This window comes from Coregonus lavaretus (genome assembly GCF_964263955.1).
Source record: "Coregonus lavaretus genome assembly, chromosome: 14".
Classification (NCBI taxonomy): Eukaryota; Metazoa; Chordata; class Actinopteri; order Salmoniformes; family Salmonidae; genus Coregonus; species Coregonus lavaretus.
In genome coordinates this window covers 17,490,786-17,562,874 of record NC_140001.1, presented here as the reverse complement: position 1 = coordinate 17,562,874, position 72,089 = coordinate 17,490,786, and the positions used below count along the sequence as shown (strand labels likewise).

At 43.1% G+C, this 72,089-nt stretch overlaps 2 protein-coding genes across 4 annotated transcripts in view; both read left to right on the top strand.

Moving 5' to 3' along the window:
• Positions 1-5,886, top strand: part of LOC311141319 (N-acylethanolamine-hydrolyzing acid amidase-like) — a 9,075-nt gene extending 3,189 nt beyond the window's left edge. Inside the window, exons 4-11 of one of the 3 annotated variants that reach the window (XR_014614211.1) lie at positions 68-158; positions 242-327; positions 455-627; positions 1,889-1,951; positions 2,064-2,130; positions 3,770-3,814; positions 4,161-4,230; positions 5,490-5,886. Coding sequence is in view for 2 of the 3 variants with exons in the window: in XM_084176614.1 (XP_084032740.1) it covers positions 68-158; positions 242-327; positions 455-627; positions 1,889-1,951; positions 2,064-2,130; positions 3,786-3,814; positions 4,161-4,230; positions 5,490-5,510 (600 nt within the window). In the remaining variant the exon portion in view is untranslated. The remainder of the gene's footprint in view (positions 1-67; positions 159-241; positions 328-454; positions 628-1,888; positions 1,952-2,063; positions 2,131-3,769; positions 3,815-4,160; positions 4,231-5,489) is intronic. The other 2 variants (XM_084176615.1, XM_084176614.1) reach the window with 2 other exon arrangements.
• A 32,257-nt stretch (positions 5,887-38,143) lies between these two features.
• Positions 38,144-67,222, top strand: ppef2a (protein phosphatase with EF-hand domain 2a; the record flags this gene model as incomplete). Its single annotated transcript, XM_084176193.1, has 15 exons — positions 38,144-38,269; positions 42,923-42,977; positions 43,084-43,259; positions 43,368-43,482; positions 45,272-45,318; positions 45,452-45,618; positions 46,259-46,295; positions 60,735-60,884; positions 61,099-61,455; positions 62,421-62,606; positions 63,243-63,385; positions 63,481-63,592; positions 64,164-64,325; positions 64,586-64,673; positions 66,969-67,222. 15 exons carry the CDS (start codon positions 38,144-38,146, stop codon positions 67,220-67,222), a joined length of 2,175 nt encoding a protein of 724 aa, XP_084032319.1.
• Positions 67,223-72,089: the final 4,867 nt, after the last annotated feature.

The window sequence follows — 72,089 nt, the reverse complement described above, 5'->3', positions numbered from 1 at the left end:
CTGTAGTGTGATGTTAGGCTGAAAAAGGGTCAAATAAAATGACCTCCTAATTACTAAACTCTTCCAGGTGGCTTATCGTGGTACGTCTTTTGCTGGCTATGTCGGGCTGTGGACCGGACAGAGTCCAAATAAATTCACAATCTCTGGTGACCAGCGAGGTAAGGGTTCACTTTGTTTAAGTGTCCAGGACACATCCACAACGGTGTGAGTCAGTCATTTAATGGCAGTGTGTTATCAACAGGTGAAGACCACTGGTGGAATTGGTGGAAGAACTGGGTCTCTGCTTTCCTGCTGAAAAGATCTCCAGTCAGCTGGCTGGTGAGAGAGGTAAGTAATGGACATGAAGTTCAACCATCAACATCCACAAAAATCAACACGTTACTAACCACAAATTACTATTATGGCTTGTCTACTAACCTACTATTGTGGCTTGTCCTTTCTTGCTTTCCTTCAGACGTTGGAGGAAGCAGCAGACTTTCAGGATGCTGTGATGCGGCTGTCTAAGATCCCCATCATCACAAGCGTGTACTACATCGTTGCCGGGGTAAAGCCTGGGGAAGGAGTTGTGGTCACCAGGGACAGGAAGGGCCCAGCTGATATCTGGCCTCTGGAACCCTTAAATGGAGGGTAGGAAATGAGGGGTCTCTTCCATAACACATTCCATAACACATATTATATTAGTTTGTTTTAAGAGCTGCTGAGATTTATAAAGCCGAATTATGTTAACTGTTATCAACCTCCCATTTCTTTCTTAAGTCCTGAAGAAGATGTTGGCAACTCAACTACACTCACTCCTCAGCGCTAACCAGCTTAATGAGGCTCTCCAGTCTGGTTTCAGACCCATGCGCAGTACTGAGACAGCCCTGGTGAAAGCTGTTAATGACCTACTCATGGCAGCAGATACAGTATCCCCCACCATCTTGATTCTTCTGGACCTCAGTGCTGGTTTTGAAACAGTAGATCACACCATTCTACTACAGTGCCTTACAGTGAACACTGCCATCTGTGGGACTGCCCTAAACTGGTTCACCTCCTACCTCTCTAACCACAAGCAGTACGTCATCCTCGGTGAGGAGTCCACCATAACCTGCGGTGTCCCACAAGGGTCGGTGCTAGGACCCATTCTCTTCCTACTCTACATGCTCCCGCTTGGCCAGATATTCAGACAGCACATTGTCTGATTCCACTGCTACGCAGATGACACACAGGTGTACATTAAAAACAAGCCTGACACATCTGCTCTGTCAACCTTGTCCAACTGTCTGGAAGAGGTTACGTCTTGGATGCAGAACAACTCAACAGCAGCAAGACCAAGGCAATGTTGATAGGCATCCCCCCAGCAGATCACCAACTCCTGCAGCATCCGCCCTGCCATAGATGGCCACATCATCCCCCCTCTCCTCAGTCATCACCAATCACCATCACCAAGAATTGACTTTAAAATTCTCCTCCTGGTCTACAAAGCATAGGACCAGACCAGGGCACCCAGAACCCATCGCCGAACAATGGGGGACCGTGCCTTTTCCTCCCACGCACCACGTCTTTGGAACTCCCTTCCTGACAATCTCAGGGCTGTTCAGACTGTTGAGGCTTTTAAAGCAGGCCTTAAGACTCCTCTTTATCGGCTGGTCTACCCTTCCTCCTAGACTTTGTTGCTTTTATGATATGGTTATATATATTTGCGTTGTTTTAAAAAAACGATTTTTCGATTAACTTTTATTTAATGCACTTTTAGATGATTCTATAATGAAAAGTGCTTTACAAATGTAATTTATTATTATTATAACATTATCAGCAGATATTGGGCTTTTAAAATAAGATAGTTAAACATATCGGGGTGTTTATTCTTGGACGTGTAACTAAAGTGTAGTGTCCGTTCCTACTATAGGTGGTTCAGAGTAGAGACCAACTTCGATCACTGGCTGCCTCCTCCTACAAAGGATAATCGCAGGTAAGTGTAATGCTCACTTTACATGACTCCATAATTACATTTTAATAGATTTAATGTGAATGGATCGCTTGATGACTTTAAATTAAAGTTAAAAGATGTATCTTTCTTCCAGAGATGCAGCGAACAAAGCATTAAATGCTACTGGTCAAGATAATATCAATATGAATACAATGTTTAAGGCAAGTAGATGGCTGTTTGGTGTATGTTTTTGGGGAATATTTGTTTTGATAGTATTACATTTGACAATGTTATACTTATGTAAACGTCATATTTCAGTTTTTAATTTTTAATACATTTGCAAACATTTCTAAAAACCTGTTGACTATATTTGACTAGAAGTTATCCTCATAGCAAATCCAGAAGTACAGTTCATTCGGGAAAATATTCAGACCCGTTGACTTTTTCCATATTTTGTTACGTTACAGCCTTATTCTAAAATTGATTAAATTGTTTTTTTCCCTCATCAATCTACACACAATACCCCATAATGACAAAGCAAAAACAGGTTTTTAGAAATATCACATTTAGATAAGTATTCAGATCCTTTACTCAGTACTTTGTTGAAGCACCTTTGGCAGCGATTACAGCCTCGAGTCTTCTTGGGTATGACGTTAATAGCTTGGCACACCTGTATTTGGGGAGTTTCTCCCATTCTTCTCTGCAGATCCTCTCAAGCTCTGTCAGGTTGGATGGGTAGTGTCGCTGCACAACTATTTTCAGGTCTCTCCAGAGATGTTCGATCGGGTTCAAGTCCGGGCTCTGTCTGGACCACTCAAGGACATTCAGAGACTTGTCCCGAAGCCACTCCTGCGTTGTCTTGGCTGTGTGCTTAGGGTTGTTTTCCTGTTGGAAGGTGAACCTAAGCGCTCTGGAGCAGGTTTTCATCAAGGATCTCTCTACTTTGCTCCGTTCATCTTTCCCTCGATCCTGACTAGTCTCCCAGTCCCTGCCGCTGAAAAACATTCCCACCACCATGCTTCACTGTAGGGATGATATTGGCCAGGTGATGAGTGGTGCCTGATTTCCTCCAGACGTGACGCTTGGCATTCAGGCCAAAGGGTTCAATCTTGGTTTCATCAGACCAGAGAATCTTGTTTCTCATGGTCTGAGAGTCATTTAGGTGCCTTTTGGCAAACTCCAAGTGGGCTGTCGTGCTTTTTTCTTCTGTCTGGCCACTCTACCATAAAGGCTTGATCGGTGGAGTGCTGCGGAGATGTTTGTCCTTCTGGAAGGTTCTCCCATCTCCACAGAGGAACTCTGGAGCTCTGTCAGAGTGACCATCGGGTTCTCGGTCACCTCCATGACCAAGGCCCTTCTCCCCCGATTGCTCAGTTTGGCCGGGCAGCCAGCTCTAGGAAGAATCTTGGTTATTCCAAACCTCTTCCATTTTAGAATGATGGAGGCCGCAGTGTTATTGGGGCCTTTAATGCTGCAGACATTTTTTGGTACCCTTCCCCAGATCTGTGCCTTGACACAATTCTGTCTCGGAGCTCTACTGACAATTCCTTCGACCTCATGGCTTGTTTTTCTTTCCCCCTCCGACCTCATGGCTTGTTTTCTTTCCCCCTCTGACATGCACTGTCAACTGTGGGACCTTTATATAGACAGGTGTGTGTGCCTTTACAAATCACGTCCAATCAATTGAATATATAACAGGTGGACTCTGTCGAATCTCATAGCAAAGGGTCTGAATAATTATGTAAATAAGGTATTTCTGTTTTTTATTATAAAAAAAAAAAGAAATGGGGTCTGAATACTTTCTGAATGCACTGTATAACTGTATTTCATTTTTTTTTTTTTTTATACATCTTATATCAGTAATTGTGTCTCCCAGGTCCTGTCAATGAACCCAGTATGTAGCAGGTAAGGAAGAAAGTTTATTATGTCCCCAATGTGAATCACTGTGTGTGAGCAACAGGAGGGAGGGTTCTTGTGCAACGAACATTACTTTCACTTCCCTTTGCCTTACCACAGCAAAAAGTTAATAGGCCTCTTATGAAACTGTCTGAATAAATGGCTGTAGTATATTCTCACTGAAGATTTGAGTAGAATGGTCCCCATTTTGAAGCTTTTCATGTTTTCATGTCACACTATTTAAGTAGGTTTCCATCTTACCCATACATGCACAACTGTGATTTGTATGTGTCATATAACTTTATGTGGGTAGATGGGTGTGTTTTATATTAAAACTTGGTTCCTTGTTTCCCAGGAGTACTGTTTACACCACAACAATGAGTGCAGCCAGCCCTGAGAAATACAACACAAAGGTCAGACTAGAGGTAATGAAACTACTGGCATGTCTAATCATTGGCTCTCTGTTGTGTCCCAGTTAGGGCTGTCATAGTTAATCAGTTCACTTTTTGTAATGTTAGTGTATCGTGATTAATCGCATTGTCTGAAAGCGTTGAAAATCCACTGAAAACATCCAAAATACATAATCGATACAGCTAAAACAATGCGATGTCAAAACAAGTTGACATTGAGTACGGTTACATGCACACAATAATGCGATTTATTGTGGATACTCAGATTTCATATAATAATTTGATTAAAACGTTTACATGCTTTGCAAGAAAATATTTCCCTAATAATCCTGTTTGCATGGACACTTCTGAAATCAGGCTACCTGATGGCCCTCTCATAAAAGCAGAAAATTGGCAATCAAAATGAACGTTCTACCACAGCGACCATGTTATTTTTGAGAAGCATATTTGATTCTGAGTACGGACATATAAAGTTTGTATGTGAAAACTACTTTTAAGACGCATACATTCAGTTGTTCCCAACTCACTTAACTCGCGCTAAAGGGGAAGGCTCGCTCGGCTGGTGCTAGCACATGCACAGAACAAATACACTGCTAGAATGCAGATTAAAGTGTTTAGATGTCCTAATGATGAGATAGTTTGCAAAAAAAAAAGTGCTTTAATCGCCGTATGCTTACTTCGACTTTGACCTTACGCCAATTAAGATAAGCAGAGTAAGGCGTTTACATGACTATTGCATAATACGTTTCATATCGATTTTATTAGTGTGCATGTAAACGTACTCATTGAGGTAAAAGAAAATGTGCTTTATCAATTAACCTGATTTTGCTAACCGTTACTCTGGACAAAATTAAGATGTCAATATTCTTGTAATGCTTTCTGTATAAAAAAAATCTTAATTTACAGCTCAATTTGAGCAAATTCTGAATTTGAGATTAATTGTGATTAATCACAGCAAATTCTGCGATTAACTCAATTGTTTTAAATAGTTTGACAGCCCTAGTCCCAATACAATACACAATGATTACTTACAGTATAGTTGATTACTTACACTATGCCTTTTATAATTCAATTATATTAAACCCATTGCCCTACTAGCTAAACTTATGTCCATTCTCAATGTTCTATACTATGGTGTAGAGTTCTGTAAATAAGACCTACTGCATTATGTATGGTCATGCTCACGTCACTGATGTTGCAGATCAAAACATCAGGCTGACATGCAAAGCATCATTGTGGTTTTTGATTTAACCTTCTGTTTCCTGTGTTTACAGGGCTGCCATAGCGATGAATAAAGCTGAGTCGTGGACTAAACCTATGATTATATTCATGTCCAGAAAGGGCTGAGCAGAGATTTTCTGCATTAAAAGTGCCTCCCTTTTTTTAAAATTCCATGATAGTTAATTGTCATGCATTTTTTTTAGGTAATCAAATTAATGTATATTTTTAGCCAAAATGTGATTTTAAAATGTAGCATGTCCGTGTTAATTACGGTTATGTCCGCACACATAGTCTAGTATTTTAGAGTGGTGATCATAATTATATTGAAATAAAGCTAATTTAATTTTGATGAATTCATGCAACATAAAATGCCTTATGTAAATTTATACAGATTGTCCACTGTCAAAATTGATAAAACTTGTAATAAAAATAAAATGTCTCTACATTGTTGACCCAGCAGAGAGCTACTGTTACTGCCGCAAAATTAATACATCAGTAATACAAACGTATTGAATTTTAGACATAATACACACTGTCTCTAGTGCCTGCATGTGAAATATTCCTTATTTAGAGAAGAAGGTACAAAGTAGTTTTTTTCATACACCTTTTACATCTTTCAGAGCTAATAAGGTACATGAAGGATACAACCTTACACAGGATTACACACTTTTACTAAATGTAATGAAGCTATTTTGACAAAACCACAATGATGCTTTGCATGTCAGCCCTAACAACTATACAATACAGTAGGTCTATTCCATGAACAATGTGATTATAGTTTGAAAGAAATCCCAAAACTAGATGAGCAACAACAGACATTCAAAGTAACGCCTAATTTAAAGTAACACGCCAAAACCCAATGTTTTGATCTGCAACATCAGTGACGTGTGCATGACCATATATAATGCAGTAGGTCTTATTTACAGAACTCTACACCATAGTATAGAACATTGAGAATGGACATCTGTTTAGTTAGTAGGGCGATGAGGTTCATGTGACCATGGGAACATGACCATACACAGTATATAAAATGTAGAATATGGATCTTATTTACAGAGCTCTATACTATAGTATAAAACTGTTGGAGAATGGACAGGTCTAGTAAGTACGGCGATGGGGGTTGATGGCTGGTGTGCAGCTGCAGTCCTGTGTCAGATACACAGAGGAGATGATCAGTGTGTTGAAGTCATCCAGGTAGAGCACTGGCACCAGGTGTTGGGATGCAGGTTTGCAGCAGGAAACCTAAAAAAGGAAAGGTCACTTTACTGTAAGTAGCCATCAGATAACAGTTTAAAAAGCTACAGTATTTTAATATAGTTATGTTTCTTAGCAAGGTTGCTTCCTAGAGAGAGTGATAATCTGAACTGAAAGACTGTAGGAATACAATTAAGTAATCAGGTATGATCTGTCCAGTAGCAGATTTGTTCAGGGGGTAGAAAGAGGTAAAAAAAAATACAAATAAATAAGGAAAGTGCAACAGCTGTGTTGTGGTAAAAAAAAAAAAAAAAGAAGACATAGGGTAGTCTCATAGTGTCTTAATTTGACCCTTAAATCATATTTGGTTGTTAAGATAGCTGCTCTGTCTGTTTGAGTCTACCATTTCCTGGTTGAACTAGTTTGAGACCCAATCAGATCAGCAAGGAACTAACCTTTATACCTGTGACCTTGTACTGAGATCCACAAGACATTCTATTTTATCACTTACAGACAAAGCACCAATAGACGTTTCCATGGAAGTCAGATAGAATAGCAGGACAAAACGCAAAATGTGCGTTTGACTAAAAACTTGAAAATCATATGCCAATTCTTCTCATTACTTCTTAGTAATGCATTTGCAGTGTGACACCTGCAATCTATCTTTGTGTAGTTTAAATGTTTTATAGTGTAGCTTTAATGTTTTAAGTTGCGGGACAAGGGGCACATGCATTACCTCTGGAGGGGAATCCTGTGGGGGAAGGTGCGCTCCACACTGTTGGCCTGCAGGGTTCAGCTGTGGGCTGCAGGCTGCACACTGGGTGAAGGTAAAACTCTCTGGGTAGATGATCCAGTTCTCCCAGCCCAGGTCTAGCAGAGACAGACAGACCACACACCACATGTCACTTCACATGTGGGAAACCATACTGGCAAGGTTTTTCAGTGTTTGTCAAGTCAGATTGACAATCATTTTATTTGGCAGTAAAATAGGAACTATCATTTGACACAAACCTTGTATGTAGATCTTAGAGACCAGTTGACAGCAGTGTGGCCCTGTTGTATTTCCAGATAACTTTTGCTTGGAGTTCTCTATTGAAATAGAGAATAACAGTCAGTGTTGGGATAGCTACTCTGAAAATATAGTTTACCAAGCTACCAATTACTTCACACTGGAAGAAGTTAAGCTAAACTAAAGCTACCGCTAAGAAAGATAAGTTTACTTAACTGAAGTAGTTCACTACATCCAAAGTACTTCGTGAAAAATTATCATTATCATCAATTATCTAAAATGCCATAGACTACAAATTGCAAGAACAGATTACTCAGGAGTCAGATGTTAACATAATGTGTAATTTAGCCTATTAAATACAAAAACAATGTTTCAAGTGAAAATTAGGAAGGTCTGATGCCGAAAAATAAAGGACATTTTGCCTACTTTACCCATATTTTCTGTTATTTTTGCAAAAAAAGTGTGTAGTTCCAGTAGTTAGCTACACCAGGGGTGACCAAACCTTTTCACTCAGGCCCCCCTTCCAGCATTGGGGAATAATTACAAATATAATTAAATTACTAGTTGAACTGACGACAATAATGTCAGACTTTAACCAATCTGTGTAATAAATGACTCAAACAAATGGTGGGAATCTCAGACTATTGTAATAAAAGTGTTCAATATCAGTGATGGTCTTCTGAGTTACATTACACAGCTTTACCTTTGCTGTCCAGTGTTGTCTGAGAGTCACTGTGTTGGGTTGTGAACGCAGCCTTCCACTGCTCCCTGAGTGAGGCCAGTCCAGCCCCCTCAGTCTGTGGCTCTCTATGCAGGTTCAGACCCCTCAGAAGGAACTGTTTGATGTCTGACACGGGTTCCCCTCGGCAACTGCAACAAGCCAATAAGGGGACCATTATTCCCCAGATTTTTACATACAGTAGCCTACCTGACAATCAACATCACTGTGCACAAAAGGCAATAAAATGCATTTCATTCAGCCAAGAAAAAAAGCAACAATCTTCCCTCATGCTTTCCACAATTTTGATGCAATATGCATCTATCTAATCTAAGAGATCATGTGACATTGAAAACCATAATAAAACCATGATTATACATCAGGCTTATTGACATCGCAGTGTTTTCAGAGTGCCAGGAACAGGATGACATTGATATGTCTTTAGAATGGGTAAACGTCTGGTGTCTAAAGTTGCAATAACACTGTTATTGTCTCTGATCAAAACACCCCCTTTGACTAATGATTACATGAGCATGTCAGTTTTAAAGTACATTGCAATGGGAACACACATTTATTTAAATTAACTTATGTCTAACTATAACATAATCTGAATAGGTTATATTTTATATTTTAACCTAATAACTCCCAAAACTGATTGATGTCATTGATGATGCAGATCATTTAATCAATGAAAAGCATAACATGCATTCATTGTGAATTTTAAGGTCACATTGATTGATAATGCACGGTGATGTTCCATAATGTATTGCCTGCATAATTGTAATTATCATACTCTCAGTAACAAATGACCAAAAATAACTGGAACGCAACATTTGCCCAACAGCCTGCTAAGAAAGAACGGCTAACCTCATTTTCTACAATCATATCTTTGATCTTTGATATTCCAGGTGTGTCTCACCTGTTCAGAGTGATGACTGGAGCAGAGTCTGTTGGAGTTGCTTTGGGTTTCTGCCCTGAGGATTTCAGAATAAAAGTTTCTCCCAGGGACCAGCTAGAGAGCACAACCATCAGATATTGCAAGATAATCATCTTTCTCTGCAGACAGATTGACATCCAAGTCAGAATCCAATCAAATCTTTGGTGTGGTTCTTGTAGTCCTATTCAGAGAGGCAAAGGGTCTGTTGACTGCTTTGAGATGTGTTTGAGTGAAGTGATGCTCGATGGTCTGATGATTATTAATTGTGTGGATGATGAGGAGTGACCTTTTGCTCGTAGTTAGAAACATGGGAACATGAGTATTATCTATTCACACACCAGATTGACCTTGGAAGATTTGACTGTCCTTCTAGTGTGAGATGGCATGAGGGGAGAAAGGGAGAGAGAGAGGGAGATACACACTCACACACACACACACACACACACACACACACACACACAGAGAGAGAAAGGACACTTTGTTTTTCTTTGACTTGTCTTTATTGGCCATGGGATGTACTACCGAGTCTATGTAGCAGTTTCCTCCAAGTTGATAAGTCAGCAGGTGTTCTGGGAGTAAACATTGAACTGTTCATAACACTCTCGATGTAGGAAAAGAGTTGCATTCAAGATAACAAAACCTCTGAAAAAATGATGATATGGAATGGAATGCAATCAAACACAATACCGTACAGTTGAGCCATGCTCATTGTCATCTGCCATGTCTCTCCACACAACTTCATTTCTACACCCTGGCTCAACCCTAACCATAGCCATAACCCTAACCCTAGCTTCATGTCCACACCCTGGCTCAACCCTAACCATAGCCATAGCCATAGCCATAACCCTAACACTAACCCTAACTTCATTTCCACACTCTGGCTCAACCTGGCTCAAATCATCATGCTTCCCAAAGTTAAAGAAGGTTGGAGTAGTGGAGAGGACAGTGTTTCAGGTGCGTGATCTTTTAAATCAACAAAAATATCTCTACAAAAAATTGTTACAACAACAGAAAAATAGCTTCAAGAGCTTTCTCCAAATACTGGTGGACACAACTAACAAAATAATGGATGATCTGACCAGAGGTCCAATACCTGAACAACAGTTTTCAGTTCTCCCAGGGAGAGATGGTTGTCCTGAAAAAGACTTGCAGCAAGATGACAACAAACTCTAAGTCCACGCGAGATGACGTCAGCACTGTCTGTGAATCAGTGGCGGTCGGTGCCGTTTATGATGAGGGAGGACGATAATTGTTTTAATGAGCATGGCCTTATTTCTATTACAGCATATTGGATGACTGTCATTCATATTCCATTCACCCAGTTCAATGTAACATCGATAAGTTTAGGCTACTACATGATACTCACATTTTCACTATACCCATCATGAGGTTGCTACAATCTAGCCTATGAATGGAAGTTTACAACATACAGTGCATTCAGACCCTTTGACCTGTTCCACATTTTGTTACGTTACAGCCTTATTCTAAAATGGATTAAATCGTTTTTTCTCCTCTTCAATCTACACACAATACCCCATAATGACAAAGCAAAAACTGGTTTTTAGAAATGTTTACAAAAAATTTTAAACAATTAAACAAAATATCATATTTACATGAATATTCAGACCCTTTAACTCAGTACTTTGTTGAAGCACCTTTGGCAGCTATTACAGCCTCGAGTCTTATTGGGTATGACGCTACAAGCTTGGCACACCTGTATTTGGGGAGTTTCTCCCATTCTTCTCTGCAGATCCTCTCAAGCTCTGTCAGGTTGGATGGGGAGCGTTGCTCCACAGCTATTTGCAGGTCTCTCCAGAGATGTTCGATCGGGTTCAAGCCCGGGCTCTGGCTGGGCCACTAAAGGACATTCAGAGACTTATTCCAAAGCCACTCCTGCATTGTCTTGGCTGTGTGCTTAGGGTCGTTGTCCTGTTGGAAGGTGACCCTTCGCCCCAGTCTGAGGTTCTGAGTGCTCTGGAGCAGGTTCTCATCAAGGATCTCTCTGTACTTTGCTCCGTTCATATTTCTCTTGATCCTGACTAGTCTCCCAGTCCCTGCCGCTGAAAAACATCCCCACAGCATGATGCTGCCACCACCATGCTTCACTGTAGGGATGGTGCCAGGTTTCCTCCAGACGTGACACTTGGCATTCAGGCCAAAGAGTTCAATCTTGGTTTCATCAGACCAGAGAATCTTGTTTCTCATGGTCTGAGAGTCCTTTAGGTGCCTTTTGGCAAACTTACTGAGGAGTGGCTTCCGTCTGGCCACTCTACCATAAAGGCCTGATTGGTGGAGTGCTGCAGAGATGGTTGTCCTTCTGGAAGGTTCTCCCATCTCCACAGAGGAACACTGGAGCTCTGTCAGAGTGAGCCACCTTCATGACCAAGGCCGTTCTCCCCCGATTGCTCAGTTTGGCCGGGCGGCCAGCTCTAGGAAGAGTCTTGGTCGTTCCAAACTTCTTCCATTTAAGAATGATGGAGGCCACTGTGTTCTTGGGGACATTCAATGCTGCATAATTTTTTTGGTACCCTTCCCTAGATCTGTGCCTTGACACAATCCTGTCTCGGAGCTCTACGGACAATTCCTTCGACCTCATGGCTTGGTTTTTGCTCTGACATGCATTGTCAACTGTTGGACCTTATATAGACAGGTGTGGGCCTTTCCAAATCATGTCCAATCATTTGAATTTACCACAGGTGGACTCCAATCAAGTTGTAGAAAAATCTCAAGGATGATCAATGGAAACAGGATGCAACTGAGCTCAATTTCGAGTCTCATAGCAAATGGTCTGAATACTTATGTAAATAAGGTATTTCTGTTTTTAATTTTTATATATTTGCAAAAATGTATAAAAACCTGTTTTCACTTTGTCATTACGTGGTATTGTGTGTAAATAGGCTGTAAAAAAAAAAAAAAAAAAAAGGCTGTAATGTAACAAAATCTGGAAAAAGGGAAGGGGTCTGAATAGTTTCCGAATGCACTGTAGGTGCACATAGGTAGAGAGAAAGATTTGAGGTGACAGACAGTGACACATGGACAGACAGTGACATATTCAATACCGCCTTGCACACTCTTGCCTACATCTAGCTGTTCTAGGGTGTAGTCATTAGTCCAACAGTTGCAAACAAGAGTTTTTATTGGACAAAGTCAGTTATGTTTACCCCCATTTCATTCCATTTGCTTCCGTTTAAGAAACGTTGGTCAACAGAATCGGCGGAATGAATACACCCCTGATCACACACAAACAGTTAACTTTCATAGCCACATACAAACAGCTAGTTGTATTCCTTCTCACATCTATGCGCTCTCCTCCTCTCACCTTTTCCCTTCACTTGTGGACTTCAATGCACAACACATCAGCTGTCTGTGACCAGGTGAAAAATCCTTTCCAAGCAAAACCTACACACGGCCTACATCGTTGTCACCATATTAGCTAAAGCAACATCATAGTCAACATAGCTAATAGAACTAATGCGTTATTAAACCTACTACAATCATGCAGTACAGTGTACAGTCAGTAAGCAGTTTAGCAGTTACACCGACGGGCCCCAGTGGAAATAAATTAGTAAAACCAAAAGCTTACCTTGACTTGGAAGAATTCCATTGTTGGATAGTCATAGCCAGCTAGCTAACATAGCATCCCTCTGTTTGAGCAGGGTGTTTGAGTAGACTAAACTTGCTAGCTGCATTCGCTAGCTAAGTGAAAGTGAAAAGAAATGACGAAATCTCTCTCTCTCTCTCTTACCTTTCCTTCACTTTTGAATAAATGAATTTGTTCAAAACTGTTCAACTATTGTATTTCTCTCTCTTTGAGTCAACTACTCACCACATGTTATGCACTGCTGTGCTAGCTAGCTGTAGCTTATGCTTTCAGTACTAGATTAATCAGCTAGCTGTCCTCTGGCTACATTCATTCTCTGATCCTTTGATTGGGTGGACAACATGTCAGTTCATGCTGCAAGCACTCTGATAGGTTAGAGGACGTCCTCCGGATGTTGTCATAATACTGTGTAAGTCTATGGAAGGGGGTGAGAACCATGAGCCTCCTAGGTTTTGTATTGAAGTTGATGTACCCAGAGGAGGATGGAAGCTAGCTGTCCTCTGGCTACACCATGTTGCTACCCTACAGAGTGCTGTTGAGGATACTGTATACCTCTATTGCAAAACAGGCTGTTTTAATCAATTATTTGGTGACATGAATATACTTAGTATAGTTTTATCTAAAAATGATTATTATTACAATTTTTATTTTTATGAAATTCACTGAGGAGGATGGTCCTTCCCTTCCTCCTCTGTGGAGCCTCCACCGCTGTGAATCACTATTACAGATGACTGGGAAACAGACTATCTAGAGCCCTAAAACTCAACTCTGGACATCAAGGCCAGTTCTACTCCTTTTTTTCATTGTTCCCCTCTAATCAGGGACTGAATTAGACCTGGGACACCAGGTGGGTGCAACTAATTATCAAGTAGAACAGAAAACCAGCAGGCTCCGGCCCTCTTAGGGTAGGAGTTGAATACCCCTGATCTAGAGGGACAATCCAGGAGGACTAACATTGTTGTAAATGGCATAAAAGAGTCTCAACATGAGACCTGGACAGAGTCTGAGGAGAAAGTGAGAATAATTATCACTGTAAAGCTGCAGATGGATCATAGGAAGATTGAGGTGGAGTGTGCCCATAGGTCTGGAAAACCTGTAACCAGCCCAGGTGACAGACCCAGGCCAGTAGTGGTCAAATTCCTAAGGTTCAAGGACAAGATGACTGTTCTGGAGAGAACCAATAGCTTCCGGGTCAGTAGCATTAGCCCAACATCACACACATGCACCAACTGACACTCAAAAGTGCCTGATTGACTGTGGGATGGATGATGCTGATGGCAGTTTTCCGAGGCAGGGTAACGCCATGCTTGGTGTGGTTTCCGATAGGAACTTCAACGTAAGGGTTCTCGGTTTTGTAGATCTCAATCAGTCCCTCACCAACATCCAGCAGCTCCAGCTTTGCACTCACTTCATTTGATTCAAACAGCACCACTTGGATAGATGAATTGGCCTGGGCGGTTGACAACATCCTGGAACCCTACTTTCACCTCAGCATGCTCATCGTCAGCGTTCTGGGTCTGTATGAAACTTACTATTGCATTAGCTTGTTCTCCCTGGATCTCCAGAGCTGCACCGAGCAGGCTGGCTATTGTAAGCAGCACCTGTGCTCCACTATGTTGTCCCTTTATCAGCTCTTGGATGACATTGAACCCTGGGAGTGGGCTCTCTAGTGTCAAATTTTATTTGCCACATGCGCCGAATACAACAGGTGTAGACATTACCGTGTAATGCTTACTTACAGCCCTTAACCAACAATGCATTTATTTTTTAATAAAAAAGTAATATAAAACAACAACAACAAAAAAGTGTTGAGAAAAAAAGAGCAGAAGTAAAATAAAATAACAGTAGGGAGGCTATATACAGGGGGGTACCAGTGCAGAGTCAATGTGCGGGGGCACCGGCTAGTTGAGGTAGTTGAGGTAATATGTACATGTGGGTAGAGTTAAAGTGACTATGCATAAATAATTAACAGAGTAGCAGCAGCGTAAAAAGATGGGGTGGGGGTGGGGGGGCAGTGCAAGTAGTCCGGGTAGCCATGATTAGCTGTTCAGGAGTCTTATGGCTTGTGGACCTAGACTTGGCGCTCCGGTACCGCTTGCCGTAGCAGACATCAAGTATGACAATCATGACTAGGGTGGCTGGAGTCTTTGACAATTTGTAGGGCCTTCCTCTGACACCGCCTGGTATAGAGGTCCTGGATGGCAGGAAGCTTGGCCCCAGTGATGTACTGGGCCGTACGCACTACCCTCTGTAGTGCCTTGCGGTCGGAGGCCGAGCAGTTGCCATACCAGGCGGTGATGCAACCAGTCAGGATGCTCTCAATGGTGCAGCTGTATAACTTTTTGAGGATCTGAGGACCCATGCCAAATCTTTTCAGTCTCCTGAGGGGGAATATGCTTTGTTGTGCCCTCTTCACGACTGTCTTGGTGTGTTTGGACCATGATAGTTCGTTGGTGATGTGGACACCAAGGAACTTGAAGCTCTCAACCTGTACAGACCCGTCGATGAGAATGGGGGCGTGCTCAGTCCTCCTTTTTTTCCTTTAGTCCACAATCATCTCCTTTGTCTTGGTCACGTTGAGGGAGAGGTTGAGGAAGAACAATGATTTCAAGCACCACCCTCCTTTTAAAGCTTCCAGTCTGTTATTCTAACTCAATCAGCATGACAGAGTGATCTCCAGCCTTGTCCTCGTCAACACTCTCACCTGTGTTAACGAGAGAATCACTGACATGATGTCAGCTGATCCTTTTGTGGCAGGGCTGAAATGCAGTGGAAATGTTTTTTGGGGATTAAGTTCATTTTCATGGCAAAGAGGGACTTTGCAATTAATTGCAATTAATCTGATCACTCTTCATAACATTCTGGAGTATATGCAAATTGCCATCATAGAAACTGAGGCAGCAGACTTTGTGAAAATTTATATTTGTGTCATTCTCAAAACCTTTGACCACGACTGTACACATCTTGAACAGCCGTATGGTCTCTTTTTCTTTGGAACACTGGCTTACTGGAAGTACATTGACACAAGTGTTCTGTTGTTTTGGGCTGCTTCAAGGATTCAATAACATTTGTTAGGGCCTCGATTTGAGCACTCAGTTGCTGGATAGTTTTATTTTTGCTCTTTAGCTCAGTATTTTGCTCAACTTTGACTTCATCAGCTTCGAGCTGGGCGCTCTGGGCGTGTCGTCTTGTGACGGGAAATTAGGCCCAATCTATGCTGTCTCTCACTTTCATCGCTTGTTATTTTGATTACATGCCTCAGCAATGCTTCATCAGATACAGTGTTATCAGAGAGGAGGGGTCTCAACTCCCTTCGGATATCGCTGTGTTTTGTACCTAAGCCCTCATACACTGTGTGTAGGTACACGTTTTGTACCGTATGATTGTCATACTTGATGTCTGAGTTAGCCTGTTTAGACATAAACAGAACCTTTAGCTTCAGTCTTACCATTCTGTATAGGAACTGCTGAGGTGTCTCGTGTTCGTGTTGCTTCGCGCACATCAGTTCCTGGAAGAGTTCAGTGCTGCTCCTTTCTCCTAAGTGAGACTGGAGGAAACTTTTCAGCTCTGCAACACCCATTTCATCCTTACTTATTAGCATGTCTTTAAAGTGTCCTGGTTTGATGATGCGGAAGACGGCTCTGATGATTTCAGCTTCATTGTGTTTTAATTGAACCCCTTTTCTATTTGTCTACATACGCTGTTATAACTAATGTCAGATGTGTTGTCCCCTATTTGACCCCCATGTATTTTAAACTCCCTGCGCTGCAGATATGGTAGGTCTCTGATGGCGACCACGTTATCGGCTGTAAGGTGTGTCATGTGGTCAGTGCTCAAGTTTTTAGACAAGCTGCTACATTCCTTTACAGAAGTCAAAGACTCCAGCCACCCTAGTCATAGACTGTTCTCTCTGCTACCGCATGGCAAGCGGTACCGGAGCGCCAAGTCTAGGTCCAAAAGACTTCTTAACAGCTTCTACCCCCAAGCCATAGCTCCTGAACAGCTAATCATGGCTACCTGGACTATTTGCATTGCCCCCCCCACCCCAACCCCCTCTTTTACGCTGCTGCTACTCTGTTTATTATTTATGCATAGTTACTTTAACTCTACCCACATGTACATATTACCTCAATTACCTCGACTAACCGGTGCCCCCGCACATTGACTCTGTACCGGTACCCCCCTGTATATAACCTCCCTACTGTTATTTTATTTTACTGCTGCTCTTTAATTATTCTATTTTTTATTTTTTTTATTAAACTGCACTGTTGGTTAAGTGCTTGTAAGTAAGCATTTCACTGTAATGTCTACACCTGTTGTATTCGGTGCATGTGGCAAATAACATTTGATTTGATTTGATTTATCTGGTGTGGCAGGTGTTACTTTACGCTGAAGGAGTTTTCTACCTAGCTGGTCATAATCCGCAGATACTCAGACTGCTGTGTTTTAGTGTTGGCAGTAGCTATCTTAGCGGATAAATCTGGTGACTGTGCTGGCACCTCACCCTCTGTGCTAACTTGAGTAGTCACTGGACTCGCTTCACACCCTTGGATAACCTCATCAATAGCATCCTTTATAAACAGTAGCTGAACCAGACCTCTATCCTCTAGCTCAAGCAGGGTCTTACAACAAATGAATTCACACACATAGTCAAAACAACCTTCCTCATCAGACTTGTTTAATTTATCTGGGTCTAGCTCTGGTATAAATGACTTCCAATGTAACGTCTGGAAGACATATATTCTTAAACAGAATATTTAGTTAGAAAAATATAGTGCACATCTCTTAAATAAAAGAAAGTGAAAATAACACAAAACTGTGTCACTACGTTGGCGCTACTACTAGCTCTTAGGAAACTTTGCAGTATTTTGTTTTCTAATGTATTATTCTTTACATTATTAGCTCAGAAAGTGTTTTGCATCATTACATACAGCTGGGAAAAACTATTGGATATCAGAGCGGCGGTAACTCACCAGCATTATGACCAGGAATACGACTTTCCCGAAGCAGATCCTTAGTTTGCTCTCCCCAGGGCGCAGATAGGAAATAAATATCTCTCCGGGAAGCAGAAGGACGGAGGTGTGTGTTTCATGATTAACGACTCATGGTGTAATTGTAGTAACATAGAGGAACTCAAGTCCTTCTGTTCACCCTACCTAGAATATCTCACAATCAAATGCAGACTGTATTATCTCCCAAGAGAATTTTCTTCAGTTATAGTCACGGCCGTGTATATCCCCCCTCAAGCCGATACCACGACGGCCCTCAAAGAACTTCACTGGACCTTCTGCAAACTGGAAACCACATATCCTGAGGCTGCATTTATTGTAGCCGGGGATTTTAACAAAGCAAATTTGAGGACTAGGCTGCAGAAGTGCTATCAACATATCGACTGTTGTACTCGCGCTGCTAAAATCCTCGACCATTGCTATTCGAACTTCCACAGTGCCACTGACGAGGCCCACTAACAAGGACTGTGGCCTCTCCTTCTCCATGGCCGATGTGATTAAGACATTTAAGCATGTTAACCCCCGCAAGGCTGCCGGCCCAGACGGCATCCCTAGCCGTGTCCTCAGAGCATGCGCAGACCAGCTGGCTGGTGTGTTTACGGACATATTCAATCTCTCCCTTTCCCAGTCTGCTGTTCCCACATGCTTCAAGATGGCCACCATTGTTCCTGTACCCAAGAAAGCAAAGGTAACTTAACTAAATGACTATCGCCCTGTAACACTCACCTCTGTCATCATGAAGTGCTTTGAGAGACTAGTCAAGGATCTTATCACCTCTACCTTAACTGTCACCCTAGACCCACTCCAATTTGCATACCGCCCCAATAGATCCACAGACGATGCAATCGCCATCACACTGCACACTGCGCTATCCCATCTGGACAAGAGGAATGTAAGAATTCTGTTAATTGACTATAGCTCAGCATTCAACACCATAGTACCCTCCAAGCTCATCATTAAGCTCGAGGCCCTGGGTCTGAACCCCGCCCTGTGCAACTGGGTCCTGGACTTCCTGACGGGCCGCCCCCAGGTGGTGAAGGTAGGAAACAACATCTCCACTTCGCTGATCTTCAACACTGGGGCCTCACAAAGGTGCGTGCTCAGTGTTATGTATGGTACGACGTGCTGTACGTCGTACTGTACGTTGTTATGGTTTACGACTGTGTGCTGCTTTACGGATGAATGGGTTGTCAGAATGAATGGCACATGTCATTAAAGGACAGAATGATGTACAATGTGAAACTGTGCAGATGTGCGTTCTTTTACAGCTAGGATAGATATAACATTGGCGACGAAGATGGCTGAATTCAGCTTACCGCCGCCAGCACCATTCCTCGCCGTGCCTGGTGAACCTCCAGTTCCGTGGAATAACTGGCTTGAAAGTTTTAACACTTATCTCGATGCTATGGACCTTTCTACAATCTCCGACAAGCGGAGGACAGCACTGCTCTGTCACTGCCTCGGTACAGAGGGACAGAGGATTTTCAGAGCGCTTGGATCGGCTCCTACATTCACCGCTGAAGTCAACCTCCTACGGAACCACTTCACCGGGAAAGAGCGCTCCTCCGACGCTACCGGCTACGGAAAAGACACCAACGGCCGGGTGAGTCCATTCAAAGCTACGTAGCTAATCTGAGGGATTTGGCCAGCTCTTGTAACTACGGGACACTTCAGGACGAGATCATCAGGGATCAGTTGATAGAGGGGACGTTATGTGAAAAGACAAGGGAGAAACTGCTTTTGGAATCGGATAATTTACAACTTGATGGAGCTATTAAAATAGCACTCCAGGTTGAAGCGGCTTTGGAATGCACTACTATGCTAACAGACAGCTCTGCAGCATACACTCGGCCCCCAGCCATTCTCACACAGCAGCTTCAGCCCGAGCAGGCGCACTACAATGATCACGCGCTGCGCACGCCAACGTCGATAGCTGCATGGACACAGACACCTGCATGCCCGTGCAGCAGGCACACAGACAAACAAACAGAAGTAGCTGTGACAACTGTGGGGCTAGCTCTCACAATTCAAGGGCTTCAAACTGCCCAGCCCGTGGGAAAATATGCAAGAACTGTTCAAAATACAATCACTTTGCGAAAGTGTGTCGTTCTTTCCCAGCTACTAGCTCCACCCAGAATAGGCCCTTATTTTCATCTCACTCTCAACATGAACACACTGAAATCCGAACCGTCTCCACCAACCATGTGTCATTCAGGACATGCATTGTGCAGCTGGGCAAGGTGGGTTTGCCTTTGCTACTGGATACTGGCGCTGCGGTGTCGTTGCTCAACCTTGCCACTTACTACAAGTTTTTCAGTCCCCTACCACCCCAACAGCCCTCCACTGCCCTGTGTGGGTATGGTAGATCCAAGATAGACATTGTAGGCACCCTCCAGGTCCCAGTACACTACGGAACCAAGCATCTGCCATCATTCACATTTCACGTTGCAAAGCGGGGTGCCAACCTCCTGGGTCTCGACCTCTTCACAGGCTTGGGATTCACACTGAGCGATGACAGTTGGTCAGCTATCCACCAAGTTACCTGCACATGGCAACAGAACGGGCCAACTCTGTTTGATGGACTGGGCTGCCTCACAGCCTTCACTCACAGGCCCCTAGTGAACCCGGACGTGACCCCAGTCATGCAGCCACTGCGGCGCATTCCCTTTGCACTGCGTGATGACGTCACAAAAGATCTCCAGTCACAATTGGAGGCAGGCATCATTGAGCCAGTCAATGGATTTCAAACTTGGTCATTGCAACCAAAAAGTCAGGTGGAATCCGGACCTGTGTGGATCTCCGTGCTGTGAACAAGGCTGTTGTTTAACAAGGCTGTTGTTGTTGTTACAATTTCATGGCTCCACGATCTTCACGAAGCTCGACCTGCGTCAGGGTCAGGGGCGGCCTGTTCAATAGGGCGATATGGGCGACGCACTGCCAAACGGGAAAAGGAAGGGATTTTTTTTCTAATCAATTATATCACGGCAACAGTAGTTATCAGTGTTGTAATCTATACGTCTGATCTGCCACAGTGCCACACTGCCACTAAATGTCGAATCAGGCTAAAGTCGTGCTTCAAATGGCTCCCCCCCCCTTTTGGGGCGATTTCAGTCAGATTGAAAATCGCCCAGAACTTCTGTCATAGACTCCCATGTAAAATCTATTTTTTTCAAATTTCAGAGCCTTCAATACAATCTCAATGGGTGTCTGAGGGCTTGCACTTACGCGCTTTCGTCACATGAACGTAACTAAGAAAAGAGAGGGTAGCAGCCTCAATCAATTCACTACTACTATCAACATGGCTAGGCTTCAGTGCAACTCGATTGTGTCTTTGAAAGAAGTTCCTTTTTGTCGGCGAACAAATGAAGATAAATTGGCAACGAAACAATTAGGACCTCCCAGACCAAATTTAATAATTCAACAGGTTTCTACTAAAGGCGGAAAGTCCTACACCCGAGGATTTTCCAAAAATTGGTACGAACGGAAAAATAACATTGCCACTCAACTTGATGAGGGATACAGGCTAGCTGTCCGCCGCCACAACGATGAGGTTAGTGTTGATAATCACAAGTTTACTGGAGAACTGAGACCAAGTAGAGACTTTGGACAGGGTGGATATGGTATAATAAAGGCAGTTTATTCAGAGGTAAAGATATCTGGAATCGCGTGCACGGACCCGTTCGTCAAACTCTTAGGGAGCTATAAATTAAGCCCCATTACTTACCATATCAGATAAGAGAAATTGCTGCAGCTACATATATTTTACATCCTGGCCCTACATAGTTCACTATTTGCATCACTTACCAAAATATTACATGTGGTCATATATGCTTGGAAAGTGGAGATGCCATAGAACGTCAAAAAAGTAAACATTGCTGGAGACACATTGCCGTTTTGGAGAAGACATCGCGTTTGCTAGCGAAGAGATTTGTTGTGGCAAATGAACTTGGGCTGGGAATTGCCAGGAACCTCACGATAAGATATATGCATCAGCATTGCGAGTCTCATGATTCTATACGTATTGCGATTCGATACTGTGATTTTATTGCGCACCATATGTCTGTTGCAGAGGGATCAGAAAGCCATGAGAACGAGTTTTGATCAGTCATGGAAATAAAAGTGCTGAAAACAAATTGGCTCCCAATGTGAAAAGATTGAGAACAAGCTATGAAGGAACAATAATGGTGTTTTGGTGCAGGTACAGCCAACTAGCGCTAAAATATTGCGATATTGTCAATACAGTATATCGTAAAGTATCACTATGTAACTCGATTTCTTTCACCCCAATCCCTCAAATTAACGGTAAATAACTGAATTGTTTGCCCCACATTTAGCTAAGATGATTAGCTAGCCAGCTAAAATGTTTTATTTAGTTAGCAGTCGCATCTACAATAGTTTACTGTCAATAACATGTCTCCAAAAATGACGTGGTGTCTCCAATTGTGTTGACATTTTACAATTGCGATGCGCATCCATGAGTATCCACTTTCTGTAGCTCAGCTGGTAGAGCATGGCGCTTGTAACGCCAAGGTAGTGGGTTCGATCACCGGGACCACCCATACACAAAAATGTATGCACGCATAACTGTAAGTCGCTTTGGATAAAAGCGTCTGCTAAATGGCATATTATTATTATTATTATTATTATCTGAAGAGAGCCCCGAAACATTGTGTGCAGACATTTTATGCAATAAATGAAGTAGGTTGAATCTAGTAGTTCTGATCTTCTGATTGGTCCTGATGAGTTGGGCGAGGTCCCCTCCAGGCTACTGTCACTGTTGCATTGGCTCTGAGTCGGGTTCTCTGTCTTCAAATGTTCAGCCTAAGAGAGGGGATTTGTGTGTGTGTGTGTGTGTGTGTGTGTTTAACAGTGATGATGTGTGTGTGTGTGTGTGTGTGTGTTTAACAGTGATGATGTGTGTGTGTGTGTGTTTGTGTGTGTGTGTGTGTGTGTCCTCAGAGCAAGAACTCGTGAGTTGGAAGAACTGAGAGGCCTATGGCGTGGGTGTTGTCCTTGGCCACCTGCTGACAAGGCTGACAAGATAGGACCCTTTTGTCCATTGTTATTGGATAGGAACAGAACTTATAACCAGCTCCTGACCTAAATAGATCTTAGCACAACATTTTACTCAACATATCATATTCCATATTCACTATAACAAATATATTTACTACGACATTAGCAAGAACCGCCACATCCTCAGCCGGCTAATCCAGTGTGTGAAGTTTTGCGGAGTGTTTGAGTTAGCTTTGCGAGGCAAAGATGAAACTGAGGGCTCCACCAACCCTGGTAAGCCAACACTTTTGAGATCAGTCAATAAATGCTTCTGGTATTGACTTATATGCTGCCCCTGTCTTCATGTTGTTGCTGGACATATCTTTTTTAAAATGTGTGTAGGTCACCTAAATCATCAGAAAAATTGCCCCCCCTGAGAATTTTTTCAGGAGCCGCCACTGGTCAGGGTTATCTTCAGGTACCCCTCCATGCAGCTAGAAGAGACCTCACGGCCTTTGTCACACATGCTGGCGTGTTCAGATATACACACATGCCTTTTGGACTTAGCTCCGCCCCTAGCTGCTTCCAGAAGGTGATGTGCACCATCCTCGCTGGAATACCTGGTGTGGCGGTCTATCTGGACGACATCATGGTCCACGGCCCTGACCTCCACATCCATGATTATCGACTCCACAGAGTATTCAGTGCTCTACTGCGGAACAACCTGACCCTGAACGGTGGAAAGTGCACCTTTGCAGCTCCAGCCGTCGAGTTTGTGGGGTTCCGCCTGTCGGCCAAAGGAATTGCCCCACTCATGTCGAACATTGAAGCCGTCCACCGGATCCCGGAACCGACCTCAGCCTCTCAGGTGGCCTCATTCTTGGGCATGACAGCCTACTACCTCCGGTTTCTGCCCCACTACTCTCAGACCACCACGCCCCTTCGCCAGCTCCTCAAAAAGGACGAGCCATGGGCCTGGACGGCAGCCTGCTCAGATGCGGTCCGCTCACTGAAGAGCCAGCTCACCACAGCCCCAGTCTTGGCTCACTTTGACCCCGTCTGCCCCACCATTGTCACATGTGATGCCTCAGCTGGAGCACTAGGAGCTGTCCTCTCACAGCTGCAGAATGGCGTTGAGAGGCCCGTCGCCTTCGCTTCAAGGGCCCTGAGCCCCACTGAACAACAGTACTCTGTGGGGGAACGAGAAGCACTGGCCTGTGTCTGGGCGTGCGAAAGGTGGCACCTCTACCTATATGGCCGGCTGTTCACGCTCCAAACCGCCCACCAGTCTCTCACGACGCTACTGTCGGGATCAGGAACTGGCCACAAGCCACTTCGGCTGCACAGATGGGCCGACCGCCTCAGACAGTATGACTATCAGCTGAAGTTCACTCCGGGGAGGGATAACATGGTGGCAGACCTCCTCTCACGCTCCTACTCCGACCGTCTTGCCAGACGACAACGAAACAGAGCTCGTAAAAATGCTCTACGCTCCCCTTCAGTCAGTCGTCTCACTGGAGGAGCTGAAGCAAGCATCGGAACAGGATCCCACACTGTCTATCCTGCGCACCTACATACGCACTGGATGGCCAGCACAGGTGCCGGAAGAGCTGGTGACTTTCACCAGGGTGAAGAACAAACGTTCTCTCGAGGGTTTTGCACTTTGGTCCCGAGTGGCCTGCGTGTGCGTGTTCTATCCATGGCGCACGAAGATCACTTGGGCATAGTGAAGGTCAAACAGCGATGTCGAGACCTTGTGTGTTGGCCAGGTATCGACCACGACATTGAAGCCCTGGTCAGGGATTGTGCTGCATGCCTCCTCAGTGGGAAAACAGGACAGTCCACCCAACCCCCCCTGCAGCCTCTCTCATGGCTGTCCCGCCCCTGGAAACACATCTAGCTGGACATCTGTAGCGAAATCCATGGACACGCAGTCCCTCACCATCAGCGCTTCCTGGTGGTGGCATATGACCTCCACTCTAAGTAGCCAGAAGTGGTTCCTGTCGGAACTGTCACAACACAGGCCATCGTGGACATCCTAGACAGCCTGTTCACAAGGTGGGGCCTACCACTCACCCTCACCACGGACAATGGGCCCCAGCTAACCTCTGCGAAGTTCTCCTGATATCTCAGCAAAAAGGGAATCAAACACATCCGCACGGCCTACTACAACCCACAAGCTAACGGAGGGGTGGAACGCTTCAACGAAACGCTGAAGAACAGCATCAGAGCGCACCTGGTCCAAGGGTGCACGTTCCAAACTGCTTTGAATCAAACGCTAATGCACTACAGAGCAAGCAAACACACAACAACACAGGTCTCCCCGGCATCTCTAGGTCATGAGATGGAACTGCCACTGGACAGACTCAGAATACAGAGAGTAGCAGAACCGGCGACTAGGCACACCCAAGAAAGGCAGGCAGTGACCAGGCACCAAAGAGCAAAAAACAGCGTTTCGACAAGGCACACAGGGTGAAGAAGTCAATCATCCAAGTGTCAGACTGGGTCCGAGACCGACGGCCTCAGCGGTGCAACAAAATGGCCTCATTCTGGTCGGACCCCTTGCAGGTCAGTCGACAACTGGGGCCCGCCACCTTCATGATGAGCAATGGATCACGCTGGCACGCCAGCCGCCTCAGGAAAGTCCCTGCCCCTCAAGGAATACGAATGCCCACAAAACAAACATGCAGGCCAGTGACGCCACCTGATGGACTTCCTCCACCACTACAACCCGAGCCCCAGCCTCTGTGGGTTCCCCAAGGCCAGAGCCACAAGCGGTGGCGGTTGAACAAAGGCCTATGCGGGCACGAACTCGCCTTGCTCATCTGGGGGACTACTTAACCTCTTTTCATTCTTAGGCTCCGTTAGGTGTCTTAGTCAACCTCCAGGTTAATGGACTGAACTGGCTAGTTTGGAGAGTCCTTCCGTTTAAGAGTTAATGTTTATTTCTTACAGGTATCACTCTAGGTTCTTGCACTATGGAAATTCTTATATATGGTACCAGTCCCTGGTTTTGGAAAGGGGGGAGAAATGTTATTTATGGTACGACGTGCTGTACTTCGTACTGTACGTTGTTATGGTTTATGACAGTGTGCTGCTTTACGGATGAATGGGTTGTCTGAATGAGTGGCACATGTCATTAAAGGACAGAGTGATGTACAATGTGAAACTGTGCAGATGTGCGTTCTTCTACAGCTAGGCTAGATATAACACTCAGCCCCCTCCTGTACTCCCTGTTCACCCATGACTGCGTGGCCAAGCACGCCTCCAACTCAATCATCAAGTTTGCAGACGACACAACAGTAGTAGGCTTGATTACCAACAATGACAAGACAGCCTACAGGGAGGTGGTGAGGGCTTTGGGAGTGTGGTGCCAGGAAAATAACCTCTCACTCAACGTCAACAAAACAAAGGAGATGATCGTGGACTTCAGGAAACAGCAGAGGGTGCACCCCCCTATCCACATCGACGGGACCACAGTGGAGAAGGTGGAAAGATTCAAGTTCCTTGGTGTACACATCACTGACAAACTGAAATGGTCCACCCACGCAGACAGTGTGGTGAAGAAGGCCCAACAGAGCCTCTTCAACCTCAGGAGGCTGAAGAAATTTGGCTTGGCACCTAAAACCCTCACAAACTTTTACAGATTGAGAGCATCCTGTCGGGCTGTATCACCGCCTGGTACGGAAACTGCACCGCCCCCAACCGCAGGGCTCTCCAGAGGGTGGTGCGGTCTACCGAACGCATTACCGCGGGCAAACTACCCGCCCTCCAGGACACCTACATCACCCGATGTCACAGGAAGGCCAAAAAGATAATCAAGGACATCAACCACCCGAGCCACTGCCTGTTCACCCCGCTATCATCCAGAAGGTGAGGTCAGTACAGGCGCATCAAAGCTGGGACCGAGAGAATGAAAAATAGTTTCTATCTCAAGGCCATCAGACTGTTAAATGGCCATCACTAGCACATTAGAGGCTGCTGCTGCCTATTGAAATCACTGGCCATTTTAAGAAATGGAACACTAGTCACTTTAATAATGTTTACATATCTTGCATTACTCATCTCATATGTATATGCTGTATTCTATAATATTCTACTGTATGTTAGTCCATGCCGCTCTGTCATTGCTTGTCCATATATGTATATATTCTTAAATTCCATTCCTTACTTAGATTTGTGTGTATTGGGTATATGTTGTGAAATTGTTAGATATGACTTGTTAGATATTACTGCACTGTCGGAGCTATAAGCACAAGCATTTCGCTACACCCGCAATAACATCTGCTTAACACGTGTATGTGACAAATACATTTGATTTGATTTGATTTTAGTACTGTAGAGCTCTTTTTACTTGCACACAATATAGCTGGGTCACCCCGTCCTGCCCCTAGGGGTCCACGGCCCTGTATCGCCCCAACCCAACACACCCCACTCAGCTTTAGGATCTTAGTGAAACATTCATTATTGGTTTCATGTGTGTTAGGCCAAGGCAGACCCCCAGGGCCAGGACTGAGCAGCCCAGCAGCTAGGGATTGGCTAAATAGGTATCTCCCCCTGACGTGGGCATGTTTTCAATACAGACTCCTTTTGTCGTACAATATTCCATATAAGGCATCCAGACCTTATGAAAGTTGCACAGTATACCCTTAATCTTGTAATAAATCAAATCTAGTGATACAAAACTTTACATTTCTTCCATCCATTGTGGGAGGATAACCAACCTTCAATTAATGGCACTCCATTTCTTAGCCACTATAAATGCTAAGTTACACAGTTTCGTCTGATAGCAGTCTCCAGTATCAACATTTCCAAGCAAACAAAAACAGGGAGAAGGGAGAATCTGTAGACATGCTAAGATAAAATAACATACTCTTTGCCAGAATTCAGCCAGCCTTCACAAGACCATAACATATGCAAATATGTTCTCTTTTGTGTTTTACACCTCCAGCAGAAGAATAACATTTCTGAATGCATGATATTCAGTTTCACTGGCATATAGTATGTTCTATGGATGGTCTTAAATTGCAGTAATTTATGTTTTATATTATATGAACGTGACTGGGCATTCTAATATATCTGTATCCATTCATCATCAATAGCGTCTCCCAGGTCTTCCTCACATTTTTATTTTACATGCTTTGTGTCATCGGGAAAAGCATCTATCAACCCTTGATACAGTTTGGAAATCAACTTTAGAGGTTTGTCAGAATGCCTTAAAATAGTTTACATCTTTGAAGCTTCTTGCTTGTCCAGTGTTTGCTGCACAGAGAGAAAAAAGTGTTGTATCTGCAAAAGTTCACCTCTGCGCCGTCACAGACTGGCTTCCCTGGCTGCCTGACCCTGATGAGACCCCTGTCACCATCTGATCCTGCTCAGATGAGGCATAACAAAGAATTACCTTAGTGTACTTTATACATTATATTATCCATGGATAGAATCAATGGTTCAATAATTTAAATGACCATTATTCCCAGATCCCAGACTGTAGCCTACCCATCAACTCAAGATGGAACTTTGTATCAATTTACTGATTGTTATAATATACTGCAACATTCACCTGAGCTCCGTAGACTGGTCTTCCCTGGCTGTATGACCCTGCAGGGGCACCTGTCACCATCTAATCCTGCTAAGACATTGTTATGATGAGTTTCTGGTATTGAGAAGTTCAAGATGCAAGAATTTACTTAGACATTCTGTGGAGATTTTATACCAAGTATTTATTGGATCACGAGCTCGTGGGTTCATCTAACAAACGGACATGGCTTTGCCCTTCGTCAGTTGAACTAACTTGAACAAAGGAAACACTCTACCTTATATACCTTCTATTCCCCTCTTCCTGGCATACATCTGGTAAGTCTCCATGGGCACTCCCTGTCTTTGATGTTCATCACTCTTTACCCCAAGTCACTATCCTGCCCATCACTCAGCTATCCTAAATATCACTAATCTACCTTGACATAAGGAATGTAGACTTCATGACCCCAAACCACTTATCTCGTAACTCTACCTCTGTCCTCACAATACTATGACATGACATCATTACAGACATGATGAGCATAGTGTTGTGTACTGACTGTGCACCATGACAGTGAAGGCGGTAGAGCTGTTTATACCCTGTCAGTATGAAAAGTAGGGAATTAGCTAGGGAAACTGACAGATCAATAACGTTACATTGATATACTGAGTAATAGAAACTGACATTGCGTTGAACAATTGTTTGGTAACTGGTATTATTGTTTGATTCAGGTCTAATGTGGTTGAGGCAAAAATAACAGCTAAAGTTAGTGATCTAGCTAGCTAGCTAACGTTAGCAAACCTTTGTCTAGCTCTAGCTAATGGTACAACGGTAAATAATCAAATGTACTTCTGTTGAAACGAGACAAAACAAAGGCTACAAAATATTTCCATACACACAACAGCTGTTAGATACTGATACCTCACAGATGGCTAGAGGCTAGCTAGAGCTGAGCTGGCTGTGGTAGTTACTAGCTAGCTAACTAGCTGCTAGTAGCTAGTTCATTCACTTCAGTCGAGAGGGGATTAAACATTAGCTAACGTAACATGTCAGTTACACTACTAGCTCAACACTGGGAATAAATAAAACATTTCTGTCAAACAGCAGTTACCTTGCCAGCTAGATCAGTCAACTAAAGAGTAGCCAGTTTCTGCTCTGCTTGCTGTTACAACTCGTAGAAAAAGAGCAACACAGACAGCAGCTGCCTCTGTTCATCTCTCCCGTGCTGGTCCTATACGCCAGACTTTCAGAAGCTTTGCCTTCACACAGCCTGTCCGCACGCTCGTTCGTGCGGTCCTAAATTCTGCCTGCTGAAACCGGAAAACAGCCTACCCGCTCTGAGGCGTCTGCATGGTCTGGTCCTAAAGCACACTGGTGCCGCGTGGTGTATCACAGTGCAATGATCAAACTGGGGGGGGGGGGGGGGCTCAAAAGCTGCAGCTGGCTCAAAACAGAGCAGCACGCATTGCCCTTAACTGCACATACAGAACTAACATCAACCACATGCATGCCAGTCTTTCCTGGTTGAGGGTTGACGAGAGATGAATCTCTTCCAGAGATTTGAGACTGGGACGGAGGTTCACCTTCCAGCAGGACAATGACCCTAAACATACTGCTAAAGCAACACTCGAGTGGTTTAAGGGGAAACATTTAAATGTCTTGGAATGGCCTAGTCACAGCCCAGACCTCAATCCAATTGAGAATCTGTGGTATGACTTAAAGATTGCTGTACACCAGCGGAACCCATCCAACTTGAAGGAGCTGGAGCAGTTTTGCCTTGAAGAATAGGCAAAAAACCCAGTGGCTAGATGTGCCAAGCTTATAGAGACATACCCCAAGAGACCTGCAGCTGTAATTGCTGCGAAAGGTGGCTCTACAAAGTATTGACTATAAAGAACATTAAAGAACATTCAGGCTCCAGCATCAGTAAAAATACATGTACAGTGGCATGCGAAAGTATTCACCCCCCTTGGCATAAAAAAAAAAAGTAATTTCTTTCTTTTCACTTCACCAATTTTGATTATTTTGTGTATGCCCATTACATGAAATTCAAATAAAAATCAATTTAAATTACAGGTTGTAATGCAACAAAATAGGAAAAACGCCAATGGGGATGAATACTTTTGCAAGGCACTGTATTACACCCGTAACATTACTTAGTTAACATTAAATCTTTGTCATTCTTAATTTTGAGATCCCATCAAACAAACACACAAACCTCATACCCAACAATCACGTCGATACAGACAGCTGTAATCAACGATGAAGTCATGGTATTGTCCCCAAATAACACACGTTGCCCTTTAACAGGTACAGTATGCCATCCTCCTATATAAAGAACAGTCTACTCTAGCCGAATCAAGTCATTAGCCAGCCTAATCCACTTGAGGCTTGTTGCCTTGATTAAGCCATAATGCCAAACAAGCCACACCAGAGAACAAGAGAGCAACAAGAGAGCTGCCATATGGAATAGCAGCACATTATATCAGTAGTCAAGTATAATATTATTGTCCACCTCACTAATATGTATGATCTCAAACCTTGACTTGATTTGTGTGGATTGAAGAGAAATGCAAAGTTGCAAATGCTCCTGGAATACATACTGAGACCAACCGTTCATGGCCAAAATACTTGAGAACTTGTTGACAGAGTAGCTCCGGTGACCAGGTAAGTTGTTTTCTTTGAAAAAGCATTTATGGCTGTGTTAAAGGGGCAATCTGCTTTGCTTTATCTTGGCCAGGTCGCAGTTGTAAATGAGAACTTGTTCTCAACTGGCTTACCTGGTTAAATAAAGGTGAAAAAAATAAATAATAATAATAATCTGCGATACTACATACTCATTGATTCTTCAAGAATATAACTTATAAATGCTTAATGAGCTTAGTTTAACTGTCATACCCCATCAGAACCCAAAATATACGCTTGTTTTATCGAAACAGTGGCGGCGTGACCACTTCGTTATTGTTCGAACTGCAGATTGGCCCTTTAAGATCGTCTCTTACCATTTTAGTGTTTCCTGAATTAAAAAAGTGGAAGAGAAGAAATAGAAGAAGCAGAATAAAATGGTGAATATCTCAAATGATTATGGGAGGTAAGATGTTTGATAACAGAAGTAATTAATTCAACATTAATTCCATCATGTTCCTCTTGTCAACTCAATCAGAGTGATTGTGATTGTCAGATGTTATGTGATGGACTATGCCATTTGTCTGTTTTTTCTGTGATCTTATGTACATTAAAGCCCCTAACACTGACTTTCCATTTCAGAAACACAATCAGCTTTGAAACACAGAAATTAATACTCGCAATGTCATAGAAACAACAATATTTCCCATAATGTCTTGTTACATGATAGCCACTGGTATATAAATACATTTCAGAAACTAAAAGTCACATACATATTATAGGCCTTACCAAACTTGCCAAAGAGTAATGTAAAACTGTTTCAACATCTAATTTCATAGAGGCCATGGCATAAGTATGCCTTTATAGAATTACATACATAGTCTCTGCTGAAGGATTGAGGTCAATCAATGAGGCCCGAGGTGAGCCAGAAGATAACAAGATTAAAACGTTGTCTCAAGGAACATTATCACCCAGCACCATGCTCTCATTGGTTTCTGTGTAGTGGACATGTTTGTTTTGGTCAATTCTATTTTGGTCTTTCAGTGTTTGGCAGTGTGACATGGCCCAGTTTCTATAAATTGTGATTCTTAATATCTTTGCCTGACAGGAATAACCATGGGATGTGGCGTCGCAAAGTCGAACCAGTTCCATACTAAAAAGGGGGGAAAAGGTAGGCCTAACCTGACAGTTGGGAGTCCTGATCACTGGCCCTTATGTTCAACAACAGTGGTATTCAAAGTTGGGGTCGCGAGGATACTGCAGTGGGGTTGCCAAAATGTTAAAAAATTAAATTAAAATACAATAAATAAAGAGTACAGATTATTGTATATATACAAACGTTTTTGAAAAATATAATAAAATAAATAGATAAATATTGAATTAATGTAATTATTGGTTTCATTTTGTTTCATTAGAATTGGGTGGGATGGGGTCAAGAGAAATTATTGGGGAAAAAACAGGGTCCCTAGAAATTCTGGTAGAAAAATGGGGTCCCCGCCTAAAAAGTTTGAGTACCACTGTTCTACAAGCATGAATCATGTTTACATCTTTTATGTGTCATAGGCTGGCAGGTAGCCTTGCGGTTAAGAGCGTTTGGCCATTAACTGAAAGGTTGTTGGTTTGAATCCCTGAGCTGACTAGGTGAAACATCTGTTGATATGCCCTTGAGCAAAGCACTTAACCCTAATTGTCATTGGTGTTGACATATGAAATGTATCATAACCATAATTTATCAGAAAGGATACAAAAAAAAGGCATCCACTGATAACATACTATAATTTCCTCTAAATTATTCAAATATGTTGTATTCTGTTTATCAACTACGGTAAGGTATTCTAACCATACACCCCTCTATTTCTCTTCCATAAAATAATGGAAGATGCAATCGTCCCAGGTAAACTCAGAGTCCAGTGCCATTTCTATTAGTCTTTCTCAAACTTGTTTTGTCCCAGGAACCATATTGTTCTTCCTAATCTGAGGACTGTTTACATCAAATCTATTAAAGATGCAGTCTGGGATCTTAAACACTTAGGGGAGAATTCCGACCCCCAGCTAAAGGGGCAATCTGCAGTTGCTACATCCATTTTTTAAACGTATCATTTAATTATACAGTATGTACCCATTGATTCTTGAAGAATATCTTATTTATGCCTCATGAGCTTAGTTCAACTGTAGTACCCCATCAGAACCCCAAATATAAGCTCTTTTTACTCCAATGTTTGTAATAAAGTAAATGTAAACAAACACTATGTAACCGCAAAACATGGTTAAAACTATCATTTTGATATCATGGATTGTTAGTCCTTGCATCCATAGCTCTGTCTATGAATTTGAGAGTGGTTACATTTCTCCAGCCCCATCCCTCAGCTTTTAATGAAATAGGGGCGGGGATTTGCTTTGTTATTGTTTCAACTGCTGATTGCCGCTTTAAGCAGCTTAAATGGAAGGCAATTCCCTTTTATACACTTTTCTCTCTACGCGTATTCTGAGATTGAATTTAAGCATGAGAATAGTATGCAATTCACCAGCTATTCGTTTGGGGTGGAAATCGAATAAATGAAGGCGTGGCGGGGAGGGGGGTGTTTACAGATACGCCGTATTCTGACCTTGACTTAATTCCCTAATCATTCCACCACCTTTACGTGCGAGGATACCATGAATAAGGTCTAGAGAATCTACCGGATACAACTTGATAAGAGCTATTGATAAGAGCTAGGTAAATGAGTAATCAGTTTGGATAAGGGAATTGTAAATATAAATTACAATTGTTTTAGATCTATTTTACCTTATAATCGCTGGAGACATATGTGAAACCCGTAATATGGCAGCAAACTGAAGCATATCAACATATCAACTTCCCCACAGTAAAGTTTATGAAATGCTGTGCCATTATGCAGAATATAAATTTTACCTCCTTTTAACTTGCAGGGATGGGCACTCTCGAATGTCTTACTTATAGGCTACCCCGACTTTCTCTGTTTCGTATTTCTATCATGTTAAATATTAGCCACTAACAGTTTCAACCATCAGCAGGCCTAATAACCACACATATTCAACTGACAATTTACTGTTAGTTCCCTTCAGTTGGTATAACCTACATTTTCATTTCATACATTGTTTCATTTACTTTCATTTGCTTCCTCTGTAAACGCTGTCACGGCCATATGGTTGTTGATGAGGATCATTAGTTACAGTTGATAACAAGGTTTGAGGTCGGAAATATTAGTGAGGTGGACAAGAAAAAACATGTAGGCTAATTAAATCGTTATGGAGCCGATGGTTAGTGCAGGCAAGTGCAGGCAATATACAAGGGTATAGCCTACTATTGTACACTGTTCTCCCTATTATATTTCTATGTACACTTATCTTCCAACATTACCATGGGTTGAAGAACTGACTATGGCAACTTTCAGGATGAATCAAACCACTGTATTCTTGATTAATCAATATATTTTGTGCATAAAGGCTCTCCAAACTTGTTTTTTATGATTCATAAATACTTTCCTAACCTTAAATAATCTAAAGAATCGGAGTAATTATTATTTAGGGCATGCAAGGTAACCACACCTGCAGAGTGCTTTACGTGACTGAATAAGGTAAGTCTGAATTCCAAATACTGGGAACATTTTCGGGGACCTGTTTTGGCTCGTGAGCACTACTTTCAAAACTTCTGGCTGAAATTATACGAATGCTCTGGAGTATCACTTTAATGAGATCTGGCTAAATTTCTGTCTGGTAACCACGGACCGGAGGTTGAGAAACACTGATCATGTATCCATTTCTCCATGCATTTTAAAGACTCCTACACATCTATCCAACTACAGCCAACTACATTTACATTTACGTCATTTAGCAGACGCTCTTATCCAGAGCGACTTACAAATTGGTGCATTCACCTTATAGCCAGTGTGATAACCACTTTACAATGTTTATTTATTTATTTTTTCTCTTTTTTGGTTTATTTTATTTTATTATTATTTTTTGGGGGGGGGTTGGGGTAAGGGGGGGGTAGAAGGATTACTTGATCCTATCCCAGGTATTCCTTAAAGAGGTGGGGTTTCAAATGTCTCCGGATGGTGGTGCGTGACTCCGCTGTCCTGGCGTCATGAGGGAGCTTGTTCCACCATTGGGGTGCCAGAGCAGCGAACAGTTTTGACTGGGCTGAGCGGGAGCTATGCTTCCGCAGAGGTAGGGGAGCCAGCAGGCCAGAGGTGGATGAACGCAATGCCCTCGTTTGGGTGTAGGGACTGATCAGAGCCTGAAGGTACGGAGGTGCCGTTCCCCTCACAGCTCCGTAGGCAAGCACCATGGTCTTGTAGCAGATGCGAGCTTCAACTGGAAGCCAGTGGAGTGTGCGGAGGAGCGGGGTGACGTGAGAGAACTTGGGAAGGTTGAACACCAGACGGGCTGCGGCATTCTGGATGAGTTGTAGGGGTTTAATGGCACAGGCAGGGAGCCCAGCCAACAGCGAGTTGCAGTAATCCAGACGGGAGATGACCCGCTTCCTGTGTAAGGCAGGGTCGTACTCTCCGAATGTTGTGTAGAGCATGAACCTACAGGATCGGGTCACCGCCTTGATGTTAGCGGAGAACGACAGGGTGTTGTCCAGGGTCACGCCAAGGCTCTTCGCACTCTGGGAGGAGGACACAACGGAGTTGTCAACCGTGATGGCGAGATCATGGAACAGGCAGTCCTTCCCCGGGAGGAAGAGCAGCTCCGTCTTGCCAAGGTTCAGCTTGAGGTGGTGATCCGTCATCCATACTGATATGTCTAAATATCGATGATGTGTTGGGTCGTTTTTTCCCAACTCAGTCCCAACTCATGTTAAATCGGGACCAACTACAAGCAACTTTGTCCGATTCAGCAACCATCTATAGACGGTTGGGTTGGCTGTAGTTGGATAGATGTGTAGGAGCCTTTACAGGATGTGTGTGCTCTTTTTTTAATTTTAGCAATGGTCAAGCAAGTTCTACAAAGATAAAGCATTGCCCTCTAGAAAATGTATACCAATTTGCAGTATACACAGAATAATGGTGACTTTACCTGACTTACCTCAAAGCCTTGTATGTGTGTGAAATAATTTAATGCATTTTCTCTTATTTTTCTGTATCTGCAACGCTACATGAAGCCATCACATGTAAGCCCACATGCTTCCCTTCTATGTTGATGTTGTTTACTTGTAAGGTAGCAGGTAACAGGAAGCAGATGGAATGTTTACAGCAGGGTCAGTCTGGGTCAAAGGTCAAGGCTGTAGTGGTCAGGCTTTTGTTGGACAGTATGTTGTTGTGTCCCATTAGCAGGGGTGGACTGGGACCAGTATCGGTCCGGGCATTTGTTACACAATAAATAAATCATGGCAATCATTGATCTGTCCTTGTTATAATACTGTTATGATGAAAAACAGTGCATTCAGAAAGTATTCAGACCCCTTGACTTTTTCCACATTTTGTTAGGTTACAGCCTTATTCTACAATGGATTAAATAAAAAATCTTCCTCATCAATCTACACACGATACCTCATAATGACAAAGCGAAAACAGGTTTTTAAAAACAGAAATACCTTATTTACATACGTATTCAAACCCTTTTCTATGAGACTCGAAATTGAGCTCAGGTGCATCCTGTTTCCATTGATAATCCCTGAGATGTTTCTACAACTTGATTGGAGTCCACCTGTGGTAAATTCAAATGATTGGACATGATTTGGAAAGTCCCACACCTGTCTATATAAGGTCCCACAGTTGACAGTGCATGTCAGAGCAAAAACCAAGCCATGAGGTCGAAGGAATTGTCCGTAGAGCTCCGAGACAGGATTGTGTCAAGGCACAGATCTGGGGAAGGGTACCAAAAAGATTCTGCAGCATTGAATGTCCCCAAGAACACAGTGGCCTCCATCATTCTTAAATGGAATAAGTTTGGAACCACCAAGACTCTTCCTATAGCTGGCCGCCCGGCCAAACTGAGCAAACGGGGGAGAAGGGCCTTGGTTGGGGAGGTGACCAAGAACCCGATGGTCACTATGACAGAGCTCCACAGTTCCTCTGTGGAGATGGGAGAACCTTCCAGGACAACCATCTTTGCAGCACTCCACCGATCAGGCCTTTATGGTAGAGTGGCCAGACGGATGCCACTCCTCAGTAAAAGGCCCATGACAGCCCACTTGGAGTTTGCCAAAAGGCACCTAAAGGAATCTCAAACCATGAGACACAAGATTCTCTGGTCTGATGAAACCAAGGTTGAACTCTTTGGCCTGAATGCCAAGCGTCACGTCTGGAGGAAACCTGGCACCATCCCTACAGTGAAGCATGGTGGTGGCAGCATCATGCTGTGGGGATGTTCTTCAGTGGCAGGGACTGGGAGACTAGTCAGGATCCAGGGAAAGATGAACGGAGCAAAGTACAGAGAGATCCTTGATGAAAACCTGCTCCAGAGTGCTCAGGACCTCAGACTGGGTCGAAGGTTCACCTTTCAACAGGACAACGACCCTAAGCACACAGCCAAGACAACACAGGAGTGGCTTCGGGACAAGTCTCTGAATGCCCTTGAGTGGCCCAGCCAGAGCTCGGACTTGAACCCGATCGAACATCTCTGGAGAGACCTGAAAATAGCTGTGCAGCGACGCTCCACATCCAACCTGACAGAGCTTGAGAGGATCTGCAGAGAAGAATGGGAGAAACTCCTCAAATACAGGTGTGCCAAGCTTGTAGCATCATACCCATGGAGACTCGAGGCTGTAATCACTGCCAAGGTGCTTCAACAAAGTACTGAGTAAAGGGTCTGAATACTTATATAAATGTAATATTTCCGTTTTTTTATTTTATACATTTGCAAAAATGTATAAAAACCTGTTTTTGCTTTGTCATTATGGGGTATTGTATGTAGATTGATTACAAAAATAATCCATTGTAGAATAAGGCTGTAACGTAATAAAATGTGGAAAAAGTCAAGGGGTCTGAATACTTTCCGAATGCACTGTATCTAATACTGTACTGTTGTGACCCACCCAGAGACATACAGCCACATAATGCATGAACATACTCAGGCATGTCTGTTGGTCTAGGTCTAGCACTGAATGGTCTCTCTCTATTCTGTCCAACAGCGATGAAGGCAGCTGTGCTGATCCAGCGCTGGTACCGTCAGTATGTGGCTCGTATGGAGATGAGACGGCGATACACCTGGAACATCTTCCAGTCTATAGAATACTCTGGGGAGCAGGCCCAGATCAAAGTGAGACACGGTAGTCTCCCTGTATATTAGTGTACAACTGCCAGATAATTAATAGCACAGTTGGTAGTGCACTTGCCCTGCAACTACAGGGAAGCTGGTTCATGCCCCTCCCCCCAGCTGTTCCCTATGAATTGGTACACTACCTTCGAACCAGTGGAGGCTGCTGAGGGGAGGACGGCTCATTATAATGGCTGGAACAGAACAAATGGAATGGCATCAAACCATGTGTTTGATGTATTTGACACCGTTCCACTGATTCCGCTCCAGCCCTTACCACGAGCCCGTCCTCCCCAATAAGAAGCCACCAACCTCCTGTGAAGGACAAGGCAAATGAAAGGAGAAGAAATAAGAAAGTAAAGGATTGATTAACAGTAGATTTTTTTATGAGAAAATGCAATATTGCAGGCTAATACATTTTCATTTATGTAGCAAATAAATCATCTAAAAAGCACAATATATAGATATGTTTTTTTAAAGTTTTTTTTTAGGGGGTAGATCAGCTTTAATATTGCAGATTGTAACTTCCATCAATGTAATTGTCTGCATCACTTCCAATCCCCCATATGGTTTTTTTCTCGCAAATATATATATATATATATATATATATATATATATATATATATATATATATATATATGTATATATACAGTGGGGAGAACAAGTATTTGATACACTGCCGATTTTGCAGGTTTTCCTACTTACAAAGCATGTAGAGGTTTGTAACAAAAATCCAGAAAATCACATTGTATGATTTTTAAGTAATTAATTTGCATTTTATTGCATGGCATAAGTATTTGATACATCAGAAAAGCAGAACTTAATATTTGGTACAGAAACCTTTGTTTGCAATTACAGAGATCATACATTTCCTGTAGGTCTTGACCAGGTTTGCACACACTGCAGCAGGGATTTTGGCCCACTCCTCCATACAGACCTTCTCCAGATCCTTCAGGTTTCGGGGCTGTCGCTGGGCAATACGGACTTTCAGCTCCCTCCAAAGATTTTCTATTGGGTTCAGGTCTGGAGACTGGCTAGGCCACTCCAGGACCTTGAGATGCTTCTTACGGAGCCACTCCTTAGTTGCCCTGGCTCTGTGTTTCGGGTCGTTGTAATGCTGGAAGACCCAGCCACGACCCATCTTCAATGCTCTTACTGAGGGAAGGAGGTTGTTGGCCAAGATCTCGCGATACATGGCCCCACCCATCCTCCCCTCAATACGGTGCAGTCATCCTGTCCCCTTTGCAGAAAAGCATCCCCAAAGAATGATGTTTCCACCTCCATGCTTCACGGTTGGGATGGTGTTCTTGGGGTTGTACTCATCCTTCTTCTTCACACGGCGAGTGGAGTTTAGACCAAAAAGCTCTATTTTTGTCTCATCAGACCACATGACCTTCTCCCATTCCTCCTCTGGATCATCCAGATGGTCAATGGCAAACTTCAGACGGGCCTGGACATGCGCTGGCTTGAGCAGGGGGACCTTGCGTGCGCTGCAGGATTTTAATCCATGACGGCGTAGTGTGTTACTAATGGTTTTCTTTGAGACTGTGGTCCCAGCTCTCTTCAGGTCATTGACCAGGTCCTGCCGTGTAGTTCTGGGCTGATCCCTCACCTTCCTCATGATCATTGATGCCCCACGAGGTGAGATCTTGCATGGAGCCCCAGACCGAGGGTGAATGACCGTCATCTTGAACTTCTTCCATTTTCTAATAATTGCGCCAACCGTTGTTGCCTTCTCACCAAGCTGCTTGCCTATTGTCCTGTAGCCCATCCCACCCTTGTGCAGGTCTACAATTTTATCCCTGATGTCCTTACACAGCTCTCTGGTCTTGGCCATTCTGGAGAGGTTGGAGTCTGTTTGATTGAGTGTGTGGACAGGTGTCTTTTATACAGGTAACGAGTTCAAACAGGTGCAGTTAATACAGGTAATGAGTGGAGAACAGGAGGGCTTCTTAAGGAAAAACTGTGAGAGGTCTGTGAGAGCCGGAATTCTTACTGGTTGGTAGGTGATCAAACACTTATGTCATGCAATAAAATGCAAATTAATTACTTAAAAATCATACAATGTGATTGTCTGGAGTTTTGTTTTAGATTCCGTCCCTCACAGTTGAAGTGTATCTATGATAAACATTACAGACCTCTACATGCTTTGTAAGTAGGAAAACCTGCAAATCGGCAGTGTATCAAATACTTGTTCTCCCCACTATATATATATATATATATATATATATATATATATACACACATACACATACATATACACATACATACATATAAATACATATACATACATATACAGTGGCTTGCAAAAGTATTCACCCCCCTTCGCATTTTTCCTATTTTGTTGTCTTACAACCTGGAATTAAAATGTATTTTTTGGGGGTTTGTATCATTTGATTTACACAACATGCCTACCACTCTGAAGATGCAAAATATTTTTTCTTGTGAAACAAACAAGAAATAAGACAAAAAAAATGAAAACTTGAGCGTGCATAACTATTCATTTACGAAGATTATACCTTTTATTTAAAGAAATTCAAAAAATATGTATATTTGAGTTTAACCACAATATTTGTTGCATTATTTGTTCTGTCGTTTCTGGAGGATTAAATTGAAATTGCAACCAACTTTCTATGGCTTGTTTTAGAAATAGTAATATTTGGGGGATGATTTCCTTTTCAAAAAATTGAAAGTGAGAGGTTGTAATCTGAATAAAGGGAAATAGGCCATTCTTGAACATGGGGTGAGACAATCTTACTAGTTTGCAAGAGAACCAGTTCGGATTTAAATATAACTTTTGTATGACTGAAGCTTTTAGTGATAGGTCTAATGCTTTAATATTTAATAATTTATGTCCTCCGAATTCATATTCATTATATAAATAGGCCCATTTAATGTTGTCTGGCTTACCGTTCCAAATAAAATTGAATATTTTTTTCTCATATCATTTAATAAACTGTTCGCTAGGCGTAGGCAAGACCATAAGCAAATAGGTAAACTGGGACAATACTAAAGAGTTAATCAGGGTGATTTTTCCACAAATAGACAGGTATTTCCCTTTCCATGGTAGCAAGATCTTATCTATTTTTGCTAACTTTCAATTAAAATGTATTGGAGTGAGATCATTTATTTCATTTGGAATATGTATTCCGAGTATATCCACATCACCATCAGACCATGTTATTGGTAAACTACATGGTGATGTACATTTCTTATTTCTGAGTGATCCAATACGGAATATTGTACATTTATCATAATTTGTTTGTAATCCAGAGAGGTTAGAAAATGTATCTAGATCCTCTATGAGGCTGTGGAGGGATTCAAGTTGTGGATTTAAAAGAAAACATTAATCATCAGCATACAATGACACCTTTGTTTTTAAGCCCTGGATTTCTAATCCCTTGATATTATTGTTGGATCTGATTTTATTAGCTAAGATTTCGATGGCCATAATAAATAGATATGCCGATAGTGGACAACCTTGTTTTACTCCTCTTGACAGTTTAAAACTTACGGAGAAATAGCCATTATTTACTATTTTACAACTAGGGTTACTATAAATGATTTTAACCCATTTTATAAGAGATTCTCCAAAATTAAAATGCTCCAGAAATATATATATAAACTCCAGTCGTACTTTATCAAATGCCTTTTCAAAGTTTTCTATGAATAGCAGGCCTGGTTTCCCAGATTTTTCATAGTGTTCTATTGTTTCCAGTACTTGCCTTATATTATAGCCAATGTATCGTCCATGTAAAAAACCTGTCTGATTAGAATGAATAATGTCCGACAATACCTTTTGAATTCTATGCGCTATACATTTTGCTAGAATTTTTGCATCACAACACTGAAGTGTAAGGGGCCTCCAAGTTTTTAAATGGACTGGATCTTTATATTTCCCCCTTGTATACTATTTCAGTTATAATGAAATCAGACCTTCTTCTTGAGTGTCTGATAATCTACCATTTACTTAGGAGTGGTTAAAACATGCTAATAACGGTCCTCTGAGTATATCAAAAAAGGTTTGGTATACCTCGACTGGTATGCCATCCAACCCTGGAGTTTCCCCAGACTTAAAGTCTTTAAATGCATCCAGAAGTTCCTCCTCTGTAATTTCACCTTCACATGAGTCTTTCTGAATGGCTGTTAATTTTACATTATCAATAGAAAAAAAATCCCTACAATTAGCTTCAGTTAGAGGAGATGGAGGTGACTGAAACGAAAACATACACTTAAAGTACTTTGCTTCCTCCTTTAAAATACTATTTGGTGAATCATGGGTGACTCCATCATTTGTAACCAGTTTCAGTCAATTATTTTTGGTAGCATTTCTATGTTGAAGATAAAAAAATAATTTGGTGCATTTTTCCCCATATTCCATCCAGTTTGCTTTATTTTTATAAAATATTACATTTGATCTTTCTTGAAAAAAAGTATTTTTGTTTTTCCTCTAATTTATTATGAGCCTCTATGTTACAGTTTTAATTGCTATCTATCTGTTCTGTTAACGCAATATTAGTATTTACTTTGTGTGAGGAAAGGTTTTATACATAATCATTCAACTCAATCATACAGTTCCTCTGGTGAATACCTACTTATAGAATACTTTGTGACACTTTGCTAAAGAAAATGTCTCTCTCTCTCTTCTCTATGCAGCTATACAATTTCCTTGGCTACCTCATGGACAACTTCCACCCAACTAGCACTGAACGTAAGACTTTCCCTGCCCTTCTGTTTTGGCTTTTGTGTACAATTGTGACCCTTATTTCTGGTTTCATGAATGTTGTTATATTATACCTGTGGTTTCTCCCCTACAGGCAACTTAATCTCCCACATATTCAGAGAAAATGATGTGTGCCGCGATACAGAGTGGGAGAGGCACTTCTGCTATAAGAATATTGAGGTGCCAGAGATCTACTCAGGGCCCCATCTTATCTTCCCTCTTACTGTGGAACAAGTGGCTGCCATGGTAGAGGCCTTCAGGAATAAAAGAGTAGGTGCATTTATGTACAGTTAGAATGAAATTGATACTCTTTTCCTAACTACAGTGCTTTAGCTTTATCACAAATCCCCTTCACTATACAACCGTTTTTCCCAGTAGCAGCTCCACTCTCGGTACGTTCTCCAACTTCTCCTGGAAACATGGAAGTTACTCCGAAAGCTGCCAAACATCAGTCGAATCTCCACCTGCCACAGCAAAGAAATCACCATTTGTGGTGAGTAATAAATCACCACAGTTTTTTGTTGTTGTCCTGATTCACCTCATTGAGAAGAGCAACCCTTTTCAAAAAAATATGTATATTCAGTGGGGAGAACAAGTATTTGATACACTGCCGATTTTGCAGGTGTTCCTACTTACAAAGCATTTAGAGGTCTGTAATTTTTATCATAGGTACACTTCAACTGTGAGAGACGGAATCTAAAACAAAAATCCAGAAAATCACATTGTATGATTTTTAAGTAATTAATTTGCATTTTATTGCATGACATAAGTATTTGATACATCAGAAAAGCAGAACTTAATATTTGGTACAGAAACCTTTGTTTGCAATTACAGAGATCATACGTTTCCTGTAGGTCTTGACCAGGTTTGCAGACACTGCAGCAGGGATTTTGGCCCACTCCTCCATACAGACCTTCTCCAGATCCTTCAGGTTTCGGGGCTGTCGCTGGGCAATACGGACATTCAGCTCCCTCCAAAGATTTTCTATTGGGTTCAGGTCTGGAGACTGGCTAGGCCATTCCAGGACCTTGAGATGCTTCTTACGGAGCCACTCCTTAGTTGACCTGGCTGTGTGTTTCGGGTCATTGTCATGCTGGAAGACCCAGCCACGACCCATCTTCAATGCTCTTACTGAGGGAAGGAGGTTGTTGGCCAAGATCTCGCGATACATGGCCCCATCCATCCTCCCCTCAATACGGTGCAGTCGTCCTGTCCCCTTTGCAGAAAAGCATCCCCAAAGGATGATGTTTCCACCTCCATGCTTCACGGTTGGGATGGTGTTCTTGGGGTTGTATTCATCCTTCTTCTTCCTCCAAACACGGCGAGTGGAGTTTAGACCAAAAAGCTATATTTTTGTCTCATCAGACCACATGACCTTCTCCCATTCCTCCTCTGGATCATCCAGATGGTCATTGGCAAACTTCAGACAGGCCTGGACATGCGCTGGCTTGAGCAGGGGGACCTTGCGTGTGCTGCAGGATTTTAATCCATGACGGCGTAGTGTGTTACTAATGGTTTTCTTTGAGACTGTGGTCCCAGCTCTCTTCAGGTCATTGACCAGGTCCTGCCGTGTAGTTCTAGGCTGATCCCTCACCTTCCTCATGATCATTGATGCCCCACGAGGTGAGATCTTGCATGGAGGCCCAGACCGAGGGTGAATGACCGTCATCTTGAACTTCTTCCATTTTCTAATAATTGCGCCAACCGTTGTTGCCTTCTCACCAAGCTGCTTGCCTATTGTCCTGTAGCCCATCCCACCCTTGTGCAGGTCTACAATTTTATCCCTGATGTCCTTACACAGCTCTCTGGTCTTGGTCATTGTGGAGAGGTTGGAGTCTGTTTGATTGAGTGTGTGGACAGGTGTCTTTTATACAGGTAACGAGTTCAAACAGGTGCAGTTAATACAGGTAATGAGTGGAGAACAGGAGGGCTTCTTAAAGAAAAACTAACAGGTCTGTGAGAGCCGGAATTCTTACTGGTTGGTAGGTGTTCAAATACTTATGTCATGCAATAAAATGCAAATTAATTACTTAAAAATCATACAATGTGATTTTCTGGATTTTTGTTTTAGATTCCGTCTCTCACAGTTGAAGTGTACCTATGATAAAAATTACAGACCTCTACATGCTTTGTAAGTAGGAAAACCTGCAAAATCGGCAGTGTATCAAATACTTGTTCTCCCCACTGTATACCTTAAATTATACAGATATTAGTAAATTATTAACTGTAATTCATTAATGATAGTTATATCAGTGTATTGATACAGCATTGTTTCATCCAAGGTGATTTACATGGGCAGCTGGAAGACCTGCTGTTGATATTTTACAAGGTACTGTCATCTGCTACAATACATTAGCTAAATACATATAAAATGAAATCATTATTTTTGTTTAAACCTTCCCCAAAAACAGTAATACATTTAAGATATTCATAGTCTGTTTTGTTTGTTGTTTTCCCTGTAGAATGGCATGCCATCATTGGAGCGGCCATATGTTTTCAATGGAGACTTTGTTGATCGAGGCAAAGATTCCATTGAGATTCTCCTCATCCTTTTTGCCTTCCTGCTCGTGTATCCAAACGATGTTCACCTCAACAGGGGAAACCATGAAGACCATATTGTCAACTTGAGGTATACAGTCAAAACACTGATCATGTACAAATTCAATATATTTAATTATTTAAAAAATAATATACCATACTTTCGGAAAGTATTCAGACAACTTGACCTTTTCCACATTTTGTTACGTTACAGCCTTATTCTAAAATGTATTAAATTGTTTTTTTCCCCTCATCAATCTACACACAATACCCCATAATGACAAAGCAAAATCAGTTTTTTTAGCAAATACATTTTTGATATGAGACCCTTTACTTACTTTGTTGAAGCACCTTTAGCAGCGATTTACAGCCTCGAGTCTTCTTGGGTATGATGATACAAGCTTGGCACACCTGTATTTGGGGAGTTTCTCCCATTCTTCTCTGCAGATCCTCTCAAGCTCTGTCAGGTTGGATGGGGAGCGTTGCTGCACAGCTATTTTCAAGTCTGAATACTTATGTAAATAAGGTATTTCTGTTTTTTGTTATTAATACATTTCCCAAAATTTCCAAAAACCTGTTTTTGCTTTGTCATTATGGGGTATTGTGTGTAGATTGCTGAGGAAATTGTTTTATTCAATCCATTTTAGAATAAGGCTGTAACGTAAGGGGGTCTGAATACTTTCCGAAGCCACTGTATTTTCAACTCTGGTATCTCTTTTCCATTTGTTTAGGTATGGCTTCACCAAGGAGGTGTTGGGGAAATACAAGGTAGGTTTAATTTTAGAAAAGTTAAATAAATAAAGAACACATCCTGGTGAAGTGTTGACTTACTTGTAGTGGGCAGTAATATTTGACATGTGCATATAATACATATAATATATAATAATATATATAATATATTATAATAATATATAATATAATACAGTACATTTTATATGCTAAATACCCAGTGGTTTAAAGTACTTAAGTAAAAATACTTTAAAGTACTACTTAAGTAGTTTTTTGGGGTATTTGTACTTTACTTTACAATTTATATTTTTAACAACTTTCACTTTTACTTCACTACATTCCTAAAGAAAATGATGTACCTTTTACTCCATACATTTTCCCTGACACCCAAAAGTACTCGTTACATTTTGATTGCTTAGCAGGACAGAAATGGTCCAATTCACGCACTTATCAAGAGAACATCCCTGGTCATCTCTACTGCCTCTGATCTGGTGACTCACTAAACACAAATGCTTTGTTTCTGAATGATGGGGAGTTTCTCCCATTCTTCTCTGCAGATCCTCTCAAGTGTTGGAGTGTGCCCCTGGCTATCCGTAAATAAAAAATTAATTAAAAATTGTGCCATCTGGTTTGCTTAATATAAGGAATTTGAAATGATGTATACTTTTATTTTTACTTTTGATACTTAAGTACATTTTGGAATTACATTTACTTTTGATACTTAAGTATATTCAAAACCAAATACTTTTAGACTTTTACTAAAATAGTGTTTTACTGGGTGACTTTCACTTTTACTTGAGTCATTTTCTATTAAGGTATCTTTACTTTTACTCAAGTATGACAATTGGGTACTTTTTCCACCACTATAAATACCTCACATGCGACTCATAATAAGACTAAGCAATTAGCCTATTAAAATGTTTATCTGACTCCATAAAGATAATTAGCAATATGCAAGAGACTCAGTTGAAAAATGCACAATCAAGTATTATGCGTTCAATAACATAATAATACTTTTAGAATTTTTTTTAATCTTTAATTTACAATCTGTAGCAACTATGAAAATAGAAAGGTTCAGAACTTTTGTGAAACATCACAGCACAGTTGAAAAATATATGGCAAATATAAATCAACAATGGATGGTGTTAAGAGATAGATGGGAGGGGTTGAGTGGAGCTGAAGGGTGGTATTAAAAACAACAAGATAACTAATGTAAAATATACTCTGAACGTAAAATGTATATAGGTTCGGAACTTTTGTGAAACATCACAGTTAAAAATATAAATAAATCAAACTGGATGGGCTTCAGAGATAGATGGGAAGGGTTGATGGTAGCTGAAGGATGGGATTAAAAACAAACAAAAGAGAACTATTGTAAAATACATTGTGTCTATAAAATGTATATACAGTGGGGGGAAAAAGTATTTAGTCAGCCACCAATTGTGCAAGTTCTCCCACTTAAAAAGATGAGAGGCCTGTAATTTTCTTCATAGGTACACGTCAACTATGACAGACAAATTGAGAATTTTTTTTCCAGAAAATCACATTGTAGGATTTTTAATGAATTTATTTGCAAATTATGGTGGAAAATAAGTATTTGGTCACCTACAAACAAGCAAGATTTCTGGCTCTCACAGACCTGTAACTTCTTCTTTAAGAGGCTCCTCTGTCCTCCACTCGTTACCTGTATTAATGGCACCTGTTTGAACTTGTTATCAGTATAAACTCCTGAGTGGCGCAGTGGTCTAAGGCACTGCATCGCAGTGCTAACTGTGCCACTAGAGATCCTGGTTCGAATCCAGGCTCTGTCGCCGCCGGCCGCGACCGGGAGACTCATGGACGGTGCACAATTGGCCCAGCGTCGTCCAGGGTAGGGGAGGGAATGGCCGGCAGGGATGTAGCTCAGTTGATAGAGCATGGCGTTTGCAACGCCAGGGTTGTGGGTTCGATTCCCACGGGGGGCCAGTATAAAAAAAATATATATATGTATTCACTAACTGTAAGTCGCTCTGGATAAGAGCGTCTGCTAAATGACTAAAATGTAAAATGTATAAAAGACACCTGTCCACAACCTCAAACAGTCACACTCCAAACTCCACTATGGCCAAGACCAAAGAGCTGTCAAAGGACACCAGAAACAAAATTGTAGACCTGCACCAGGCTGGGAAGACTGAATCTGCAATAGGTAAGCAGCTTGGTTTGAAGAAATCAACTGTGGGAGCAATTATTAGGAAATGGAAGACACTGATAATCTCCCTCGATCTGGGGCTCCACGCAAGATCTCACCCTGTGGGGTCAAAATGATCACAAGAACGGTGAGAAAAATCCCAGAACCACACGGGGGGACCTAGTGAATGACCTGCAGAGAGCTGGGACCAAAGTAACAAAGCCTACCATCAGTAACACACTACGCCGCCAGGGACTCAAATCCTGCTGTGCCAGACGTGTCCCCCTGCTCAAGCCAGTACATGTCCAGGCCCGTCTGAAGTTTGCTAGAGTGCATTTGGATGATCCAGAAGAGGATTGGGAGAATGTCATATGGTCAGATGAAACCAAAATAGAACTTTTTGGTAAAAACTCAACTCGTCGTGTTTGGAGGACAAAGAATGCTGAGTTGCATCCAAAGAACACCATACCTACTGTGAAGCATGGGGGTGGAAACATCATGCTTTGGGGCTGTTTTTCTGCAAAGGGACCAGGACGACTGATCTGTGTAAAGGAAAGAATGAATGGGGCCATGTATCGTGAGATTTTGAGTGAAAACCTCCTTCCATCAGCAAGGGCATTGAAGATGAAACGTGGCTGGGTCTTTCAGCATGACAATGATCCCAAACACACCGCCCGGGCAACGAAGGAGATACTTCGTAAGAAGCATTTCAAGGTCCTGGAGTGGCCTAGCCAGTCTCCAGATCTCAACCCCATAGAAAATCTTTGGAGGGAGTTGAAAGTCCGTGTTGCCCAGCGACAGCCCCAAAACATCACTGCTCTAGAGGAGATCTGCATGGAGGAATGGGCCAAAATACCAGCAACAGTGTGTGAAAACCTTGTTAAGACTTACAGAAAACGTTTGACCTGTGTCATTGCCAACAAAGGGTATATAACAAAGTATTGAGAAACTTTTGTTATTGACCAAAGACTTATTTTCCACCATAATTTGCAAATAAATTCATTAAAAATCCTACAATGTGATTTTCTGGAGAAAAAAAATCTCATTTTGTCTGTCATTGTTGACGTGTACTTAAGATTAAAATTACAGGCCTCTCTCATCTATTTAAGTGGGAGAACTTGCACAATTGGTGGCTGACTAAATACTTTTTTTCCCCACTGTAGTATGTATAAGCTGGAAGTAGAAACCTAAGTGTTGTTGTCCATTAGTTTACTCCAATTAGGGGAGGGGTGGTAGTGTTAGGGGAAAATAATATTTAAAAAAACATATGTATATACACTACCAGTCAAAAGTTTGGACACACCTACTCATTCAAGGGTTTTTCTTTATTTTTACTATTTTTTACATTGTAGAATAATAGTGAAGACATCATGACTATGAAATAACACACATGGAATAATTTAGTAACCAAAAAAGTGTTAAACAAATGAAAATATATTTTATATTTGAGATTCTTCAAATAGTCACCCTTTGCCTTGATGACAGCTTTGCACACCCCTCAGAATTTGCAGCCCAAATAAATGCTTCACAGAGTTCAAGTCACGGACACATCTCAACATCAACTGTTCAGGGGGGACTGTGTGAATCAGGCCTTCATGGTCGAATTGCTGCAAAGAAACCACTCCTAAAGGACACCAATAAGAAGAAGAGACCTCCTTGGGCCAATAAACATGAGCAATGGACATTAGACTGGTGGAAATTTGTCCTTTAGTCTGGAGTCCAAATGTGAGATTTTTGGTTCCAACCACCATGTGGAGATGCGGTGTGGGTGAACGGATGATCTCTGCATGTGTAGTTCCCACCGTAAAGCATGGAGAAGGAGGTGTTATGGTGTGGGGGTGCTTTGCTGGTGACACATTTTTTTTTTTTTTTCACCTTTATTTAACCAGGTAAGCCAGTTGAGAACAAGTTCTTATTTACACCTGCGACCTGGCCAAGATAAAGCAAAGCAGTGCGATAAAAACAACAACACAGAGTTACATATGGGGTAAACAAAACATAAAGTCAAAAATACAACAGAAAATATATATACAGTGTGTGCAAATGTAGTAAATTATGGAGGTAAGGCAATAAATAGGCCATAGTGCAAAATAGTTACAATTTCATATTAACACTGGAATGATAGATGTGCAAAAGATGATGTGCAAATAGAGACACTGGGGTGCAAATTAACAAAATAAATAACAATATGGGGATGAGGTAGTTGGATGGGCTAATTACAGATGGGCTGTGTACTGGTGCAGTGATCGGTAAGCTGCTCTGACAACTGACACCTAAAGTTAGTGAGGGAGATAAGAGTCTCCAGCTTCAGAGATTTTTGCAGTTCGTTCCAATCATTGGCAGCAGAGAACTGGAAGGAATGGCGGCCAAAGGAGGTGTTGCCTTTGGGGATGACCAGTGAGATATACCTGCTGGAGCGCAGACTATGGGTGGGTGTTGCTATGGTGACCAGTGAGCTAAGATAAGACAGGGAATTGCCTCGCAGTGATTTATAGATGATGACCTGGAGCCAGTGGGTTTGGTGACGAATATGTAGTGAGGGCCAGCCAACAAGAGCGTACAGGTCACAATGGTGGGTAGTATATGGGGCTTTGGTGACAAAACGGATGGCACTGTGATAGACTACATCCAATTTGCTGAGTAGAGTGTTGGAGGCTATTTTGTAAATGACATCGCCGAAGTCAAAGATCGGTAGGATAGTCAGTTTTAGGAGGGCATGTTTGGCAGCATGAGTGAAGGAGGCTTTGTTGCAAAATAGGAAGCCGATTCTAGATCTAACTTTTGATTGGAGATGCTTAATGTGAGTCTGGAAGGAGAGTATACAGTCTAACCAGATACCTAGGTATTTGTAGTTGTCCACATACTCTAGGTCAGAGATCTAGTCGGGTGGGCGGGTGCAAGCAGCGTTCGGTTGAAGAGCATGCATTTAGTTTTACTAGTGTTTAAGAGCAGTTGGAGGCTACGGAAGGAGTGTTGTATGGCGTTGAAGCTCGTTTGGAGGTTTGTTAACACAGTGTCCAATGAAGGGCCAGATGTATATAAAATGGTGTCGTCTGCATAGAGATGGATCCGAGCGTCACCAGCAGCAAGAGCAACATCATAGATATATACAGAGAATAGAGACAGCCCGAGAATTGAACCCTGTGGCACCACCATAGAGACTCCCAGAGGTCCAGACAACAGGCCCTCCGATTTAACACATTGAACTCTATCTGAGAAGTAGTTGGTGAACCAGGCGAAGCAGTCATTTGAGAAACCAAGGCTATTTAGTCTGCCAATAAGAATGCGGTGGTTGACAGAGTTGAAAGCCTTGGCCAGGTCGATGAAGACGGCTGCGCAGTACTGTCTTTTATCGATCACGGTTATAATATAATTTAGGACCTTGAGCATGGCTGAGGTGCACCCATGACCAGCTCGGAAACCGGATTGCATAGCGGAGAAGGTACAGTGGGATTCTAAATGGTTGGTGATCTGTTTGTTAACTTGGCTTTCAAAAACTTTCGACAGGCAGGGCAGGATGGATATAGGTCTGTAACAGTTTGGATCTAGAGTGTCACCCCCTTTGAAGAGGGGGATGACCGCGGCAGCTTTCCAATCTCTGGGGATCTCAGACGTTACGAAAGAGAGGTTGAACAGGCTAGTAATAGGGGTTGCGACAATTTCGTCGGCTAATTTTAGAAAGGGTCCAGATTGTCTAGCCCAGCTGATTTGTAGGGTTTTTCAGCTCTTTCAGAACATCAGCTGTCTGAATTTGTGTAAAGGAGAAGCGGGGTGGGGGGGGCAAGTTGCCGCGGAGGGTGCAGAGCTGGTGGCCGGGGTAGTGGTAGCCAGGTGGAAAGCATGGCCAGCCGTAGCAAAATGCTTGTTGAAATTCTCGATTATTGTAGATTTATCAGTGGTGACAGTGTTTCCTAGCCTCAGTGCAGTGGGCAGTTGGGAGGAGGTGCTCTTATTCTCCATGGACTTTACAGTGTCCCAAAACTTTTTGGAGTTAGTGCTACAGGATGCAAATTTCTGTTTGAAAAAGCTAGCCTTTGCTTTCCTAACTGATTGTGTATATTGGTTCCTGATTTCCCTGAAAAGTTGCATATTGCGGGGGCTGTACTGCTAATGCAGTACGCCACAGGATGTTTTTGTGCTGGTCAAGGGCAGTCAAGTCTGAGGAGAACCAGGGGCTATATCTGTTCTTAGTTCTGAATTTTTTGAATGGGGCATGTTTATTTAAGATTGAGAGGAAAGCACTTTTAAAGAACAACCAGGCATCCTCTACTGACGGAATGAGGTCAAGATCCATCCAGGATACCCGGGCCAGGTCAATTAGAAAGGCCTGCTCGCTAAAGTGTTTTAGGGAGCGTTTGACAGTGATGAGGGGTGGTCGTTTGACCGCAGACCTATTACGGACGCAGGCAATAAGGCAGTGATCGCTGAGATCCTGGTTGAAGACAGCGGAGGTGTATTTAGAGGGTAAAAATTTGTCAGGATGATAGGTATGAGGGTGCCCATGTTTACAGATTTTGGGTTGTACCTGGTAGGTTCGTTGATAATTTGTGTGAGATTGAGGGCATCTAGTTTAGATTGTAGGTTGGGCGGGGTGTTAAGCATATCCCAGTTTAGGTCACCAAGCAGTACGAACTCTGAGGATAGATGGGGGGTGATCAGTTCACATATGGTGTCCAGGGCACAGCTCGGGGCTGAGGGGGGTCTGTAGCAAGCGGCAACAGTGAGAGACTTATTTCTGGAAAGGTGGATTTTTAGAAGTAGAAGCTCAAACTGTTTGGGCACAGACCTGGATAGTATGATAGAGCTCTGCAGGCTATCTCTACAGTAGATTGCAACCCCACCCCCTTTGGCAGTTCTATCAAGACGGAAAATGTTGTAGTTGGGGATGGACATTTCTGAATTGTTGGTGGCCTTCCTAAGCCAGGATTCAGACACTGCTAGAACATCAGGGTTGGCGGAGTGTGCTAACGCAGTGAATAACTCAAACTTAGGGAGGAGGCTTCGGATGTTAACATGCAAGAAACCAAGGCTTTTACGGTTACAGAAGTCAACAAATGATAATGCCTGGGGAGTAGGAGTGATACTGGGGGCTACAGGGCCTGGGTTAACCTCTACATCACCAGAGGAACAGAGGAGGAATAGAATAAGGATACGGCTAAAGGCTTTAAGAACTGGTCTTTTAGTGCGTTGGGTACAGAGAAAAAAAGGGGCAGATTTCCGGGCATTGCATAATAGATTCAGGGCATTATGTACAGACAAGGATATGGAAGGATATGAGTACAGTGGAGGTAAACCTAAGCGTTGGGTAACGTTGAAAGAGGTAGCATCACTGGAGGCACCGATTGAGTCGGTCTCCGCGTGTATGGGGGGTGGGACAAAGGAGCTGTCTAAGGCAGGTTGAGCTGGGCTGGGGGCTCTACAGTGAAATAGTACAATAAGAAATAACCAAAACAGCAATAAGCAAGGCATATTGACATGGGAGAGAGGCATAAAGCAATCACAGGTGTTATTTGAGAGAGCTAAGACAACAGCTGGTAATGGCGACAAAGTTTGGGCTGAGGCTAAACATAAACAGGATGCGGTACCGTATAAAGGAACAGTCCAGCAGGCATCAGCTGTATAGCTGAGTTATCATAAGGTCCGGTGTACAGCAATAGGAGAGTTTGGAGGTAGTTCGGGGGCTGCTACAGCACTGGCGAGCAAGAGGCCCGGCTTGCATGTACTAGCGGGCTGGGGCTAGCAGATGGATCTTTGTGGTCGACGTCGTAACGGGAAGCCTGTTGAAACCACATCAGACGATTTCGTCGGCAAACCAGTCGTGTTGGATCGGCGGGGCTCCATGTCAACACTAGGAGGTCCTGTCTGGTTGACAGAGAGGTAGATAGCCGGGAGATGGGCCTGGCTCGAGGCTAGCTCAAGGCTAACTGGTGCTTGTTAAGGGGCAATGGTAATTAGCCAACGACAACAGCCATTTGGTTGCAGCTAGCTGGTTGCGATGATCCGGCGCTAGGGTCCAGTGATTCCGGCAGAAAATCCGATATGCTCTGGGTCGATAGCACGCTGTGCAGACTGGCCGACAAATTGTCCAGGCTAGAGCTAGAGCTGGCTGGTGGGTAGTGCAGGCCACGGACAATGGTGAAGACGCTAACGGTGGCTAATAGCAAGTAGCCATTCGGTTGCAGCTAGACTAGTTTCAGCTTAAGGTTCTTGATAAAAGTTATAAAAAAATAATAGAATCCTTTCCACGTTGGGTGAGGTGGGTTGCAGGAAAGTATATTTAGTTAAAGAATGAAAAGTAAAAATTGAGAAATATATACAAAATAGACAACAAAAAAACTAACAATAAAACTGGCTATTTACACAAGGACACAGAAAAAAACACGACCGCACTGCTACGCCATCTTGGATTGACAATCACTGTCTGTGATTTATTTAGAATTCAAGGCATAATTAACCAGCATGGCTACCACAGCATTCTGCAGCAATACGCCATCCCATCTGGTTTGGGCTTAGTGGGACTGTCATTTGTTTTTCAACAGGACAATGACCCAACACACCTCCAGGCTGTGTAAGGGCTATTTTACCAAGAAGGAGAGTGATGGAGTGCTGCATCAGATGACCTGGCCTCCACAATCCCCCAACCTCAACCCAATTGAGATGGTTTGGGATGAGTCGGACGGCAGAGTGAAGGAAAAGCAGCCAACAAGTGCTCAGCATATGTGGGAACTCCTTCAAGACTGTTGGAAAACCATTCCAGGTGAAGCTGGTTGAGAGATTGCCAAGAGTGTGCAAAGCTGTTATCAAGGCAAAGGGTGGCTATTTGAAGAATCTCAAATATAAAATATATTTTGATTTGTTTAACACTGTTTTGGTTATTACATGATTCCATATGTGTTATTTCATAGTTTTGATGTCTTCACTAATATTCTACAATGTAGAAAATAGTAAACATTTAGAAAAACCCTTGAATGAGTAGGTGTGTCCAAACTTTTGACTGGTACTGTATATATATATTGTCACGATCGTTATAAACAGTGGACCAAGGCGCAGCATGATATGCGTACATCTTTTAATGAGTACTTTACACTAACAAAACAAACGATACGTGAAGTCCTAGGTTAACACACCAAAACAAACCTTACGGAACAAGATCCCACAATAAACAGTGCCAAACAAGCTGCCTAAGTATGGTCCCCAATCAGAGACAACGAGAATCAGCTGCCTCTGATTGGGAATCACCCTGGCCAACATAGAAAACACGAACTAGAACAAAACATAGAAAATCACACATAGAAAATCCACCCTGGCTCAACATATAAGAGTCCCCAGAGCCAGGGCGTGACATATACAGTGGGGAGAACAAGTATTTGATACACTGCCGATTTTGCAGGTTTTCCTACTTACAAAGCATGTAGAGGTCTGTAATTTTTATCATAGGTACACTTCAACTGTGAGAGACGGAATCTAAAACAAAAATCCAGAAAATCACATTGTATGATATTTAAGTAATTTAATTTGCATTTTATTGCATGACATAAGTATTTGATCACCTACCAACCAGTAAGAATTCCGGCTCTCACAGACCTGTTAGTTTATCTTTAAGAAGCCCTCCTGTTCTCCACTCATTACCTGTATTAACTGCACCTGTTTGAACTCGTTACCTGTATCAAAGACACCTGTCCACACACTCAATCAAACAGACTCCAACCTCTCCACAATGGCCAAGACCAGAGAGCTGTGTAAGGACATCAGGGATAAAATTGTAGACCTGCACAAGGATGGGATGGGCTACAGGACAATAGGCAAGCAGCTTGGTGAGAAGGCGACAACTGTTGGCGCAATTATTAGAAAATGGAAGAAGTTTAAGATGACGGTCAATCACCCTCGGTCTGGGGCTCCATGCAAGATCTCACCTCGTGGGGCATCAATGATCATGAGGAAGGTGAGGGATCAGCCCAGAACTACACGGCAGGACCTGGTCAATGACCTGAAGAGAGCTGGGACCACAGTCTCAAAGAAAACCATTAGTAACACACTACGCCGTCATGGATTAAAATCCTGCAGCGCACGCAAGGTCCCCCTGCTCAAGCCAGCGCATGTCCAGGCCCGTCTGAAGTTTGCCAATGACCATCTGGATGATCCAGAGGAGGAATGGGAGAAGGTCATGTGGTCTGATGAGACAAAAATAGAGCTTTTTGGTCTAAACTCCACTCGCCGTGTTTGGAGGTGTCACGCTCGTCTAAGGAGGAGGACCAAGGCGCAGCGTTGAAGGCAAACATCTTCTTTATTTGATAAATGATCACACGATCAAAACAACAAAACGAAACCGTGACGTCCCTGGTTACATACACCAACCAACACGGAACAAGAAACCACAAACACAAAGTGAAAGACAGACAGTTAAATATGGCTCCCAATCAGAGACAACCAGCTGACACTCGTTGCCTCTGATTGGGAGTCACTCAGGCCAACATAGAAATACAAACATAGAATTACACACCCTTGCTCAACATAACAGTGTCCCCAGAGCCAGGGCGTGACAGTACCCCCCCCTAAAGGCGCGGACTCCGACCGCGCCAACTAAGTACCACAGGGGAGGGACCGGGTGGGCACTCCGCCTAGGCGGCGGATCCGGCTCCGGGCATGATCCCCACTCCTTCTCTAACCCCCCAAAGTACCCCTGGTCCGGTCTGGCCCTGCTGACCAGAGCTGAACTGAACACTGGTGGAACGGATTGCTCTAGCTCCGGCGTGACGCAGCACCTGACCGGTGCCGGACCCGCCACCGGTGGAACAGGCACGGGCCGTGCTGGACTGACGACGCACACCACTGGCTTGGTGTGGGGAGCAGGAGCGGGCCGAGCCGGGCTGACGAAACGCACCACTGACTTGGTGCGGGGAGCAGGAGCGGGCCGGACCGGGCTGACGAAGCTCACCACTGACTTGGTGCGGGGAGCAGGAACGGGCCGGACAGGGCTGGCGACGCGCACCACAGACTTGGTGCGGAGAGCAGGAACGGGCCGGACAGGGCTGACGAAACGCACCACAGACTTGGTGCGGGGAGCAGGAATGGGCCGGACTGGGCTGGCGACGCGCACCACAGACTTGGTGCGGAGAGCAGGAACAGGCCGGACAGGGCTGACGAAACGCACCACTGACTTGGTGCGGGGAGCACGAATGGGCCGGGCCGAGCTGGCGATGCGCACCGTAGACTTGGTGCGAGTGGCAGGAACAGGCCGGACCGTACTGGGAACACACACCACTGGCCCTACGTGGGGATCAAGAACAGGCCGGACCGGACTGGCAACACACGCCAGTACCTCTCGCCGTGCCTCTACATCTTCCACCCCCTCTTCGACCAGTGGCCCCCGTAACCTGGCGGCCTCCTCTGCCAATCCGCTGGGCCGCTCTGCCGCGGTCTCCTGCTGGCCCGTCGTCCACGGCGTTAGCCCCCCCCTAAACATTTTCTGGGCTTCACTCCTACCCGTGGCCAAGGTCTCCATGTCCCTCGCCAGCCGTTCGCCCTTCTGCCACAATGTCAAGCCCCTCTCCTCCTCATCCGGCTTGACCCAGTCGAGGAGGCGAAGGAGATCTGTTAGAGATCTCCCTGGCGATGGCTCCTGGACACGCTGCTTGGTCACATCTTGGTGGTTTCTTCTGTCACGCTCGTCTAAGGAGGAGGACCAAGGCGCAGCGTTGAAGGCAAACATCTTCTTTATTTGATAAATGATCACACGATCAAAACAACAAAACGAAACCGTGACGTCCCTGGTTACATACACCAACCAACACGGAACAAGAAACCACAAACACAAAGTGAAAGACAGACAGTTAAATATGGCTCCCAATCAGAGACAACCAGCTGACACTCGTTGCCTCTGATTGGGAGTCACTCAGGCCAACATAGAAATACAAACATAGAATTACACACCCTGGCTCAACATAACAGTGTCCCCAGAGCCAGGGCGTGACAGGAGGAAGAAGAAGGATGAGTACAACCCCAAGAACACCATCCCAACCGTGAAGCATGGGGGTGGAAACATCATTCTTTGGGGATGCTTTTCTGCAAAGGGGACAGGACGACTGCACCGTATTGAGGGGAGGATGGATGGGGCCATGTATCGCGAGATCTTGGCCAACAACCTCCTTCCCTCAGTAAGAGCATTGAAGATGGGTCGTGGCTGGGTCTTCCAGCATGACAACAACCCGAAACACACAGCCAGGGCAACTAAGGAGTGGCTCCGTAAGAAGCATCTCAAGGTCCTGGAGTGGCCTAGCCAGTCTCCAGACCTGAACCCAATAGAACATCTTTGGAGGGAGCTGAAAGTCCCTATTGCCCAGCGACAGCCCCGAAACCTGAAGGATCTGGAGAAGGTCTGTATGGAGGAGTGGGCCAAAATCCCTGCTGCAGTGTGTGCAAACCTGGTCAAGACCTACAGGAAACGTATGATCTCTGTAATTGCAAACATAGGTTTCTGTACCAAATATTAAGTTCTGCTTTTCTGATGTATCAAATACTTATGTCATGCAATAAAATGCAAATTAATTACTTAAAAATCATACAATGTGATTTTCTGGATTTTTGTTTTAGGTTCCGTCTCTCACAGTTGAAGTGTACCTATGATAAAAATTACAGATCTCTACATGCTTTGTAAGTAGGAAAACCTGCAAAATCGGAAGTGTATCAAATACTTGTTCTCCCCACTGTATTTACAAAAAAATATATGGGGAATTGGAAATGATGCAGACAATTACATTGATGGAAGCTACAATCTATCTGCACTATTAAAGCTGATCCACCCCTTAAAGAAAAAATAAATAAATAAAATATAATAAACTATTATGCGTTTAGCTGACTAAGATCAATGAATGGTCATGAGAAGCGAATATCAACACAAGTTTTATTTAATAACTTTGTCAAATGAATAGGTTCACATGCAAGGCATAACGCTTAAGTTACAAGGCAATACTGAGATCAACAAATCATTATTCTAGGCATACAGATTCAAAAGTTAATTTACAAGGCAAAGCATGGACAAAGAGATGCTTACTAGGCCAGAGGCCCAGAAGCCTAGAAAATGATAATTGATCATACAACCTTCCTCCATGGACTGGATACAGGATAAGAGAGAGAACAAAGGCATTTCATTCCATTTATAACATCTGAAGGTGTAACATTTCAACCCAAGACCAACCACCTTTGACCAATCAAACAATTCCAAGTTTACTGTGTAACCTGACCACCAAGGCCCAATCTCCACAGGGTGTCACATCATTTAAATGCTTGTGTGGGAGATAAGACCAGTGTAAATAAGGCAGAATTCCTGAGGGGACCATACATTTTTTTTGCATATAGTAATTCAGAGTTCACCCTATACAGATACGAGTAACCACAGAGATCATACTTACATATAGATAGCGTCAGAGTTATCCCCAGTGAACAAGTTTCAGATTGAAACCATACATGGATACTATAGTATTATTCTATCACATTCAATATTCAGTGCTCTGGATACTGTAGCAGAGAGATACATTTTGGCCCCTCAGAGGGGAAAGGGCTGACTAGTCTTTGGGCATTGTCCTATCCTTGTGTTCCTGGACCATTTGCCATGCAGCTCCAGGTGACAGAGAACACATAAATTAGGGCCAAGCCAACAAGCTCACTGAAGTCTGATGTCAGTCAACATGTGAGACTGTAAATACGTGCAGGATGTTCTGAATAGTTTGTTGACCATATGGCATTAAATCCTCTTTATCCTACTTATAAAACATCAGGAAAATCTCTTTGCTCTCTAAACAGTCTCTTTATTTAATACTTTGATCACTTGGAATCACAACTATAAACTGCAGTTGGCTTGCTCATTGCTGTCAGGCTCAGAGTTTAAAAGGGATACTCTGGTCACTTTGCAGGGTGTATTTCCACGTACAGTGTGGGTCACTCACTGACTCCTCTACCTAACGTACAGTAAAAGGATTAAGAGGTTGATAAACAAGATGACTTAAGGTCATCAGTGTTGTCCCAATCTGCCAGTTACAGGTTACAGTGAGTCAGGAAGATCGGTGGCTTTACTGTAACTACGCCCACGCAGCAATGCGCTCTTGGATCTTTACCGAGATTCTAAACATCAAAATAGTACAGCTAAAGTGATTATTTGTTTACACTGGTTTAAAAGCCAGACCAGTTTGACATACATTTTTTAAACACAATTCACAACTTTGCTGGCACATATATGGACAAAATGTCAGACTCCTCTTATCTATTCAACAATGCAGTGATTGATTATAATGATAGTTTGTTTCCCTTGTCCTCAGATGCACGGCAAGAGGATCCTAAAGCTGCTTCAGAAGATCTTCAGCTGGTTGCCCCTGGCAACAGTCATCGATCAGAAAGTGTTGATCCTGCATGGGGGCATCTCCAACACCACGGACCTCTGCCTCATAGCCAGAGTGGACAGACACAAAGTGAGTGAGACTATCTCTAGACAAGTGTGGTTTCTATCAATCTATCAATCAAACATATGGGGGCACATTCACTATACAAACCCATGAAGAAAAGGGAAAATGGTCAATTTGCACTGACTGACAAAGAGCACAGATGTAAATGTTAATCAATTATTTAATATAATTTAAACAATGCCTTTGTGTTCTCTCTCTCTCTCTCTCTGTCGTCTCTCAGTACGTGTCTGCCCTGAGGCCTCCTAAGAAGAGGACACAATACCCAGTGAGCCAGTCCTCTGTGGACTCGGACATGGAAGACGACCTGTCAGGCACCAAGAACAACCAGCGCCGGGTCTCCCTGATCAAGGCCAACAACTTCGGACCCCGGGATGGCTTCCAGCGCCGCTCACTCCAGGACTTTTCCGGCAGGGTCCCCCGGACCGTTGACGAGGAGATAGAGGTGCGGCGGAGGCAGTCCAGCTTCATCAATGGCGGCTTCAGCCACAGTCAGGGGGAACTCAACAACCCGGCCGTCTCCTCGGTGTCGCAGGAATCCACCGACACAGCAGACACTACCGTAGAGGAGTGGAAACAGGTGAGGACCTCCGGCTGGGGATGTGTTGTAGACTAGAGAGGTGGTTTGGTGAACTGTGCTCTGTGATGAGTAACAGTAACCTTGTCTGAGACCAGACGACTTTAGCCTTTAGCTCAATCCAGGTTCGATACTCGGTCAGTTACTCATAATTGGTTGTTAAACACCACCTCAGGACTAGGAGTGCTCTATTGTCATGAATCTTGCCCTGGAGGCAGAACTGAGCGATTTCTGCTAGATCAGGTGTAAGCAACCCTGGTCCTGGAGTGCCACAGGCGCTAGATGGACCAGCTGCAAAGTCAAAATGTTATTTCATAAAAATAGCAGTGTGGTTAAGGTTAGGGTTAAGGTTAGGGTTCGTTTTTAAATCAGGTTGTATTACTTTATGGCTGTGCCAGCTAGTGACCACTCTGCAGAGCTGCCTCCAGGGCAAGACTCATGACAATAAATGCCAACCTGCGTACAGTCATTTACTTAGTCACTGGTAGACAGACTGTAAGACAGAGGACCATTAATCCGTCAACCTGAATAACAATCTTGTTTTCCAATTTACCAGCCGTCTTACAAGCAGACACGTTTCAGGACAAGCCCTCGTTTTACAAGAGTAGCCAACTATATTTTGTTCTCTTCCATTTAACTCATTGGTGAAGGCTAATGTGTCTTACAGTACAATAGTTATTCAACTGAATCCATCACAGTATGTTAAGGAAAATCTGTCTCTTAAATGGTGAAATGATTATCGGCAGTATGTAGTATATACTCTGATTTAATATAAGCGCTGGCTAAAAGTAGTGTACTATTTTGGGAATAGAGTGTCATTTGAGATACAGCCATGGTCTTCTCACCTCTATATCTACTTATAGCCCTATACCAGTCATTTGTTTATTGTCATTATGATAGCCTATTGTAAGGTCTTTGGGTCTGACAAAAATGCTCATAATTTTACGATGTATTATTAATATGATTAGATCCTGGACCTACTGTGGAGTGATCCCATGTCTCAGAACGGCTGCATACCCAACGAGGTGCGGGGAGGAGGCTGCTACTGGGGGCCAGACGTCACCCGGGACTTCCTGGACAGACACAACATGCAGCTCATCATCCGCTCCCACGAGTGCAAGCAGGACGGCTACGAGTTCTGCCACAACCGCAGGGTGAGAACAGTCAGGCTAAAGGTGTCTAAGGGTTTACATAGGATGGGTAAGACTAGGGCCCGTATTCAAACAGTGTCTCAGAGTAGGAGAGTGGATATATTACACTTTCCCCTGTCCATATAATCCTATTCATTATGATCTAAATTGCTAAACTGATGTCAGATCAGCAATACTCTGAGACATGACCTGATCATAAAACATTCTAGACCCTCATTATACGCTATAACTAGGGCCACAAGTTAGTCCTAGTCAAGTCATGTGGCCAGGAACAACTCCTAGCTTTGGTAATGGCATATTTTGAATGGTAAATCCCTTTTATGCCCACTATGCCCACTGCCCTGTCGTGACATAGGCCTACACTACAGTATTTTCTCAATTTGCAGAGGGGAGCAGTTGCTCCACCATATTTTTGAGCTAATATTCTATAAGAGGAGCTCAAGCAGTAGAACATTTGAGGTGCCGGTAATCAGCTCCGGTGAGCTCCTGCCCAAGTCAACACTGGTTGTAAAGCTGCTCACTTGCTTTAGTCAGCCTAAATTTGTGTGCTTTGAAAGTGCAGTACGAGAGGTTTCTGGAAACTAAAACACTGCTTTTCACTGTTTGGTAATTCTGTATTGTTTACAATTTGTACAACAGGTCCTCACTCTGTTCTCTGCCTCCAACTACTATGAAGTGGGCAGCAACAGAGGGGCCTACGTGAAACTGGGACCAGACCTAGTGCCTTATTTGATTCAGTACCAGGCTAGCAGTATGACTCGAGAACTCACCCTGAGGAAAAAGTAAGCTACAACAGACAATTATTTTGATTAATAAAATATAGATTATTAAATTGACGAGGACAGAGTTTGATCTGCTCTCCCTGTCTGGACTACAGTGTGGGGAAGGTGGAACATTCAGCCCTCAAGGTCCTGCGGGAACAGTTGTTTGCACACAAGTCGGACCTCGTCATTGCCTTCCAAGAGTTTGACAAAGACAAAACAGGTGTCGTATCAATTGACATAGCCATGATCAAATATTCTTCCAAAGGATTAAGATTTATGTGATTGAATCCAATTTACACCCTTTACTCGTTTATACTCATATTTCATGAGATATAATATCTTATTTTGTGGTAGTTTTTTCGGGGGGAATAGATCAGCTATGAAATTAGCAGATACAATTTAAGTCTATCAAATAACCTAGCTTGCATCCTTTTGGATCCTTTTTTTTTTTACGACCCCCTCCCCTGGTTGGAGGACTTGGTGGAAAACATTAAAATTCTCTCTCTCTCTCTCTCTCTCTCTCTCTCTCTCTCTCTCTCTCTCTCTCTCTCTCTCTCTCCCTATATATATATATATATATATATATATATATTATTTTTTATTTTTTATATATATACAGCATACTTTCTTCCTATTTGTATTTGTACTGGATATATACTCAGATATAATATATTGTGGAAATGTGATCTCACCTCTTTGTACTGGGTGCTGATCTTTTTAATCCCCATCCCAACAAATCTTGGTAGTAAAGTTAATGTTAAGCAGTCCCCTCCTCCCTGTCTCCAACACAGGGCAGGTGTCTCTGAATGACTGGGCTATTGCGGTAGAGAGTGTGCTGCGTCTAGGCCTACCCTGGAGGATGCTGCGCTTTCAGCTAGTCACCTGCAAGACCCTGGGGGGCATGTTGGATTACCAGGAGTGGTTCCAGGAACTCTCCATAAAAGAGCCACAAATGGAGGTAATGGCATGTTACATCTGTCATTTAACTTCCATATTGAACATACTGATTAAATCCTTGTGGATGTACATACTTCTGTCCCAACAGGCTAATTGTGTTTGTGTGTCTTGTCCAAGCATACGTGGTTATATAGCATTCTGTGGGAACACACCTGTTATGTCATGACGCACCTCTTGATTCAAAACCTGATGCCATAGAAAATAATGGGTGTCATTCCATAGAGTGTTCATAGACAACTCTCCCCTTGATTGCCTATTCAGCACATCGATCAGGGTTTGCTGGAGACCCTGTACCGTCATCGCGCCACCTTGGAGACCATCTTCAGAATAGTGGATTTAGACAACTCAGGTAACAATACTCATCATTCCATGTATTGTTTCTTCAGGTGAATGTTTTGATCCCACAAGACATGACATCAACTACCGGTTACCTGTGTTGACTCAGTTATTAGTTTGGGGCGCGTAGTTTGCATACGTACATACATAAGTACACTCAGACACATGTCGTACTTATTGAGGCCAACCTCCCTGTAATCTGTCTGTGGGGTGTTAAAGCTAACTACAGCAGTAGGTGGTGGCTGATTTAGGATTAACCCACTGGTCTTCTAGTGTCACATCCAACCAACTGACGCAAGCCCTGCTACCTATCCCTCCCCTCTTCCCACTGGCTCTCCATCTCTCATCCCCATCTCTCCTCCCTTCCCTTCTCTCCTCCCTCTCCTCTCTACCATTCTCCCCCTCTCTCCTGCCTCTCCCTCCCCTCTCCCTCCTGTTGTGGCGTGACTTTCATTATTGTGATGACTATTATTTATTGAAAATTACCTACTATGTTTAATATTTACTAGATTAAATTAATCATGTAACAGTTAACTCATTAGGAATTTGGGGCACCATGGGAAAAGTTGTTTAACGAGTTACCGTTTCCCGAGTTCACTCTAAAGATATCTAGATATCTCTTATCGTGGTCCTCTGTAGCTCAACTGGTAGAGCACGGCGCTTGTAACGCCAAGGTAGTGGGTTCGATCCCCGGGACCACCCATACACAAAAGATGTATGCACGCATGACTGTAAGTCGCTTTGGATAAAAGCGTCTGCTAAATGGCATATTATTATTATTATTATTATTATTATTATTATTATCATTTAACAGTCATTTATTAATCATTTACCTCATATCAGTCTCATTCTGAAAGTCGTAGTCTCTTTAAGTCTGCACGAACCCGGGTCTTACTGATCATTCCGTACCACACAAATTGATTAAATTATTTATTTACTAACTAATTAAAAATGATAACACAAGATACAAACACGTACATGGTATAGGTAGGGATTTGAAACTTAATGCAATGAAAACGGGTCCCTAGCGGACTAACACAATATGACACTTGTTACAAAAGATGGCGAGTTAGAGAGAGAGAGAGAGAGAGAGAGAGAGAGAGAGAGAGAGAGAGAGAGAGAGAGAGAGAGAGAGAGAGAGAGAGAGAGAGAGAGAAAGAGAACACTTGGATACACAAGGACCTATGCTCACAGTATTCCTAATACTTTGCCCCGAACTGCTGCCCGTTTGGGAAGAAAAGCAATGCATGTATTTACGTGTCTTCGTCGTGTGTCTCTGTTGCACCCAGGCCTTCGTGGGAAGGGGTCGATTGGACCTTCTCTTTCGGATTGGCCTTTTAGATGTAAGGCTCAGATTGTCCACAAGAGGTCACAATGTCATTCTTCTTAGTTGTCTGTTTACTTTCACTCGTTCTGGAAGTGGTCTTCTGAGGACGGCTAATCAGCCGTGTCGATGATCCCCTGTGGGGTGATGAGAGCAGTGTAGTGGACGATGGTTTGAAGAGAGTAACAGAATGGTCCCACTTAAATTCACCTTCTTAGATACAGTACTTAGAACAGCTACTCAGCCGTAACATTGATTGTTCGTGGAGGCAACTTTTTCGTCTTCACCTCATGTTGATTTTCAGGGTCGGGACCAATATGGACAAAAGGTGCAGCTTGAGGTCCGTCTAGTCTGATCTGATAATTCTTATCTCAATCTTTTATGTACTCTGGTAAAGAGGGGCATTTCCGTCATACTAACACGCTCTCTGAGCTCCCTCGGGCGTGGCTAGTTACGAGGCAAAAGTATTATCATCACTATGATTTTGTTAGAAAGCTCAAATCACATTCCTATCTTCACGAAAACATTGTCTTCCTCCTTGATACAACGTATAGGATGTAAACCTGATATCCACAGTGTAAAAGCTCTTCAAGTCACAATGTTTTTGTTATAACGCCTTTATACCATTTTTAATGACATCACAAAATATACATTCATTTTCCATATTCCATTTCTCATCATTCCCAACGTTTGGATGTTGAAATATATTGTCCCAATGTTCATTGTTGGATGTTGAAGTTTTTGGGCGGCTAAAAGTATCTGAAAGAACGGCATTCCTTTCACCATGCTAGACTGCCAGAGATAGATTATCCTCCTCTCTAATTTATGGCAGTATTAAGGTGTCAGGACCGGCACAGCCCCCCTGTGGGTAAGAGGGTGTGGTTGTTGTCGGCCATTTGCCAAGCTGACGTGAGGCCTTTGATCCTTACTCAGGGAGAGTCATGACACTCCCCTCTCTCTCCCCCTCCTCCCTCCTCCCTCCAGGGTTCATCACAATGGAGGACTTCCGTCAGACATGGAAGCTGCTGAGTGCCTTCTTAAAGATGGAGATCACTGACGAGGCCATCTCAGACCTGTCCGTTACCATAGACACCAACCAGGACGGCAACATTGACATCGGTGAGTTCATGGAGGCCTTCCGGCTGACGGACAAGAAGAGCCGGCTGGAGAGGGGAAAGAGCATGTTTATGGGGACCGCCACTGACCTGACCAAACTGGAGGGGGACCCCAATATATGAGGGATTAGTGGGACTGGAAGGGGACCCCAACATAGTATGTAGTAGTGAGAGTAAGTATTTAAAAAAAAGCAGACACTATCCACTCAAGACACTATCAACCCAAGACCAACAAACTACTACTAGTGGGAGAAGTTCTGTATGGAGAGAGAGAATGTAGGAGACTGCTTGTTTATTACCTCAGGGACTACGGAGGTAGCGCAGAAACAAACAAACAAACAAGCCAACAAGCTGCTTTGATCATTGACGCACATTGAGACACTGACACTATTGAGTGTTACAGCAGTGTCGATTAGGCTAGAAGGTGGATAGCAGACAATCTCCTTGGTGATTAGAGAGGATGGCTGGATCTTATTTTCATCATAGTTTGAAGTTCAAGAAGACACCACAGAGGGATTTGGTTTTGGATTAATTCAGTCTGTATGCAGATGCAGAGGCCAACAATAAATATACACAACGTCGTCAAAGTTTATGTCCTTCCAAGTGGAGTGACTTGCATATCATTTGAAACTTTCAAATATGAAAAATATTATATTTTTGCCAGACTCATGTAAATAGATCTGGACTGTTATTGGTGCCTTAGTGATAGAATAGGGAAAGCATTCCATCATTTTAGTGAAACTCTCATTAGTGTACTGATTGAATCGTGTCATTGCCAACCTGTCCACCTGTTCACTGGATGTGGCAGTAGGATTATATCTCCATCAGGACATTGGTCCTTTCCAGTGGTGACCAGTCATTCAGGACTGTTTTGAGCCCCACTTGTTTAGCTAAAAATAAAAAATAAATAAAAATATATACAGTACCAGTCAAAAGTTTGGACACACTTACTCATTCAAGGGTTTTTCTTTATTTTTACTATTTCCTACATTGTAGAATAATAGTGGAGACATCAAAACTATGAAATAACACATATGGAATCATGTAGTAACCAAAAAAGTATTAAACAAATCAAAACATATTTTATATTTGAGATTCTTCAAAGTAGCCACCCTTTTCCTTGATGACAGCTTTGCACACTCTTGGCATTCTCTCAACCAGCTTCATGAGGTAGTCACCTGGAATGTATTTCAATTAACAGGTGTGCCTTGTTAAAAGTTAATTTGTGGAATTTCTTTCCTTCTTAATGCATTTGAGCCAATCAGTTGTATTGTGACAAGGTAGGGGTGGTATACAGAAGATAGCCCTATTTGGTAAGACCAAGTCCATATTATGGATGGCAAGAACAGCTCAAATAAGCAAAGATAAATGACAGTCCATCATTACTTTAAGACATGAAGGTCAGTTAATACGGAAAATGTCAAGAACTTTGAAAGTTTCTTCAAGTGCAGTCGCAAAACCATAAAGCGCTATGATGAAACTGGCTCTCATGAGGACCGCCACAGGAAAGGAAGAACCAAAGTTACCTCTGCTGCAGAGGATAAGTTCATTAGAGTTAAATGCACCTCAGATTGCAGCCCAAATAAAAGAGTTCAAGTAACAGACACATCTCAACATCAACTGTTCAGAGGAGACTGCGTGAATCAGGCCTTCATGGTCGAATTGCTGCAAAGAAACCACTACTAAAGGACACCAATAATTAGAAGAGACTTGCTTGGGCCAAGAAACACGAGCAGTGGACATTAGACCGGTATGAATGGATGATCTCTGCATGTGTGGTACCCACCGTGAAGCATGGAGGAGGAGGTGTAATGGTGTGGGGGTGCTTTGCTGGTGACACTGTCTGTGATTTATTTAGAATTCAAGGCACACTTAACCAGCATGGCTACCACAGCATTCTGCAGCGATACACCATCCCATCTGGTTTGTGCTTAGTGGGACTATAATTTGTTTTTCAACAGGACAATGACCCAACACACCTCCAGGCTGTGTAAGGGCTATTTGACCAAGAAGGAGAGTGATGGAGTGCTGCATCAGATGACCTGGCCTCCACAATCACCCGACCTCAACCCAATTGAGATTGTTTGGGATGAGTTGAACCCCAGAGTGAAGGAAAAGCAGCCAACAAGTGCTCAACGTATGTGGGAACTCCTTCAAGATGGTTGGAAAATCATTCCAGGTGAAGCTGGTTGAGAGAATGCCAAGTGTGTGCAAAGCTATCATCAAGGCAAAGGGTGGCTACTTTGAAGAATCTCAAATATAAAGTATGTTTTGATTTGTTTAACCCTTTTTTGGTTACTACATGATTCCATATGTATTATTTCATAGTTTTGATGTCTTCACTATTATTCTACAATGTAGAAAATAGTAAAAATAAAGAAAAACCCTTGAATGAGTAGGTGTGTCCAAACTTTTGACTGGTACTGTATATATATATATATATATATATATATATATATATATATATATATATATATATATATATATATATTGTTGTTGCCTGTTTTGCATGTTATTTTGGCATTAATACTTGTCACATATCAGTTTGCAAACAATGTAAAAAATATATAATCATTGAGTTAATAAAGCTGCATACAAACATGGTCTCTTTTTTGCTTTCTTGAGTAAGGCAGCTCCAAAATGCAGGTGTTTCAGCCTAGCTCAGTGCTTTCTATGGTGGTGGGGCAGCCAGCGGAAAATAGGGAGCGTAGGGGTTGGTATTGTTCTCTAGTTGCGCCGTGATTGGCTCAGCGTTCTGTCACTCATTGGGACACTACGTCGCCGCAAAATCTACGGGGAGAGTTAGAAAATTCAAGCCCCTTGCGTGCTACCATAGAGTTACATTAGAAGTGCCCATCCAAGAAAGCTCAAGGTCATTAAAATGACGTCAAATCATGGAAGGAATCAGTGGCTAACTGCAAGCATTGCAAAGCAATCACTAGCCTGCTATTCAGTGGAGTGGGTGTGTGGTTCAAGTCTGGGTTTAAGGGTCTCTTTTCCAAGCTTAAAAGGATAAACATTCACATGCCATGGGCCAGAAAAGGTTGAATACATTGGCCATGCTGTCAATCCAGCATGACCTCTGCCGCATTTAAAACAACTGGAAACTCGGAATTGGGAAATCACAGACTTCAGTGAGTTCAAGACAACTGGGAACTCTGAAAAGAATTAGCTCTGACTGGGAAAATACGCTTTGAACGGTCATCCAACTCGGAATTGCAAGTCGGGAACTCAGGCTTCTTTCTAGAGCTCCGACCTGAAGATCACTTACGTCATCATGATTCGACCTTGTTTTTTTCCGAGCTCTCAGTTGTCTTGAAAGCGCCATAAATCAACAGAATGCCAGACTTTGACGACAAAGTTTGATGACAAAAAAAGGACAGCCGCGCCACCTTCCTGTTCAAGTGAGCACAGCACAACAAGGTGAGAATGCAGTAAGAACGGCCCATGGACTGAATTCTGTCGCTGTACATTTCAAAAGTGCTGAACAAATAGTTATATTGACTACGTCCATCCTAGCTCGCTCATTAATGTCTTAATTGAAATTACGGATTGCCTCTTATCCGCTTGTCGTCCCCTTATTTACATTAATTTTTTTTTTGTTTTCTTTGTTTATTTATTTTTATTGTATATATATATATATATATATATATATATATATATATATATATATATATATATATATATTTATTTTATTTTATTTTGGGGGGGGGGGGGGTTGGGGTAAGGGGGGGGGTAGAAGGATTACTTTATCCTATCCCAGGTATTCCTTAAAGAGGTGGGGTTTCAAATGTCTCCGGAAGGTGGTGAGTGACTCCGCTGTCCTGGCGTCGTGAGGGAGCTTGTTCCACCATTGGGGTGCCAGAGCAGCGAACAGTTTTGACTGGGCTGAGCGGGAACTATGCTTCCGCAGAGGTAGGGGAGCCAGCAGGCCAGAGGTGGATGAACGCAATGCCCTCGTTTGGGTGTAGGGAATGATCAGAGCCTGAAGGTACGGAGGTGCCATTCCCCTCACAGCTCCGTAGGCAAGCACCATGGTCTTGTAGCAGATGCGAGCTTCAACTGGAAGCCAGTGGAGTGTGCGGAGGAGCGGGGTGACGTGAGAGAACTTGGGAAGGTTGAACACCAGACGGGCTGCGGCATTCTGGATGAGTTGTAGGGGTTTAATGGCACAGGCAGGGAGCCCAGCCAACAGCGAGTTGCAGTAATCCAGACGGGAGATGACAAGTGCCTGGATTAGGACCTGTGCCGCTTCCTGTGTAAGGCAGGGTCGTACTCTCCGAATGTTGTAGAGCATGAACCTACAGGATCGGGTCACCGCTTTGATGTTAGCGGAGAACGACAGGGTGTTGTCCAGGGTCACGCCAAGGCTCTTCGCACTATGGGAGGAGGACACAACGGAGTTGTCAACCGTGATGGCGAGATCATGGAACAGGCAGTCCTTCCCCGGGAGGAAGAGCAGCTCCGTCTTCCCAAGGTTCAGCTTGAGGTGGTGATCCGTCATCCATACTGATATGTCTGCCAGACATGCAGAGATGCGATTCGCCACCTGGTTATCAGAAGGGGGAAAGGAGAAGATTAGTTGTGTGTCGTCAGCGTAGCAATGATAGGAGAGGCCATGTGAGGATATGACAGAGCCAAGTGACTTGGTGTATAGCGAGAATAGGAGAGGGCCTAGAACTGAGCCCTGGGGGACACCGGTGGTGAGAGCAGGTGGTGCGGAGACAGCTTCTCGCCATGCCACTTGGTAGGAGCGACCGGTCAGGTAGGACGCAATCCAAGAGTGAGCCGCGCCGGAGATGCCCAGCTCGGAGAGGGTGGAGAGGAGGATCTGATGGTTCACAGTATCAAAGGCAGCAGACAGGTCTAGAAGGACAAGAGCAGAGGAGAGAGAGTTAGCTTTAGCAGTGCGGAGAGCCTCCGTGACACAGAGAAGAGCAGTCTCAGTTGAATGACCAGTCCTGAAACCTGACTGGTTTGGATCAAGAAG